This window comes from Tasmannia lanceolata, unplaced genomic scaffold, assembly GCF_043159265.1.
Source record: "Tasmannia lanceolata isolate RefF3 unplaced genomic scaffold, GAP_Taslan_0.1 ptg000029l, whole genome shotgun sequence".
Taxonomy (NCBI): domain Eukaryota; kingdom Viridiplantae; phylum Streptophyta; class Magnoliopsida; order Canellales; family Winteraceae; genus Tasmannia; species Tasmannia lanceolata.
Genome location: NW_027518706.1, coordinates 933,914 through 1,005,395, shown reverse-complemented (window position 1 = coordinate 1,005,395; position 71,482 = coordinate 933,914). Strand labels below are relative to the sequence as shown.

The following is a 71,482-nucleotide window of genomic DNA, read 5'->3' as shown; positions in this document are numbered from 1 at the left end:
AGCTCTTCACGGAATTTTCTGAACTTGTCGATCAGTATTCCCTTCGTGAAAATATCAGCAATCTGCTCATTAGTTTCAATCGGCGTTAATGAAATCACACCACACAAAACCTTCTCCTAAATGTAATGATAATGAACTTCGATGTGTTTGGTTCTTGCGTGGAACTTCGGATTCTCAGCAAGTCGAATTGCACTTTCTTACTACAATAGAATCCAACCGCATAATCAATATCTTGTCCAACATCACGCAATAGCTGAAATAACCATGTACATTCTTGAGCTGCCATCATTGTTGCTCGACACTCTTCTTCAGTTATGGATAATGCAATTGTTGATTGTCGCTTGCTACACCAAGATACGAATCTTGATCCACTATTGAATATGTATCGAGTTGTTGATTTGCGTGTAGAATGGTCGTTTGCATAACTGCCATTACAACAACCATATAACTCAAATGGAACCCCTTTTTTGTAAAGGCTACTGTTGGAAAGTTGCCTTATTTCCCACCCAGATGGGTTGCTTGGGTGGGAAGGCAAGTAACCGGATAGGAAACCATAGCTTTTAGGTTTTCTTTGAAACCTATGGGATAGCAAGTTTCCCGTGCGGCAAAACAATAGAGGGGGAGAGAGAAAGAGAAAAGAGAGAAGAGGGGGAGAGAGAGAGAGAGAAGGAGAAAGTGGATTCTTCTTTGGGGTTGTTCTTGGGTTCCCCTTGGGGTTTCTTCTAGGGCTTTTCTCTTATGGATTTCTCTTGGGTTACTCTTGTGTGCGGTCTTGGGTTTGAGAAGCAAGGAAAGGGTTGCGGGTTGTGGGTTTGTGATTAAATCCATTGTAATCCTTGTATATTGTTTTTCTCATAGTGGAAGATCGTGTTTCTCGCCCGTGGAGTAGGCTTGGCTGAACAACGTAAAATCTCGGTGTTCATCTTGTGGCTTGTTTGCTAATTTTACTTTTCCATTTAATTTATGCACGATCGGATCGGATTGCCCGGCAAATTTCTCAACAAGTGGTATCAGAGCTCAGGTGGAGCGATCGTTGAGGCCAGGAAGAGTGATTGTGGGTATTGTGGTTGGATCTTTGGGAGTAGAAAGATTGTTCAAGAAATATTCTTGTTTGAGGTGGAGCGATACACTAAGAACTGCGAAGTAATCTGAGATGGCAGTAAAATCAACTTACTACTCAATTCAACATCGACAGATTTGACAGAAAGGGTAGTTTCACGCTATGACAGATGAGGGTGGGTGAAGGACATCCTAGTTCAACAGGGATTACCTTAGGCGTTGAAGTAAAAGGATGGAAAGCCGGAGAAGATGACGGGTGCCGAGTGGGAAGACATTGAGTCGAAGGTGGTCAGCACGATTCGACTATGTCTGGCAGATAGCTTTATGTTTAACATTATGGAAGAAGAAGATGCACCTAAATTATGGTAGAAGTTGGAAAAGCTTTATATGTCAGAAAGCTTGGCCAACCGGTTGTATCTGAAGCGGCAATTGTACGGGTTGAAGATGCAGGAAGGCGGAGATCTTCTGGAACATATTACGGTGTTCAACGGGCTTATAGATCAGCTCCACAAGGTTGACAAAAAGTTGAAGGAAGAAGACAAGGCTCTTTTGCTTCTTACTTCGCTTCCTGATTCGTATGACAACTTGGTGATGACTTTATTGTATGGTAAGGATACGATAAAGTTGGAGAAAGTCACAGCTTCGCTCTTATCGAATGAGATGCGGAAGAAACCTGTTCTTGGTGAAAATGAAGAACATGGGTTGGTTGTTCATGGTGGGAATCAAAGATGAAGGTCGTATGACAGGGGATCAGGAAAAGGCAGGTTAAGATACAGGGTCGGCGGAAAGGGTGTGCAGTGTTACCGTTGCAGGGAATATGACCACATCAAGCGGGATTGTCCAAAACGAGCTGACCAGGGGGACAATGGTGCTTCAAATACTGTGGTGGTGGTAACGAACGAACAGAGCGAAAGGGTTGGAGACGTTCTCATAGTCTCCACAGGTAATCACACTTCTCCTCATGATGAGTGGATTTTAGATTCAGGGTACTCTGTTCATGTATGTTCCAGGAGAGAATATTTTGATACGTTCCGGGAGATAAGGGCGGGTGCAGTGTCCTTGGGTGACGGGTCCACTTGTGACGTCATGGGAGTTGGGATGGTGAAGATCAAAATGTTTGATACAGTGGTTCGTACTTTGGGTGGTGTGGCGTATGTCCCGAAGATACGGAAGAATCTAGTATCTCTTGGTTGGTTGGGCTCCAGGGGTTGCAGCTTTTCAGCTGCGGGTGGAGCCATGAAAATCACACGTGGTTGTATGGTTCTGATGAAAGGAGAGAAGTGTGGTAGATTGTATCGTCTAGTTGGGGACACGGTGACTAGTGTTCCTAAGATTTCGATGGTTAGTTGGAAACAGAGTGGTAGCGCGTGCATGCATAGGGTCTCTTTCGCAGATGGTGTAGAGACAGGTTTCCAGGTTGCAGACGATAGTGAGAGGATGATAGTACCTGCGTTGGGGAGGATGGATCGAGACCCATCTCCAAGGTTGACTGGGTGAGTCAATGGATTGGCAGCTACATGTGCATTGGCCGTGTTAGTTAAATCGGGAGGAGTCAGAACCAAGGTGATTCGAGGGTGTGTAGCTGGTACTTCAGAAGGTCAATGGTGGTTTGCGGTAATAGCGTAATGGTGGCAACATCGACAGAAAACCTTCAGGGGCTGAGAAATAAACCAAGGTGGAGATTGTTGGAAAGTTGCCTTATTTCCCACCCGGATGGGTTGCTTGGTGGGAAAGCAAGTAACCGGATAGGAAACCATAGCTTTTAGGTTTTCTTTGAAACCTATGAGATAGCAAGTTTCCCGTGTGGCAAAACAAGAGAGGGAGAGAGAGAAAGAGAAAAGAAAGAAGAGAGAGAGAGAGAAGAGAAAGTGGATTCTTCTTTGGGGTTGTTCTTGGGTGCCTCTTGGGGTTTCTTCTAGGGCTTTTCTCTTGGGGTTTTCTCTCCGGTTACTCTTGTGTGCAGTCTTGGGTTTGAGAAGCAAGGAAAGGGTTGTGGGTTTGTGATTAAATCCATTGTAATCCTTGTATATTGTTTTTCTCATAGTGGAAGATCGTGTTTCTTGCCCGTGGAGTAGGCTTGACCGAACCATGTAAAATTTCGGTGTTCATCTTGTGGCTTGTTTGTTACTTTTACTTTTCCATTTAATTTGTGCACGATCGGATCAGATTGCCCGGCGGGTTTTCTCAACAGCTACCATAATCAAATGTGCCTGCAAGATATCGCAATATTCGACGAATTGCATCTAGATGTGGTTTTCTTGGTTTCTCCATGAACTGGCTCACAACGCTGGCTGAATGGGTTATGTAAGGTTGTGTAAGTGATGGATATATAAAAATCCCAACTAATTCTCGATAAACTGTAGTATCATTCAAAAGCTCCTCATCTTCTTTCCGTAGCCGTTCATTCACCGCAATCAAAGTTGAGATCGGCTTGCAGTTGGCCATGCCAAACTTCTCTATGATGTCCGATGTGTATTTCTTCTAGGGATGCATCTTGGGTTGGGCTCAACCCGAAACCGACGGGTTCAACCTGATTTAGGTTCGGGTTGGGTTGGGTTAGGGTTTGGAAAAGCCAGCCCGATTTAATTTCGGGTTGGGTTAGGGTTGAGGCCTTGGCAACTCGACCTGACCTTACCCGACCTCCATCCTCTAATTTTATCATGATTTTCTTAGGGTTATGTTTTCTTTTCGTTTATTTTTCTGTTTGGCCCTAGATGAACCCGAACCCAACCCGACTCAACCCGATTCGATTTGGAGGTAGGCTGGGTTAGGGTTGACCATCCTCAACTTGAGGGTTGGGTTGGGTTAGGGGTGAGGGAATGCTATCTTGGGTTGGGTTAGGGTTGGCCTCAACACAATCCAACCCGACCGAGTTGCACCCCTAATTTCTTCTGGCACAAGAATAAGCCCTTAGATCTATCTATATATTACCTTCAAACCAAGGAAGTGTTGAGCTACCTGACCTCCTTCATCTCAAATCAGATACTTACAGATGACCTTGATTTTTTCTATGGTATCACCTATGATGACGAGATCATCAATGTAAATGAGGACAATAGCCATGTGTCCTCCCTTCTTCACAAACAAGCTGGAATTCGCTGGTGCTACGGTGTACCCACTGAACACTAAGAACTATGCAATTTTCCCCGTACCAAGCACGTGGTGCTTTCTTTAAGCCATATCGTGCCTTCCTTAACTTGCACACATGGTAGGATGTTTCTGACATTCTAATCCTTGTTGTTTGACCATGTAGATTTCCTTATCAAATTCCCCATAGAGGAACACATTTTTCACGTCATAGAGGAACCATCATCCTTTGTTGTTAATGCAATCAACACACGAACATATGTGATCTTCGCTATTAGACTAAACGTTTTTTTTTCAAAATCAATCCCATATTGTTGGGAAAAACCTCGTGCAACCAACGTCGCCTTATATCGATCAATTGAACCGCCCATCTTGGTTTTTGTTTGAATGATCGCCAATTGTATTGCAAAAAGAAGACCGAGATGGGCAATGTACAAAGATAAGGAAACAACAGAAAGAAAATACAAGATTACTAGAAAACAACACAAGGAAGCGAATCGAACAACGCCAATGTCTCTTTCGAAACTCCATTTCTTGCGAGTCTCTCAGGTACTTCATTAGTCGAATGTCAGACATGCTTAAATTGAATAGATAATGGCTTCATCCAATCGACCATTTCATCAAAGAATCTATCAAATATCCAAGGGTAGTTGAGTGATCCATTTAACCACTTAATAACATTTTAAAGAGTCTCCTTCTACTATCACTTTGTCTTCTCTGTTCTCAACTAATAACTTTGAACCCTGATGGGCTGCGCGAACCCCGGCTTCTGATGCATTTGCCACCCCAATGGGGCCCACAAAGGCCCAATTACTTCCCCATGATCAGTCCTTAACCCCCCGCCCCCCCAATACCCGCCGGACCCGGATTGCCCAAACTCGATCCATCAAAGTTATGCTTTAGGAGATTTGGAGGTGGTGGATCCCAATTTTGAACCGTCCATCTTGTGCTTCACTTTGAACACTCGTCTGCAAGAAATAAGCTTTACATTTGGTGGAGGTGGGACAAGATCCCACGTTTCATTCTTCTGCAAGCCAATGATCTCCTCGCTCATAGAGATTTGCCACTTGTTGTTGTCTTTTGCCTCTTCGAAAGAGGTCGGCTCCTCCACCATACAATCTTCTGAGGCATTACATTGTACCGTAAGTGTCGCTTCACAATAGGGAGTCTGTAACATTTAGTGCAAAAGAAACCTCTACCTCAAAGTCATATTCTATAACAGGCTCTTGTCCTGTCACGTCACAAGCAAAAGAACCTTGCATGTCCCATTCACCACCACCACCATCATCCTTGTCTTTGGATTCGATGGCAACAATCCTATCATCGATCTCAATCTTAACCCGATAATTTCTTTTAATATGACCTGGCTTACCACAACAATAACAATGAAAATCACGTTTTTCTTGTAATTTTTTTTTGTTTTTAGCTTGATCACCTTTCATAGAGGCATCCTTCGACTTCTTACTTTCCTCACATTTCCACTTGCTAGTCACCGCAAGTGCTTCCTCACCTTCAAAGGTCGTGGTCAGTCAGCTACAGCAGTAAGGGTGGCTTTTTGTGCTACTATATACCATATTTGGCTTTAAAGGAACACCCAGATTTTTTAGCACAACACAAACCAGAAACAAGCTATTTTGCAAACCACCCTAGCTAAGATATAGTTCAGGATCTCTTACCTTCAACTCGAAGAGGGACCCAAGGGACAAGCAAAAACAGATCGCTGGTTACTTGAACCTCACTCTCTTCAATCACAGCCCTACCCCAAAAGTATGCAAGCGGATCCCGCCCGAAACTGGAACCATTAAACTAAATGCAGATGCCTCATTAACAGAGAATCACGCCTCAATTGGTGGGCTTCTCCGAGACCATCACGGCACTGTTCATGGGCTCTACTCCATCCAAACTACCCTTGGAGCCATGAATGAGCTGGAATTAGAAGCCATCGTGTAGGGGCTCCTCATATCAAGGAATCAAGGTCATTCAAAAATCTGGATAGAATCCGACTCCTTAGCCGTTGTTCGAGTCATTCAAGACACTTCTCTTTGTCCTTGGCGGAAAGTCCCAACTCTCATAAAGATCAAGGAGATTCTTGCTCAACTATCCTATTGGAAAATCTCTCATGTCTGGAGAGAATCAAATCGGGCAGCCGACTTCCTTTTAAAAAATGACTGTCCATGTAACGGAGTCTTCACTGTCATTCCTAGCTCTCTTTGTCAACTCCAGTCCATTATTCTTTCTGACTCCGTGGGAGTAGGGGTGTTCATTATTCAGTTATAACCGAATGTTCGGTTCGGTTCGGTTTTTTTCCTTTTCGTTCGGTTTCGGTTTTTTTTTTGGGAAATTCAGTTATTCAGTTTCGGTTTCAGTTATCTCAAAAAAAATTCGGTTAACTAAAATAACCGAAATTATGATAAAAACCATTTTTTTTTCTAAGTGCTATATGGGCACTCCGTAGGATGATCAAAACAGTCCATTTGATTGATCACAACTTAATTAGGGTGTGCTCAAAAAATCATTTCGATTGGATGATCCTAGCCCTCCGATCGAAACCGAGATTTTGTTTTTTTTCCCTCTTTTTCTCACACTATTCGGTTAACTGAAATAACCGAAATAACTGAATTTTTTATCGGTTCGGTTTCGGTTACCGAAATTTGATAACTGAAATTATTCCGGTTATCAAATTTCGGTTATTTCGGTTCGGTTATAACCGAATAAGCACCCCTACGTGGGAGTCCAATACGTATGATTGTAATCCTTGTTTTTATATAATCCTTGTTTTTATATATTCTGGTAGGGGTCTTGCCTAACCCCAGTTTACCCACGCAAAAAAAAAAAAAAAACGGTCATATGCTTTGCCAACTTCTCTTGATTAATCAAGAGATTCTCCAATTCCATGAGAGATGGTTTCTTTGGCCAACCACGTATAGCATTGATAAATCTGCCAAACCCGGGTCTCAAGCTACAAATATTCAATCCCCGCATTCAATTTTCACTAACCATAGATTCCAGGTCTAGCTGAAAGATCTCATTTTCTTGATTTTCATGAAGTAAGAAGACAAATAAATTCCATTCCGAAAGAGATAGATAAAGTACCTTGTGTTAATGAACTAATCTCGTTCTCCAGCATCCACAGCCGTGCATCATTCTCTCATAAAAAGAGAGATGAGAGTGTCTCCCACGCTTCTTTCGGAGTCGATGCATCTCTGGTATGGTCCTTCTGTATTGATGCTTTCAATACATATAATCTTTCTTTGGAATGGATCTTTCACTTCCGTAATGCATCCACTCCCTCTTCTGGTGCATTGGTGTCGTTGTCGTTTACTATCTCTCATAGATCCTAGCCTTGAAGGTACTACACACATGACTTCTAATAGATGTAGTTGGTATTGTTGAGCTCTTTGATCCCCGCCAATAAATCAATGTTTTCTGTCATCTCCTTCCAACCTCGACATCACCTCGAAGCAACGAAAGAAAAAACCGGTTCCGATCAAACGCCTCGATCTGATACCAATTGTAAACTTTCTTTAGTATTTTGAAGAAGAAAGAAACTATTGAAAGAAAAGAGAAAGTAGTTGCTTTTTGCAAAAAATCGTAAATTGCACTCTAATTTGGACTTCACATCCATATCTTTATTTATGTCTTCAAGTTGTTGTCAGTTGGATAACCACAACCAAATTGACTTAGCCCCAATACTTTTAGATAAACACAAACTTTCTCAGCTAATCTACTAGGAGCCCTACATAAATAAAACTCTTCCTAGAACATATCCAACCGGTTTTACCATAAAATAAAACGCTTCAACAAAAAAAAATCTTGAAAGTCGGTGATGATCTTTACACGCTGCTTCTTCATTCATTTTATCGGTAGAAAGATTGAAACTTTGAAATAGCATTCCAGCTTTTATTGATGGGTGAGGGTTTCCTTTCATAATTACTAAACATTTTCTGTTGTGGGTAGTTGATGTAAAGAAGTTACCATCTATTTTCACCTCCTGTTCGCTCTTGGTTTTCTTCTCTTTCTGCCTTGCCCGTTGCATTAACTTCAAGCTCTTCAAAGTGCTGGAGAACTCGTGTTTGTCCATTTCGATTTTTGAGCTTTCTTTGTAATACCATGACAAAGAAGAGAACAGGAGAGAGCTTTTCTTCTCTTGATTTCCTGGATTGCTCACGAAGGTTTGCATGTAGGTTTTGCATTTTATATATTTTTTTGGTTTCTTTTTGCACTTTGATATTGCTGAATGCAAACCCTTGAGGAATTATATGATTTAGCCTTTAGGTATGTTTCTTTGCCATCCTAATTTTCCATTTGATTTATTTTATTTCTTTTTGGACTCTGTTACTGCAAGAAACATAACCGAAATTTCCTAGATTTTGCATTCAGTCATTTTGCCTATTATGGCTTTAACCAACCATTTTGGGTCATCCACTAGACAATTAGAATGTCCAATTGGTTCAGTTATCGCATCTAGCATCCACAGTTGGGCCCATTAGATGGATGGGTCCAATTACAATACATGCCGAGAGTAAGACGAAGATCATCATCGCCCCCAGATGGAGATGGTTGAAGTTCAACATTGATGGTATCTCTAAAGGAAATGCAGGATTGGAGAAATTTTTTGGGATGAGAGTGGGTGCGCAATTCAATCCTTTTTGGGTCTCCAACAAAGTGGAAGCAAAATCTCTTCTATGTGGCTTGAAATGGTATGCACATTCTAGGTCCAGGCCTCTTATCATTGAAATTGAAGGAGATTCTTCAAATGCTTTGGCGTGGGCTTCAAGTAAGGCTCCTAGACCTTGGAAATTGGCCAACATTATTTCGAGATTCAAGTTCTTTGCTTGACTATATGTCTGGGGTTCGGTCACGAAGCCGTCAGCTAACACTATAGCAAACAAATTGGCAAAAGATGAAATTGAAAAGGAAGTTGTTTCATTTTGTGTTTTAGTACTGTTATTTCGAGATTCAAGTTCTAAGTTGTTTTGCATCTTAATAAATTTAGTTATCTTAAAAAAATTATAATGCATGCCTACATTTTAGCAGTGGTATATTAGTCATATAATCCTTATTTTATTTATGCTTTTATGCTCATGGAAGCCACCATAAACTATAGATATGTAGTTCAACAGAACATATCCCGGCCCCAAATTAGTTTGGAAATTTGGATGGGTGTCTGCTTGTTGCATTGTTTAAATCATGCATAAAACAGGCATACTTAACAATATTGTCAATCCATTGCATGAGTTGTCTTCACATATTGCCCTTATTACTCTGCGTTACCATGCTGACTCTTTTAAGTTGAAGCATTTCAACTTGTAAGTAGTATCTTTGCATAAACATCTTCTCTTATTTCCTGGTGATGATATTTCATTCATGGTGCCCTTTAGCTTTTGACCTTAATTGTTTTTTCCTTTTTCATTGACATTTGAAGCAACTTCGTGGAGCTAAATTTTGTTTGTTGGATTTCAGTAGTAAAAGGAACAAATGAATACTTGTTCTAAAGGAGAGACGGGGCAAGTTTCAAACTTAGATATGATCAATAATCTACCTGAGGATGCCATAGACAACATCCTCGTGCATTTGCCCATCAAGGATGCTGTGAGGACGAGCATCTTATCGAAAAATTGGAGGTATAAATGGGTTACAATTCCAGAAATTGTATTTGATGGGCAATGCCTTCCACGTCTTGGCTCTACTGACAAAACACTTGTGAACCTTACGTGTGCCAACATTGTCTATCAAGTTTTCTTGCAACATAGAGGCCCAATTCGAAAGTTCAAGTGTTCTAAGTACCTTCGTGCTTGTTCTGATTTGGATCGATGGTTACACTTCCTATCGAGACAGGGGATTAAGGAAATCATCCTACAATTTTTTGATGGGGATTATTATCAGCTGCCTTCATCTCTCTTCTCTTGTCAAGAAATGTATCATTTGAGACTAGAAAGTTGCATTTTCAACATCCCTCCTTCATTTGAAGGCTTTCATTGTCTCAAGACCCTTTATCTTGATAATGTTACCTTTCCCAATGTCGAACTTGAAATTCTAATTTCCAAGTCCCCACTTCTTGAGAGATTGACATATATAGATGTTAGTCATCCTTGCCGTCTTAAAATCAATGCTCCAAATCTACAATATTTGTTTATTATTAGCTATCTCGATGCCTTTTCTTTTGAAAACACACCAGTTCTAGCTTCTGCATTTATTTATTTGTTTCCGACGAAGAACTTCGATATACATCTCGAGACATGCAGTCTTACCAATGTTCTTAGTTGTCTACCAAACATTAAGAAGCTCCTTGTGGACATGCACTTCCTAAAGGTAAATAGTATTCATGAAGTAAATTGGAATTCAGTTACAAACTAAAATACTAATCTTCTCCTTCTTCCTTTTGGTGCTAGGTTCTGGGTTCTGGCGATGTACCAGATAGGGTTCCTAATACATTTGATCATCTCAAGGAACTCTCTTTGAACATAGATTTTCAAGACCCAAGGCAGATGTTGGCTGTTTTTTGCTTATTTAGCAACTCACATAATCTGCAAACACTCAACATCAAGGTGAGTTTTTATCTTCCTTTTTTTTTAACATGACATTAGTTTCCTTTGATATCGTAGTACTGTAGATGACTCTCAAGGCATTTCAATTTCAAGACCTCAAAAGGAGAATCCAACACTGCACCTGTCATGAACTATTGGAGAGCACAAGATCACATGGATTGCAAGCTTAATCACCTCCGAACCATGGAAATGAGTATGATGCAGGGCGTAAAACCCGAATTAGAATTCATAGAACTGTTGCTTGTGAATGCGCCGGTGCTCGAGACACTTACAATTACCAAGAGTGTATTCAGTGCCAACGAAAAGGAAAGGATTTTCAAAGAGTTGTTGGGATTCCGAAGAGCTTCAGCACAAGCACGGATAATATTCAGTGACTAAAAGGCCATTGCAGTTCTCTTTTTGACAGCAGCACGAGTCACAACTAGATATGTATATTTGAAGACAAGCTAGATCCAAGAACATTTTTATTACTGGTTTGCATTTCTGTTTTGTGATGATACGTGATTACATGCAAATTTCTTGGTTTTCACTCAATGGACAGAAATCACTTCTAATTTGCTCGTTGCGATTGGGCCATGGATGCGTGCTTTGAGCCATTGGATATAAAGATGAGGGCCCACTTGGTTGACTGTCCCAATCAACAACTAGTAGGCCTGATTGTGCATTGCAGTTTGTAGTGCCTTCACATTAATTTGAATTGTCGTTAATATCTGATCAGAGGACACTTACTAAGTTTTTAACTATTTGCTAATTAATGGTGAGGATTATCCAATTCATGCACAATTTTAGCTTAACAGGTATCAATTTAAATATCCTTCATCAACATAATGAACCTGTAGATTTTGAACAACCCAAAACTATACTGAAGCTTTTGCTCAATCATCAATTAGAAGAAGAAAAAATTGGTGGATGGTTTTTTTTTTTTTTTTTTTTTTTGAATGCTAATTCTGGTGGATGGTTAGGATCGTTTCATCAATGTTATTGTGGAGTTTAAACTAGACTAATAGACCATCATTTTCTAGGAAGAAACCGAAGTAAGGATATTTGCATGTATAAAGCTGTTTAGTAGGAGCAAAGGTGTATAGTATAACTCCCATATGAATAGTCCTAAAATGATTTCTAATCTTTTAACCCTCAAAATTAAACTATTGCCTCTCTAATAATCAGATTGGTAAGTCACAATGAGGTTTCTCATTGCCCTTGTGCCTCCGGGAGAATCAAAATTTGGCCGAAACCACTCTGCCATAGAAAAAAAGACAGATCTCTCGAACACTATTTTGATGGGATTTGGAGAATTGGTTCTTTGTTTTACTTATTCTCCCTATAGAAAAACAAAAGAATTACAAAGTAGAATGGTCATGGTCCTCGTAGAACACAATGTAGAGCTTCCAAATGTTTAGGTTAGGACTATGTCGTAAAATAATTGAAGTTATTGTTCAACTAAATACCCTGGAGATCCACTTCTTATACGAACTAAAAATAAAGAGAAAATCCCATGGTTAAAAAAAAGGCTACTAGTATTCTCATTACGCAAACCAAGAACAACTTGAGTACAAACAATGAGGAAAGACTTGATGGCTAGGATATAATAGAGAATATGACCTTGTATGGGAGAGAATGGTAGAAAATGATCCGTGTAGATGAGTCCAACTAGTGTCAGGATTAGACTTACTCAATTTGAGCTCGATAGATTCTTCGACCTTCATCATGAAATTTTTTCTAAATGATTCATTAGCCGACCCCAACTGGTTTGGGACAAAGGCTTACTTGAGTTCGCATTACCATGTTTTGATGACTGTCAAAGGTTATCGCAATTCCTACAAGAAGCACTCACAAAGCTGCTTAAATGGGAAAAGACGAGATAAGTTAGTACAATTATCTAAGTATGGGAGTGCCAATATCAGTAACCTAATAAAACCACCAAAATAACAGACAAATTGAACTAACAAAAGACTCATGAAAGTTTTCTATGTTTCAAACCTTTGGATGGAACAAACGCCAGAATCTTACAAATAAAAGACGTGGACCAAAAAAATTATATCTCTGTCTGGATTGCAGGACAAATATTTCAGGCAGAAAACTTTTTCTCGAGAATCTGTTTGGATTGCAAGACAAATATTTCAGACGGTAAACTTTTTCTTGAGAGAAAACTTATTTTTAATCAAGGGGAATAGAACCATCACAGTTAATTTAGAGGGATATCATCATAAATTGGAAGATTCCGCAAAAATTAAACCACGTTGGTTCAAATTATTAATTTTTAGGGGCCGTTTGGATACGCGGATTTTAGAAACCAGGTTTATAGTTTGAAAACAGTGTAAAAGAGGGTTAGAAAAGAGGGTTAGAGACAAGAGAAGAAGAGGATCACCAGTCGTTTTTGGCTCATTTTGACTTCTCTCCCTTCTTTCCATCAGCAAAAGAGTAGAAGATCTTCCCATTTTCCTGGTTTTAGAAGTCTCAGGTTGCAGGAGAGATTTTTAAAACCTGATTTTCTTGCTTAAAATCCAAGAAACACTGCAAAGACAGCACACATCAGCCTCATCATGAACCGTCTTTTACACTGATTTCAAACTAAAAACCTGGTTTCTAAAATCCGTGTATCCAAACGGCCCCTTAGTGTATATAAAAATAGGAACTATTAAAAATATGTTTCCTTTCCAAACTTTTCCAAAAAAATCTTCAAAACAAGGCTTATCAACTCGGGATAGGCAAGATACAAACCTCTTCTTTCTGTTTATTCTTATAAAAGTCGAGTTTTGGATTTCCAAATCTTAATCAGTGTACCGAGGTTTCTTGCCGTTCCACTATAGATCAGAGGGCTAGGATCTACTCAACTCAACTCAACTAAGCCTTTGTCCCAAACTAGTTGGGGTTGGCTAATAAATCATTTAGAAAATTTTCATGAAGAAGGTGAAAGAATCTACCCGGCTCAGATTATCTAAGTCTAATCCTGATACTAGTTGGATTCATCTACATGGATCATTTTCTTCCATTCTCTCCTATTTAAGGTCATGTTCTATGTTATGTTCCTAGCCATCAAATCTTTCTACCCAAGTTGTTTTCGGTCTGCTCCTACCTCGTTTTACTCCTTCAACTTGGCATGAGTCGCTTCTACTCTTTAGAAGCATTCGAAGGCCTGCGTTGGATATGTCCAAACCAACTTAAGCGGTGCTCTCTCATCTTCTCCTCAATTGGTGCCACCCCAACTTTTTACATCAGAGGACCAGGATCATCCTTTGTAAATGATTTTTTTGGCACATCCTATTTACATTGTGGCCCTTAAATGGACGGTTTGGATCATCCTATGCTGTGGCATGTAGATTACTTTTTGAAAAATGCGGCAATTTCCGGGCTTACATCATATAAAAACTCCATAATACCGTTCCGTTCGTGCCAAAGGGAGTCCTCTTCTTGAGATTTCATACGGTATAAGCCCGTATAGTCCAGTATTTTTCAAAAAAGTATCTTAAGGCTTACACCATGGGATGATCCAAACTGTCCATTTGATGGGCCACGATGTAAGTCCAAAAAAATCATTTCCATAGGATGATCCTAGCCGTCCAATCTATTGAGTGAAATGATTTTTTAGGGGACAACCTATTTAGGTCGTTGCCCATCCACGTGCACTGCCTTTGGTAAAATACTGGACCATACGGGCTTACACCATTATAAAATCTCCCTTGTCTCATCTTCTGTTTTTCTTTTTTCTTGGTTAGGTTTTCATCATCTGTGGTAAGGAAAGGGAGAAGGCGAACTACAAAGACCATAAGAAAACGACAATTCAGACTTCAGGTATGCTGGTTTGAGTCCAGATTTAAAAAAAAAGAAAAGAAAAAAAAGACCATGTCTCTTATCTGTTAGTGTTAAGTCATGAAACAAAATAGATCAATAAAATTTATGTTACATACCCAAGATTGGCTGGAAGATTTTCTTGATTTCCTTATCTCTTGCTATAGCTAGGAATAGGATAGTCCCTTTAATATTAGTTTCCTTTATTTTTAGTTTGTTTCCTAAGTATCCTTTTTCCTAAATAGTAGGAATGCTAATGCTATAAGTAATCTCTTTCTTTTTAACGTATGAATGGAAAAGCAAGGATTGTTTTAGGAGATTTGGCCATCTCGAATAGGCCTGCGTTATTTCTTTCTCTTTTATTTTTACTTTTATCCAAGGGGTCGTAACAATCTAGCACTCAAATGAATTACCTCTGAATATAAGCAAGTACAAATGTTCCAAGCTACAAGCTACAACTGGCTAAAGATTGTCAACATTTCAGGCTTCTGCTGATAATGAGAAGCTTTCCTTTCATCTTGAGGTCTAGAGGGGAATCATTGTCTGATATAGCTATGTTTGGGTCCTCTGGTCTCATTTGTAAAAACCCTTTTTCTCTGTCAAAAACCCTCCTCCTATTTGGATCGCTAGAACTTGTTGAAGGTTCACTGCTGCTTCATTCAGTTTATCTATTGAAGGATTCAAACTTTGAAATGAACTCTCCTTTTATTACTGGGTGAAGGTTTTGAGCTTTCTTTCATTGCATTTGATTTTTTTATTTGTTTCTCTTTGCACTTTGCTATTGCTGAATACGAACACTTCAGGAAAAATACGACTTAGCCTTTAGGTATGTTCATTTGCCATCCTAGCATGGCCATATTTCTTTACTTGTGACACGTTTCTTATTTTAATGAGAATGCTAGTGTGTGGACATATTTATTTTTTACTAGTGACAGATTTCTTATTTTAACAAGAATCCTAGTGGAGTATGTGTTATATGGAGTTTGGAAAGTTGGGTAACTGACTTCAAATAAAGTGTAGTATGGTATATAGAGTTTGGGCAGAAGTTTCTTTTTTATCCATATATAAACACTTATGTGAAAGGGTTGTTTGCACGATTTTCAACACTTGATTTCAACGAAAAAAATTAAAGGAAGAAGCCGTTTCTTCTTGTTTCTACTTTGTTCTTTATGCATTCGTTGAACGTCCTTCGTGGATTCGAAGGTTTATCCGATCGGTGTCTATGCTGATCAACCTCAACTCGTTCTTCGTGCTTCCGACTACGCTAAGTGGTATCATGGCCCTGCTACATTCAATGGATTCCCATGGAGAATGAGAAAATCAATTGACTATGACAGTACAAATGTTCAATGCTCTATAAGCTACCCTTAATCGAATAGCAGGGCAATTGTAGGTTGAATAAACCAAGGTTGCCAGAGCAGGAATCAGGAAGCGAAGACTCCCGGGATGGTGGGAGGTGGGATGCGTGAAGGGTCGGGGAAGTGCAAAGGGAAGCGTCGGGGAAGCACGGCGGGGAAGCGTGTTTCCCATTTTTGTGATTCCCATAAAATTAAAATGATGGAAAGCGCGTTTCCCATTTTTGGGAAGCATGATTCCCACTTTGGGGAAGCACGATTCCCACTTTTTGGGGAAGCGTCGAGATTCCCAATTCGGAATCGCATTCTGGGAAATCGTGATTCCCCGATGCAGGGTGCGATTTCTGCTTCCTGGAAATAAAGTCTACATCAACTTCCACGCCACGACCCTAGCGTTTCATATTTTTCCTATGATGATTGCTCTATCAAGGAGGAATTCAAAGACATCATCCATCCAAGGTATGCATGTGGTCTCGCTCCGCAAGCTGCGGCTCGTGATCGCAATTATCATATTGAGGTGGATTTGCTCGAGTTTAATGGCCAACTCTACATCGAAGATTTTCATGATTGGCTTACGATGGTCAAGAGATTTTTCAACTATATGGAAGTACCCGAGTAGAAGAAAACAAAACTCGTGGCTCTCAAGCTTAAAGGAGGAGCTTCAGCATGGTAGGAGCAACTCCAACTCTCTCGTACAAGATAGGAAAGCGACAAATCCGAACATGGGCACAGATGCGTTAGATCCTTCATGAGAGATTTCTACCCATCGATTATGAGCAAATACTTGTCAAACATTATCAAATTGTCGCCAAGGTAGCATATTAGTGCGGGATTACACCGGAGAGTTTATTGGTTATCACCCGATAATGATATTGCGGAGAACGCGACACAACGTGTAGTGCATTACATCGATGGTCTTCGTCAAAATATTTATGACCAGGTAACTTTTTACCCGGTTTGGACACTATCGGAAGCCATGAAGATGACAGAACGAGTTGAGACCATGATCAATCATCCGACCCAGAGGACTTCTTACGTGAGTCAAGTTGTGTTAGAGGCACCGTAGACGGTGATTTCGAAAGCAACAATGAAGGTTCTCAATGGCGTGAGATGTTCCTTCTATTTTGGCAACGACCCAAGTCCCATGGTGTGATCCATATGAGTCGCAGTTCGAGCAGGGGATCCTATGCTACAAGTGCAACCGATTGGGTCACAAATCCAATCAGTGTCCCCTAGGCGATCACCGTACTCGGAAACCGATTGACTAGCATGAAGATGATGATCCAGAGCACTGCGAAGAAGAGGAACAAAATACAAAAGCTCTCCCATCCCTATCACTTGTGATCCCGGGCAATCCTTGATGATGCGTCGTGTTATTTGCACATCAAAAGTAGAGGAGTTCACACAACGCATCAATCTTTTCGGGTGCAAGTGCATGGTTAAAGAAAAGACTTGCAATGTCATCATTGATGGAGGTAGCATGGATGTGGAAAAAATGAACTTCAACGTTCTTTTCTTGTATATCATTCAGCCATTAATGGCTCCTATTATTAAAGATACATGCATATTCACAAGGATTACAAATCCCATGATGGAAGGGAATAAATGATAGTTAGAGCAAGAATAAAACTAATGGAAAAAGTAATTATGGGAGCTCTCCAACTATTGCAAAATGCCAATTTGCACATTGCCACTTTAGTCACTTTCCATAGATTGCAAATCGGCAATTTTGTCAACTTGCCTATTCAGTCAATACTCCCCCTCAAGTGGGTGCGTGAATATCAATAACACCCAACTTGTCAATAATTCCTTGAACGGCCTATGCCCAACGGCTTAGTGAACAAATCAGCCAATTGTTGAGATGTGTGAAGATAGGCAGTGCGAATGAGGCCGGATTGAATTTTTTCACGTATTAAGTGACAATCTAGCTCAATATGCTTGGTTTATTCTTGGAAAACTGGATTGACAACAATGTGTAATACAGCTTGATTGTCACAAAATAACGGAATGGGTTGAGGATGTGGAATACCCAAATCAGTTTGTATTTGAGCCATGTGAGCTCTTAGGAGGCATTGGCCATGGCATGATATTCCGCTTCAGCTGAAGAACGAGAAATGGTATGCTGCTTCTTTGTTTTCCAAGAGATGGGACTGTGACCCAACATTTTACAGTATCCTCTAGTAGAGCGACGAGTCATAGGACACCTGGCCCAATCTGAATCATAATAGCCTTTGAGTTGAAGGGAACTAAACAAGGAGGGGAGAAGTCCTTGCCCAAGTGACCCTTTGAGATACCGTAAAAGGATGGCTGCATCATAGTGAGGCTGTCGTGGTTGGTGCATGAATTGACTGAGTATGTGTACGGGATACAGAATATCAGGTCTAGTTATTGTGAGATAGATGAGCCGGCAGACTAATCGTCGATAACGAGCGGGATCATGAAGTAAATTGCCATTAGCAGATGTGAGTTTAAGAGTTAGGTCCACCGGGAAGGAAGCTGGGCGACAGCCGAGAAGACCCATATCGTCTAGTAACTCAAGTGTGTATTTTCGTTGGCTAAGGAAGATGCCATTCTTGGAGTGAGCCACTTCGATGCTAATAAAATATTTCAAAGGCCCTAAATTTTTAATGCAAAAGCGTTGTTGAAGAAAGTCCTTGAGGGAAGCAATCACGGATCATTTCCAGTGATGACAATGTCATCTACATAAACGGGGACGAACATTGTTGTAGAGCCAGACAAATTTGTGAAGAGGGAATGGTTGGCTTGAGATTGTCGGAAACCGGCATCAAGGAGGATAGAGGAAAATTTGGCAAACCAATTCCGTGATGCTTGCTTGAGACCATACAATGATTTTTGTAAACGACAGACACGTTGCTCCCCCTCATGCGAGAAACCTGGTGGAATGACAATGTAAATCTCTTCATGGAGATCACCATGTAAAAATGCATTATTTACATCGAGTTGGTGGAGGGACCAATTTTTTATAGTAGCAACGGCAAGAAGACAACAAACGGAGACAACTTTTGCTACTAGAGCAAATGTTTCCTTGTAGTCAAGGCCCTCTGTCTGAGTGCATCCTTTTGAGAGTTGAGGATCCATGACAAGACCATATTGTTGCACCTTTCCCATTGTGCTATGGCCGAAGGATCAGACGAGGGTTTTGAGATAGTGCCATCAACAAATCCGAATTTAGTTTTGGCACTAAGGGCCAACCTCATAGTGCGGGACCAAGTCGCATAGTTGTCTCCATTGAGCGGATGAGAAACGAGCATAGAGCCTGGATTATCTGAATGATGAAGGACGAAGGGACTCACTATAGAGTCAGTTCCAACATCCTTGTTCGATGTCACCAAAGTGCTACTTACATTCATGGATCCGACGACAAGTAAAATGAAGAAAAAAAAGTTGGAATACAGCTAGGTATGGAGCACCGATGGCTCTGATACCATGTGGAAAAAATGAACTTCGACATTCTTTTCTTGTATATCATTTAGCCATTATGGCTCCTTTTAATAAAGATACATGCATATTCACAAGATTACAAATCCCATGATGGAAGGGAATAAATGATATTTAGAGCAAGAATTAAACTAAGGGAAGAAGTAATTATGGGAGGTTTCCAACAATTGCAAATTGCCAATTTGCATATTGCCACTTAAGTCACTTTCCATAGATTGCAAATCGGCAATTTTGTCAACTTGCCTATTCGGTCAATAATGGAGAATTTCACGTCAATGGACATGGTAAAGATGCTCAAGTTAAAGACAGAGAAGCACCCTACTCCCTACAAGTTCTGTTGGATTTTAAAGGGTAACGAAAAGATGGTAATTGAGCGTTAATGAAGCCCTTTTGAAATTGGTGCCTTTAAAAGATGAAGTTCTTTGTGATGTTATCAATATGAATATATGCCATCTTTTGTTGGGTAGGCCTTGGCAATTTGGCAGGGATTCAATTCGTAAGGGAAGAGATAACATACAACAAGAGTTATGCACTTCAACCTTTGGCGGATGAGAAGGACACCAAAGCTTCTCAATTGGAGGGGCAATCATGTTTGATCGTAAAGGAGTCTCTTGCCAAATCCAAGAAGAAGAATTAAATACTTAAAGGTACCAAAAGGAAGCAAAAGAAGCTGATTGAAGTTAATGCTATGTACAATGCCCAAAAGACCAAGCATCGACGTGTCAAAATCTTTGAGGTTGGAGACAAGGTCATGGTCTTCTTGAGGAAGGAACGGTTTGCAATTGGTATTTATAACAAGGTTAAGAAGAGAAAGGCGGGGCCTTACAAGATTCTAAAGACAATTAACGATAATGCGTATGTGGTGGATTTATCGAATGAGTTCTGAATATCCTAGTGTGGCCTTGTTTCTTTATTAGTGACACGTTTCAAAATCGGGTGAATGGGGAATTCTATGCAAACTTAACATTAAAAAAGCCTATGACCTCTGTTGTTAAAATCTTACCATTTACGATTTGAATCTTACGATTCAAATCGATTCGTGGGTTGAATGATTTAAATAAGACGAAGAATCTTTTTTCGTAAAAATCTTACGATTCAAGTACGATTCGACTTTGAATCGTGCGATTTTTACTATTCTTTTTATGATTTTTACAATTCTGTCTGTTTTGGATTTTGAGAACTGATTGTGATTTCAAAACAAAAATCATTTCAAAATACTTTGTTTATTGTTGACAATTTTTTGTATGATGGTTATTATAGATTTGAGTATGTACTTTGTTTATTGTTATGATAAATTATATAATGATTTATTATATGATGAATATAGTTTGTGCTTTCTTTAAAAATTTATTGTGCCATTAATATTAGGGGTGCAACTTGGGTCGGGTTCAACCCGAATTTGGGTTGGGTCGGGTTAAGCATTTTTGCAAATCGGGTTGGGTCAAAGCAAGGTATTAAGAAAATCAATCTTGATTTTTTATATGGGGATCATTATAAGCTGCCTTCGTCTCTCTTTTCATGTCAGGAATTGTGTAATTTGAGATTGCGAAGATGCATTTTCAACATAACTCTTCCATTTGAAAGCTTTCGTTGTCTTAAGATCCTTTATCTTGATAATGTTATCTTCCCCAACAATGATCTTGGATTTCTAATTTCCAACTCCCCGCTTCTTTAGAGCTTGACATATATAGATACTAATGAAAGCTTGACATGTATAGATACTAACCATCCTTGTCATCTTAAAATCAATGCTCCAAATCTACAATATTTTTTAATTATGCGCCCATTCGATGGTGTTTCTTTTGAAAACACACCAGTTCTAGCTTCTGTGTTTATTTATTTGCTTCCGACGAAAAAAACTGCTATACATTCCGAGCCAGGTGAGACTTGCAGTCTTACCAATCTTCTTAGTTGTGTACCGAACCTTGAGAAGCTCCACATGGACAATCACTTCGTACAGGTAAATAGCATTCATGAAGTAGTTTGGAATTCAGTTACAGACTAAAATACTAATATTCTTCCTTTTTTCCCTTTCGGTCCTAGGTTTCTTCAGGCGATGTATCAGATATGGTTCCTAATCATAGTTGTAAATTCCGTTTCGGTCGCCATTTCGTTTTGGCCACCGAAACGGAATTTCGGTGGGATTTCGGTCATTTCGGTGCATTTCGGTCGAAACTTTTCGTTCACACAAAAAATATATTAAAAAATATGAGAAAAATCCAAAAAAATAAAAAATCAATAGAAAAAGATGAAAAACTAATAAATAGTCCAAAATATGTGTCCCAAAAGGCATATTCATTACTTAAACACATAAAGTCTTGCACAAGTGCAACTGATAGTCTATACATAGAAAAACATTAAAAAAAAAGATACATGAAAATGAAATATAGACAATAGCTAGTAGCAACAACTCTCAGTAATCATAACCCGGATGATCATACTCAATGTCTTCTTCTTCGTCGTCGTCGCCGCCGCCGCCGTCATCACCACCTGGACCACCAGTATAGACATCTTCTTCAAGAGGCATGAGAAAGTCGTTGTTGTCGTCCCCGGCCCCAACCACAACAGTAGGTGCTTCAAGATTTTCCCACCCAATGTCTTCCGGCGTGAATATGACATCTTCTTCTTCTGCAACCCAATCCATCATGACATCCAGATGGTCTATGCTCAAAGGGTCACTAGTGGTAGATGATTTCCTCAACAAGTCCCTGAAAAGGAAAACATTAAGTTTAATCAATGTCAAAGGTTAAACTTAAAAGCTTAAAGTGATGAGGTGAGAGTTGAAAATATTATATTACGTTGTATACCTTTCTCGAAACTTAAGATTGTAATGGACAAACACAAAGTCATCTAATCTCTGGTGCTCCAACCTATTTCTCTTTGCAGAGTGAATGTGTTCGAAGGTGCTCCAATTCCTTTCACACCCAGTCGCACTGCAGGTCTGACTGAGAATTCTGATCGCAAATGTCTGTAATTCTTCCACGTCACCTCCGAATTGATTCCACCATGCAACTGTAAAGTAACAAATAGTAAATCATTATTTGTTGAGAAACTGAAAGTTAAAATGAATTATACTTAATTAAACAAAAAACTCAAATATACCTGGTCCCAACTTCGTTCGGTTGCGGATTGCAAGCTTCATTCCAAACATACCCTTAGCCTCTCGATAATCCTCAATCTGATTGGTGATGAGGTCTTGTGTACCTTCATCAGGTACCAGTCGAGTGATGCATGCCAACAAGCCTCTGGAGACTTCACTGTGCCTAGAGAAGGTAAGAGTGAAAAAGAGAGCAGGGTTAAGAAAATATCCTGCTGCATGGAGGGGACTGTGGAGTTGCCTATCCCATCTTTGGTCGATGATCCTCCAGATGGGATTGTAATCTGATTTTCTCTTCAACCTCTCCTTGATGTTCTCTTTGGCCTTATCCATAGCCTCATATAGGTAACCCATCGCCGGTTTGTCCTGCCGATCTACCAAGCGCAGCACTCTCACTAAAGGCTCGCTGATGTTTAGAATGTACTTGCATTGGTCCCAAAAAGATTTATCCAACACAGTACTAACTACCCCTTCACTCAGTGGGTGTTGGACAAACCTACTAGTACTATACTCATCAGACACAAACATCTGCTGAAGTGCTTTCCGATTCAACACCAGACTTTGTATGCTAATGAAATTTGTAGCAAATCTGGTTGCAGCAGGGCGGCACAACTCCTTCCCTCCTGTGAACTTCTTCCTCATCAAATTCAAGAGGCTTCCATGGTTGTAGATGAACTTTGTAATCGTTCGAGCCCTCTCAATTGTGGTTGCTATGTGAGGAAATACAGTCGGTTTGCACAGATGCTCCAAGATGAGATCTAAGCAATGAGCTGCGCACGGAGTCCAGAAGAATGTACCAAACGCGGCTTCTAGTCTTTTCACAGCAGCTTTGTAACTTGGCTCACTGTCAGTTACAAATTGCACCACATATTCCGGATTCACATCTCCGACAATCTTTGCAAAGATATTGTATAATTCATCGGCATTCTTCACTCTGCCAGATGCATCAACGGATTTGAGGAATATGACTCCTTTAGGGCAGTACACCAAAAAGTTGATTAGGGAACGTTGTTTGGTGTCTGTCCATCCATCTGCCATAATGCTACAACCAGTGTATCTCCACGACATCTTAATTTCCTCCAAGTAGTTGTTTACCTCATCCACTGTATTCTTCAAAATGGGACCCCTTAAAGCATGATAAGTAGGGGCCTTATAACCCGAACCCACGGCATTCACAGTGTCAAACATAGGTTGCCAGAAAGGTGAATTGGCAACGTTGAAAGGGAGATTGGCATCGTGGCAAAGCATGCCAACCGCCATGTCTGCTCTATCCATTGTTTCTTTAGTAGCCAAAGCACTTTTAATGCTTGGCTGGGCTCCAGGGGTTGTTCGTGCTGCAAAGAAATTCCTGATCCCTCCTGTGATTCCCTTCTTCTTCCTTTTTGTACCACTCGGTTCTACAAGAACTTCCTTACCTCTTCGTTGAGGGACTTGAGGCAATTGTGTGCCAAGGTCTTCTTCATCCTGCTCTTCTTCTTCGTCTGGTGTGCCATAAAAACCTCCAACCTCTGCTCTGGATATGCTCATCCTAGCCCTTTCTTTTCTCTTTGCATCTAAAAGGTGCTTCATTCGATATTTTACATCTTCAGTCACTTTTTTGCATGATGCTACTTCACCAGGAACAGCCGCTAAATGTTCTTTCAAGCGAGTTATACCTCCACCCGATATGACTTTGCCACAGAATATGCAAGTTATTTTATTTCTTTGACCCGGAACTAATGTACCGTAAGACCATACCGGGTCATCCGATCTAGCGGGTGCCGAACCAATAGAGGATGCTCCTGCAGAAGGTCCCGAACCCGACCCACTCATTCTGAAATGAAGTAGAAGAAGGGGAAAAATGAATTAGAAGAAAGAAAATTGAAACAAATTACAAAAAAATGAAGTAGAAGGGGACAAATGAAGTAAGAAATAAAAGAAAGGAAATGGAAAGAAATAAAGAGAACCTTGGGGTTGAACTTGAGTTGAAGAGAAGAACAAAAAATTAGCCTTCACTCACTTGAAATAAGCCTTTGGAAATAGTTCTTGACTTCTTGTAGTGGTAAGTTGAATGTATGCCTTCCCTTTGCTCCAAAATAGACTTGGATTGAGTTGAAGAAGAGGGTAGACTTGTAGAATAGATAGTGTAAGTGAAAGTAGAGAAGAGAAGGAGAATCACTTATGTGAAGGTGGAGGAAAAGAAGGTAGGGAAAATGCTATTTATAGAGTTTTTTATTGATTGTGCATTTAAAAATGACTAAAATACCCTTCCCAACAGCTATAAACGGTCACATTTTGAGGTTAAAATGGTCAAAAACCAAAAAGAGCCGTTGCAGGGGCATTGTCGTAAATTCTGCAAGTCAAACTAGCCGTTATGGACGATTTCGGCCGGAATGGAGAATTTCGTCCATTCCGGACGAAATTCCGGATTTCGGAAAATTTCGTCCGGAATGGACGAAATGGAACGAAATTTCATCCGAAACGAAATTTTGTCAATTTCATTCCGGAATTTGAACGAAACCGGTTCGTTTCGTCCATTCCGGACGAAACGAAACGGTATTTACAACTATGTTCCTAATACATTTGATCATCTCAAGGAACTCTCTTTAGACATAAATTTTCAAAACCCAAAGCAGTTCTTGGCAGTTTTTTGCTTGTTTAGTAGCTCACCTAATCTGCAAAAACTCGATATCATGGTGAGTTTTTTTTTTTTTTTTTTTAACATACCGTTAGTTTTTCCTTTGATATCATAGTACTCTAGATTACTCTAAATGCATTTCAATTTCAAGACCTCAATAGGAGCATCCAACACTGCACCTGTCATGATCAATTGGAAAGCACAAGATCACATGGATTGCAGGTTTAATCACCTCCAAACCGTGAAGAGGTGTGTAAAACCTGAATTGGAATTCATAGAACTGTTGCTTGTGAATGGGCTGGTGCTCTAGACGCTTACTATTAGCCTGGGTCTATTCTGTGCCTACAAAAAGGCAGAGATTTCAAAAGAGTTGTTGGGATTCCGAAGAGCTTCAGCACAAGCACGGATCATATTCGGTTAAAAATCCATTGCAGGTCTCTTTTTGGCAGCTGGAGGATTGCATATGTATTTTTGTTTACTGATGATAAGTGTTTATATGCAAATAACTTGGCTTTCACTCAATGGACTGAAATCACTATTAATTTGATGTTACTGTTCGGCTATCGATTTGAAATTTTTTTTCTTTTTTGAGCCATTAGATATACGGACAAGGGCCCACTTGGTAGACTGTCCCAATCAACAAATAGTAGGCCCCACTGCGCATAACAGTTTGTCGTGCCTTCACAGTAATTTGAATGGTCGTTAACTTCTGATTAGAGGACACTTCTACTTAGTTTTTTAACTGTTTGCTAATGAACGTCCGGTTATCCAATCAATGCACAATTTTAGATTCTAAATCTAATTTATTTGAAAGGGATTTTTGCCAAAACTTAGTTGATAAAATATCTGCCAACTAACCATTGAAACTAGGTTATTGTCTAAATAAGGATTTAAAAAGTTAATTTCCAAAGCATCCTTAAACCACTCAATTATTGTTTACATTTTCTTTCACAAATACAAATTTATCCTAGCAACCATCTAATTCTTCCTTCTTAAACGTCTGCTAACACTAAACAAAACAATAGCTCTGTCAAGTGACATTCATAAGGCGCCGAGTGTCTGGCTGATTTCCCACGGAGAAGAAGCTGGTGATTTAGGGTGTGATTGGTGAAGATGAAGCCAGAGAGGTGAACATCCTGCATGGGGTTCCGTGCTCGGGGTATGAGAGGGAGAAGTTCCTCCTGGCCTCACGAGCAAAATGGCATAAATAAGAGGTGAATCCATACTCTTATGAATATGTTAAGGAGAATGTTATTCAAGTGAAAATTTTCTGAATAATTGATTAATTGTGGTGATAATCCTTTAAAATTAAGGTTGAAAGTTATGTGTTGAAAGAAACCAAAGTTGAGAAATCTACACCTGTAATTTAGAAGAAGCAAAAGTGTATAACTACCATGTGAAAAGTGTTTAAATTGTTTCATGGGTGCGAGTTAGGGCACGTTTGGCTATCATGAAATTTTTTTCATGATAAATCAGTGTCTCCAAGTGGAGATGAAGGTGAAGTTCCAAAAAAGTCAGGAAACAAAATCCAGGAAACTTTTGTCTCTTGTGATGAGATGTGGCTAAAAATCGGAAAACAAAAAGCTCTACTCAAATGGCCCCATTGCACCATAGGTCCCTCCCTATCTAATCATTTCAAACGCCAAGCGGGAGGGATCTCCCTTGCATTACAAAACCGCTCCGGAAACAGGTCTAAAAACAACCTCTACTCCTCCAATAACAAAACCCAACACCAAAATGTCGCTGGAAATCCCTCCCCCGGCTGCCACCGAACCCTACGATGATCTTCAGCTTGTCAAAAACCATTTGACAGTTTTTTGCTACAGCGTTCTACCGAGTGAAATCCCCATGGTGCCTTCCAGGTAGTTCAGGGTAAACCCACTACCATGCAAGAGTCCATGGCACTTGTAACAACCACAATGAATTCCACTAAAGAGACTGAAGAATGTTTCCTGTATACTTAAGACATTATATACTTTGAATATTATTTTGTGGGATTTGCTACTGTCCATCGCAGAAGGAATTTTGCGGATAGTCTTTGTACCTACACAAACTAAAATTTAGTTCATGGGAAGTAGTATATTCGCACCCTTTCATCCCAGGGCCGCTCCCTTTGGTGTCTTTGTACCTACTCTTTTTGCACTACAAGGGGTTGGTCTCCAGAAGAAGAAGGGTGAATATATCATTTCCCTTAATTCATACCATTAAAAAGTACAAGTGAGAGTCACCTGTTTGATGACTCGAACTATGGATGGGTCAAGGCCCTCAATTCAATAATTTTGCCCACTAATATATTCTTAATTAAGCCCATTCAAAAAATATATATATTCTTAATTAAGAAGATTGAGAAATGATATGATGAAGGGCCGTATAAAGACTAGGGCTGCAACTTGCGCATCGACCTGACCTCAAGGTGGCAACTGGGCCGTACCGGCCCGTGGCACGATTGCTACAGTGACGTGGGCCGTGCTGGGCTGAGAGTTTTGGCACACAGCACGAAACGGCACGGCATACCCGGCACGACAAAAATCAATGTAAAAGGGACTTTATGTGGCTGTTTTCTCGTGCCGGCACGGCACGGCCCGTGGCCAAATCGTGCCTAGCCCGCGGGCCGTGTGGGCCATCAATTTTCGGACGGCCCGTTTGCCACCTTGAACCCGACCCGAAAATAGCTTGGGTTGGGTTCATGTTTCTAGGGTTTCGGGTTGAGCCGGGTCTACGATCCAAAAGCCCGCATGAATCTCGGGTCGAGCCGGGTTTGAAGGCGCCCAACCCGAGTTACTTAAGTTATAGTATGTATTTTTTTTTTCTAAAACTTTTACTTTAAAAGTGAAAACTTAAGAGTAAAACTCACACACGCCACAATCACAGGGACTCTTTCCATCTTCTGTTTGTTTCCCCCATTTAGCTCTAGGGTTTCAAGTTTCAACTAAATAGTTAATGCACTAAATAGTTTGTTGTTTATCTCATATGAGTATAATCATTTTCATTTGGTAATGCATCAATTTATTCTCTTTGGACTAGTTATTAGTTAATGCACTAAAGAGTTTGCCATGCTTGAGTTTTTCTACTTTTATCAGTTGAGTTACCTTGCCAAACAAGAGTTTTCCTTAAAAAATTGTGTCAACGTAAAAAAAAATCTGACCCGACCCGAGATTTATCATGGGTAGGGCCGGGTTTGGGAATCGTGGCTTTTCCGGAAAAAAACCCGACCCGACCCAAGATATTTCTCGGGTAGCGCTGGGTTCTTCAAAACCTGACCCATCCGACACGAGTTGCAGCCCTAATAAACACGTACCCATTATCCCATCCTTGATATTTGATCCAACAGCAGTTCACCTTTTGAGGAGCTGCTATTGGATAAAATATCAAGGTGGGTACTTCTATCGTACCACCTTCACGTGCTTACAAGGCCTTTCATCATATAATTTGTCAAGAAAATAATGTGTTTATGTGACCATGAAAAAACCCAATAACGAGAGGGTGTCCAATAAAAAATAGGGATGAATAAGACAAAGAAGTGTTTTGATTGAGCATTTGGATAAAAGTTGAAAATCACCCCTGAAAAAAAGGCTTGCTGCAAAAAGAAAGGAGGGTATGGAATGAGGTTTTGGATTAAAGTTGTAAATCGCCAATTAAAAAGGCATGTTTTAATAGAGGTATTCTAAACTCGAGAATTTATATGATGAGCGGCCGTGAAAACAAGTGAAGTCTGAGAAAGTAGGTACGGCCCACTCCATATGATGATCCAAACCGTTCATCTGTTTGGGCACAACTTAAATAGGTTGTGCCCTAAAAATCATTTCCATAGGATGATCCTAACCCTCCGATCTGAACTGATCTGAATATGGAGTGCCCCAAAAATCATTTATGCTCTGTTTGGTTGCCGGGTTTTTTTTGTTCCTGGGAGTTATGTGGGAGAGTAAGTTAAATTTTGGTCCCATCCCATGTTTGGTTGCCTTTTAGCACTAGGTTTTTTTTAATCCCACTCTTGTAATGATTACTTGTGGGGTGAATTTTTTAATCCCACTTTTGTAATGATTGCCTTTTCATCCCATCCCAAGATAACCCTAGGAACAAAAATAAACTCAGGAACCAAAGAAAAGCTTGAAAAGATTTTTTTTCTACCAAACAATTCAAGCAACCAAACAAAGGTTTTTTGTTTTCCCACCATATCTCTTAGGGTATTTTTTTCTCCCACATAACCAAACATGGGATTTTTATTTTACCAGGATACTTCTAGGACTTTTTTTTTCCCACCTATCTCCCAGGGTATTTTTTTCTCCCACATAACTCCCAGGAACAAAAAAAACCCGGCAACCATACAGAGCATTATGGAATCTTCTACAGATCGGAGGGTTAGGATCATCCTATGGAAATGAATTTTAAGGCACAACCTATTTACGTTGTGTCCAAACAGATGAACGGTTTGGATCATCATATGGAGTGGACCGTACCTACTTTTTTTTTACTTCAAGTGTTTTCACGGCCACCCATCATATAAACTCTCTCTGAATTGAATGTCACCTTAATAATGGTTGAAAGTCAAAATGCATTAAATGCATAACTGCCCACTGCAGCCAATGGGAGCGCCCTTTCACCCCATTTCTATAAGGGTGCCCTTCAGTTTAGAATACCTTGTTTTCATAACAACTCAGGAGTGGAAGTCTTAATATCAAGAAGGGGACGTGAACCGTCTAGTGTTAATAATTCCTAATCGGGAAATGAAACAAGTCATTGGGAATTGGAAATTTATTTGGCACTTTTAGATTCTAAACTTTTTTTTTTTAAAAAGCTCTGAAAAGAAAAATTTCCAAACTTTTCTTTTATATTGTTTGATTACACATGAAAAAAATGTAACAGTAATCATATCATTTCTCTCTAAATTGTGAAAATGAGAAATTTTTCCTAGAAATTTGCTTAGGAAGAAATGTTTTTCCCGCAATTAAAATAGGGCCTAATAGTAGTAGTCTTTTTTCCTATTCTTTAACACCCACGTTTTTTTCGCTTAGCTAACCTCATTTTTCATCCAGAGATGAAATTAAAGGTGTCAATGCACCCAAAAGGTCCAATGAATTATGACCATATGAACTTGTTAGACCGAAAATCGGTAACAGGTACGACAGTGACGTAAGAGCTGAGCTGGATGACCCGAGGAGCGGATTTCTGAGGAATCGAAGTGAGGGAGCTGTGTTCTGCACAGTAGCAAACGAGGTCAGAAGACCAACCCGGGTGTTACTCCGGACAGGCCCTTCGACACTCAAGTCAGTTTATGAGCAGGAGTGCAGAGCTAGTTTAAGAGTTTTGAGTGGAGAGGAAGCTTTTTTCATTACCCTTGGTTTGAGCTTTGAACTCCCTTTTATAGAGGGAAACGTGGTGACGCGGGATGACCTGTGCGAGGACAGGTGGCGGCCTGCTATAGGCTGGAGTTCACCTACTCCTAGGACAGGTGGTGGGACAGGTGGTGGCCTGTTAGAGGCTGGAGCTCACCTACTCCCAGGACAGACGGTAGGACATGTGGTGGCCTGTTAGAGGCTGGAGTTCACCTACTCCCAGGACAGGTGGTGGGATAGGTGGTGGCCTGTTAAAGGCTGGAGCTCACCTACTCCCAGGACAGGTGGCGGGACAGGTGGTGGCCTGTGATAGGCTTGCGTTTTTGCACCCCATCAAAACTTAATTAGGAAAGACCTGGGCAAAAACAATGTGGGATCCGTTGGACACAATTTGGATCATTATCTTATGGTTCAAAATCGTGTCATATCAGGCCAGACATAACTATGAATCCTCAAGACCATCCTGATCCGATTTAGAAGCTGCTTATGTACGTAAACCATTTGGTTGCCAGAATTTTTTTGGTTCTTGGGATTTTTGTGGAACAAAAAACTTCCTGGGAGATTGGAGGGGAAAAAAACTCCCTGGAAGTATCCCGGTAAGATAAAAATCTCATGGGTGTTGTTTGGTTGCTTGACCTGTTGGGAAGAAGAAAAAAAATCTTCTGCAAGCTTATTTTTGTTCCTAGGATTATTTTGGTTCTTGGGAGTTTTTTTTTTCCTTCCTGGGGTTTCGTGCGGGGTTGTTTTGGTTCCTGGGGTTATTTTGGTCCCACCAACCAAACATGGGTTTCCTGCGGAAATTCCACAAAAGTCTCAAGAATCAAAAAAATTCCGGCAACCAAACGTAGATTAAGAATCAGGAAAATTTTCTATGGATTAAACCTTCGGGTGAATCAAATGCTGTGAACCAATAAAAATTTATGTCATTCAGTGCAGATGTTATATGGTGTGTGGTGGTATAGTCGTACAGTGGGGCCCACATCAATGGATGATCCAAACCGTTCATTTGTTGACCCACCATATAAACAGGCTGTGCCCCTTCTATAGGATGATCATAACCCTCCGATCTATAGAGGTTTCCTCTCTTTCTTGATCGGAGGGTCAGGATCATCCTATAGAAGCACAACCTATTTACCTTGTGGCCCAACAAATGGACGTTTAGGATCATCTTATGAAGTGGGCCGTATAAAATCTATTTACTAGTCATTGGGGAGAGGCCCAACCCATGTACTAGACTATAGAGCCTCACACCATATAAAATCCTCTACTTACATGGGCAGAGCCGAACCAAATTCTTATCCTTTTTCATCTTCTTTCTATGTAGCTTTTCGTCTTATGTGCCTGAGGAAAGGAAAGGGACAGCAGAGTAAAGATGCAGGTATGTTGGCTTTCATCCAGAAACTTTTTTTAAGAGGACATGAAAGAACATAGAACAAAAAATTCTAGCTCTCAAATGAACTACCTGTGAATATAAGCAAGTACAATTGTGAACCTTATAACAATCCAATCCAGTTATTCATACTTCTGATGATTATGAGAACCTTTCCTGTTATCTGGTGGTGAAGATTGACCTTTCCCACTTATATTTCTTTTTTATTTAGACAATGATTTGAGTTTCAGGCTCAATTTCTGGCTGTTTCCTCTTGAGGTCAAGAGGGGAATAATTGTCTCAGCTAGTTATATTTGAACCCTCTGGTTTCATTTGTGAAAACCCATTTTCTATGTTAGAAATCTTCCTCCCATTTGGATCACAAGAACTTGTGGTGGGCAATTCTTCTTCATGAAGGTTCATTGCTGCTTCATTCAGTTTATCCATAGAAGGATTGAAACTTTGAAATGACATGCCCTATTATCTTTGGGTGAGCGTTTTGGACTTTCGATTACTGAGCTTTCTTTCAAATCTCATGAGAAAGAAGGGTTGAGAAGCAAGGCCTTCCCGTCCGTGTGTGAATCAAAGAATCAAACAACCACAAGTGTGTTTGTGTATATGCCAGGAAAATAAACTACACCACAAATAACACAATGCGAAATCGGAAAGCAAGAACAATTATAAGATGCAACCATAATCCAAGCCACAACGCCAAATTATGTGGAAAACCCTTCAATGTTTTTTATGGGAAAAACCACAGGATAAATCGGAGAGATCTACTAAAATAGGAAGAAAATGCACTGATTTTCCTCTTAAGTTTTTTTTCCAAAAACTTGAGGTGTCACAGATGTGGAGAGACTAAAAAAGAAACTGAAGAGATACAAGGTTACCTCACTAATAACTTTTCTCCTCCCAAGAAACACTAAAATATGTCTTCCAACAAGTTACAGATGATCTGGTTTAGTATACAACCGCAACAATACCCACTTTCTGTGTAGAAAACTTTGAGAATGGTGATGAAAAACCTCGTCAAAGCCCTGGTGTTGCTCTGTGAGAATAGCTCTGCTGTAATCTACTCTTCTTCTTCAAGACGCTTCAAACAATGATTGATTTGGCTTACAAACGAATTCAAACCCTTGCCCTGAGAAACGTCTCCCTTGTTCCTCTCTCTCTTTATCCCCGGTACTTTTTTTTTTTTTACTGTCACACACATGCACGATTCTCTTCCCTTTTCTTTAAAAAAAATTATTCTTTTTCCTATTAATAATATGATTCTCATGTGTGTGTGTGGGGCCCACATCATGGGCTGTACCCCACAACAATCTCCCCCTCTAGGCCATGAGGAGGGCTCCCCCGTTCTTGGTGCTCACATGGCACCCATGCCAGTCAAGTCTCTGCATAGCTCATGCTTATCCTTTGTCACTGTCTTTGTCATCCAATCTGATGGGTAATGCAAGAGCATCCCCTAGGCATTTTATGTCAACTTCATGTCTCCTTAGCGTAGATGCATTAGTAGATTACTTATTCATTTTCTATCTTTTTAGTTGTCTTTGCAGAGTTATTAAATTTTTTGGTGTCTGACTCTGTTATTTTCGTTGTTCCCGGCTCCCTAATTTTACTCTTACCTTCATGCATTTTTTAATCCATGCTCTCTACATTTTTGTTGTTGTTTCTGCCTTCTTAATTTTTTGATTTTCCCGTCAAAAACTTTCCTAACAGAGTTATTAAATTTTTTTTCCTCTGACCATGTTTGGCTGTTTTGTCTCTTTTAGTGACCACCATGTTTTTTCGAAGTTGAAGAATGCGTAATGCTATATGTGTTAACTTAAATCAGGATTAGATTAGAATTTCTGCTTTTCCATTGCTTTTCAGTTTTTTTTAAATTTCTTTTCTTCTATTTTAAACCTTAAAATGCTTTCGTTTTGTAAAATACCGTTTCTTTCCATTGATTTTCATTTTTTTTATTTCTTTGTGTTTGACTAAATTCTTTTTGCATTAGTTTCACCAATTCTTCTTTAGTGTTGAGATACAGTACTTCAATATAGGTTATTCCAATGTAGTTTCTGACAGATTAAATTAATCAAACTTATCATTTCATTTCTCTCTTGTCTTTTGAAACCTCATATCCAATACTTTGAAACTACGACTACACTTTACACCTGGGTAATCAAATATATCAGCAATTTATGCTATACTTTTTAAATCATCTTAGGGCATCTTTTTATTATTCATTTAATTTTTCTTCGCCGCCCCGTCCATCGCACGGGTTGTTTTACTAGTATATATATATATATATGGGGTTTGATTTAAGATATATGCGGGTCGATTTATAACTGCCCATTTTCCCAAAATTGGTTGCATTTCAGCATTTCTATCCTGTCTTTGTCTTCAGGAAAATACAAACACGAGAGTGAAATTACTAGGGGTGCAACTTGGATCAATTTTTGGGAATTTGGATTGAGCTTTTACCATAATATGGGGTCAAGTTCCGGTTAATTCTAATTCATTTTTAGCAAACTTTCAACCATACCCTTACTGGTCTTTTCCTTATTAAGGGTAGTTTAGGAAGTAATTTTGTATCAGGGGTTAGATATAAAGCCCCTTATTTTTCTCTTTTGGGGAGTTTTTGATGAATTGAAATTTGTAGAGAAGTCCTTCTGTTTGGAGAGATAGAGTTAGTCCTTCTTCTGTAGCTCCATCTTTTTCTTGTGAAATGAGAATTGTAGGCTAGTGATTCTAGTTTCTCTCCCATTTCTCCCATCTTTTCATTCTTTGTTGTATGCAAGGATCCATTCTAACTATCCCTTGCTTGATCTGATATCTTGCATCACCACACTCGAGTAAAGATCAAGATTAAGAACGCATCCGCAGATCGTGCTCTACGTCAATTTGGTATCAAAGCAGGCTGCAAGATCATCTGAATCGATTGGTGTTGTCGAAGAGCAAATCCGAAAGGCAAAACACATGATCGTACAGTGAGAGTTCTCCTTGATCGAAAGTCGCCGGAATGTGTCTGAAAACCATGAGTTCTTGTGGACTTCCTCCGTAATTTCATTTCCTTTGAGTATGGCCTTTCTTCTCCAAAACATGTATGTGATGCTCGCTACAATCGTGCCTCTCAATACATGTTGCCTTTGATTCTAATTTGGATGCTGGATCCCACGTTTATGTTGCAAGATTCCACAGATCATTAGAAGAAACCAGTTTCTGTATCTGTGTGCATTAATTGCTGCATCTTTGACAATTAGAGAGGTGTTCCATAAAAAAAGAGAGGGTCCAAATAGGGTTAAAGAAAATCCCTTGGTGTCATGGATTTTTGGAAGACCTCTTAAAAAGATCTTTGAAAGTTAATATAGCAAAGAGTTGAAATATTTCACCGATTCTGGAATGCATGAGCTAGTAGGAAGTGGAATTGCCTGTGGGATGCTCGAATAAAGTCTTGTGATAAGACCACCTCTGAACCACACAACAAGCAAGGTTACTTGCGGTTCTGTGGCTTCTTCCCGAAATTTCTATGGATATTGCCAAGATTTGTTTGGCCAATTGAATCTCCAGGGACTTTGCTGAGATTTTATTTTGAAGGAAAATGGTGCTATTGTTGAGACTGATTTCTATGAGTAATTTGGGGAATTTCCATTTGGTTATGTAAGAACCAGTAATGCCACTAAGCTCTTAACTTCATGATGGCAGTAGATGTTAATCTTGTGAAAAAAGAACATCCAAACCAAGAATGGCCTTTAATATGGATCTTGTGAATCTAGTGTAGCTAAAGAAAACATCTTCTACACTCTCCGGTTACTATCCAAGAAGTTGAGGAAAAAGTAGTATAGAAGAGGAATTGTTAACTATCATCAAGTTCAGAAACTCATCTCTATATCTTTGTTTGATTCCTCCAAGAGTTGCCGTTGCTGAGCAGGACTGCTATCATTTATTTCAGCTCAGAAAACTTCTATGGAGTATAAGCTTTGTAGTGGTAAATCAGAGCTCAGCCTTTCAATTTGTTTGCTTGAAGAATTCAGTTTTGACCACACAGATAACCTAGGCTTCCCTGCTTATTTGTGTTGGATTTTGAATGTTGGGATGGACTTACTAAGTAGGGTTAGAAACACTTCAACTTGGAAAAGGATTGGAACCTTGATTGGAAGAGGAGCTCTCCAACAGACAGCCATCTTTCACATGGTTCAGTAATTCTAAACTGAGTGAACCTTTTTTCTAACCCTCTTGCATGCTTAAATTACCACATTTATCAACAGCTGCAGGTTTTCTACTTGAGAGTTGCAGGTCTGTTAGTGAAGGCATCTGAATGTGTGTCACTGAGGCCTAATTCTGACAGTTACTAGATTCTTATAACATTCACGCTTCATGCTTGAGATAAAACACACATGATACCTTGTAGTATTGTTGCCTTTGGTGAGGGTAAACTCCCATTTAAGGGTTACTTTGTGCTATCTCCCAATCAGTTCAGAATTTCTGAATTTAGTGCCTAATTGCAGCCTCCATTGTCTTCTTTAAGGGTCCTTTGTGCTATCTCCACTGTGAGGCTGATGGGAACTCATGTCATTATTGCATTTAGTGTATGGCCTTAATGGTGTTTTCCTTATTAAGGGTAGTTTAGGAGGGTAATTTTGTATTAGGGGTGAGTATAAAGACCGCCAACCATGCTGTACGGCTCAGAATGTTGGACCACCAAGAGCAGCATGTGCATAAGATGAGTGTAGCGGAGATGCGAATGCTTAGATGGATCTATGGCATCACAAGGTTAGATTGAATTAAAAATGAAGACATCCGTAAAAAGGTCAGGGTGGCACCAATTGAGGAGAAGATGAGAGAGCACCGCTTAAGATGGCTTGGGCATATCCAACGTAGGCCTTTGGATGCTCCAGTGAGAAGAAGTGGCTCGTGCCAAGTTGATGCAGTAAAAAGAAGTAGGGGCAGACCGAAAACAACTTTGGTAGAAACAATGAGGAAAGACTTGAGGGCTAGGAACATAAAAGAGAACATGACCTTGGATAGGAGAGAATGGAAGAAAATGATCCATGTAGACGAACCCAACTAGTGTCAGTATTCATATTCACCACGGGTTAAAAGATCTCATTGAAATCACGGGTTAAAAGATCAGTTCACCACGGGTTAAAAGATCTCATTGAAATCAATGCCTTTTTCCTGCCCAAAACTATTCATCACCAATCTTGCCTTGTTTCTTATTTGCTTCTTCTCAGCTTCAGTATTTAACTTGGGTACCTACTTATTCTTTAGTGCTTTCCTATCTTTTGGTAACTGTTGGAATATGTAACTTGCCTAAGGGCATTTAGGACTTTGTACATTCCTTTATGTTTTAGTATAAAGATATGAGTCAGGGGGAGATAACCCTAACTCATTTATTTTCTCTGTCTAAACTTTCGTCTAACATGGTATCAGAGCCAAAGGTCTCGAGTTCAAACCTCCCGGATTGCAAAAATCCACATGCGATGGTCGGCCCAAAGTGGGATCACATGTGCCACGTGTTTGCCAAGTACGCCACACGTGCGGGGGAGTGTTAAATTATAAAAGATAAATAACGCCTTTCTCCAACAGCTCAAGCTTTTGGAGAAGTTGGTAGTTAACATGGTATCAGAGCCTTAGGGTTTTCTGATCCCTAGGGTTCTCTAGCAGCCTCCATCTTCTCCGCCACCCCCTGGCCGCGAAACCCAACTCCGGGCCAAGTTTCATCGGAGACAGACCAGCACGCTATCTTTTTCTTCCTGAGGAGGAGCCGCTCTCTCCAAGCCGAAGGCAGCCCTCCCTCCCTCCCTCTTGCACGCCACGTTTCTCTTCCCCTGGGCAAAGCTCCTGGTTCTGTATCCCCGCGCAGCAACCCCCTACAGATTTTCTACCTAGGGCGGAAATTATTTTCCAAGAACGAGGATTTGCACCCCACCCAAAATTTTTCAGGAAAATATTTTCTTCCCAGCTTGGAAAACTTTTTCCAGGAAAATACCAGGACCGAGGATTTGCACCCCCCCAAAATTTTCCGACCCCCCCCACAAAATCACTTTCCTGGAAATAAGTTTCCAGGGCTGTGTTTCGCCTCGCATCAGAATTTTTTTTTTTTCCAGCCCCTAATTCCTAGGTTTGCTGGTAAGCCTCACACCCCAAGTTTTTCAACCCACAACATTTTTCCGTCCCTTCCTTTCATCCCTTGGTAAACCCTACCACTCTTTTCTCCCTGTTATTATGTGTTAGATCTTCATCTCTTACCCTACTTTGATTCTTGTTTGTCTTTGCGGCTCCCCTCTATGTCTCATGGCTTCCCTCTTATCAAGCTTCGTCGATGCCCGTCATTCTTGGAGCCGCGTCTAGCTTTCTTGGCCTATCCTAGTTTGCCCACCTATTATGTTATCTTCTGTTATTCGTCTTGGTTTGGATTGTCTGTTTCTTTCTTGCTTGTTGTTATGGAGGAGGTGCTTGACAATCCTTCCACAGGAGTGGCTCCTGGTGTTCGTCCGACACCCTCTTTGGCATCTTCTTCATCATCATCACTCTGTGTGGATGGATCATTACCACATATCACTATTGTTAAGTTGGATGGGGCAAACTATGTTACTTGGAAAGCAGCCGTCGTGAAGTATCTTATTGCCCGTAGGAAAGCCCACGTCATTCGTCGTGATCCTCCTCCTACGACGGATCCCACCTTTGATCGATGGGAACAGGAGGATGCTCTTGTTTGCACCCTTCTGTGGAAGAGTATGGCCCCTCACGTCTCTGGGCCCTTGATGCTTCTGCCTACTGCGAAACGGATATGGGATCAAATTACTCTTCTTTACTCTGGCGTGGCAAACATTAGTCGGATCTGCTCTACCTATTCTGAGTGGATGCGTTTCCGCCGTGGTGATCTTCCTCTTACCACCCATTACAGCCAATTCGTTGGCCTCTGTCAGCAGCTTGATGTTTACATGCCGCTTACCACGGATCTCACAGAGGCTGCCCGTCAGAGGGATCAGATCCGTGTTGTGCAGTACCTTGAGAGTTTGGGTCCAGAGTACATGCATCTTCGTCAGCAAATTATCGGTTCTGGCGCTATTCCTTCCCTTACTGAGGTTTACTCCCGCGTCCAGCAGTACTCTCCTGGTGATCCAGTGATATCTGTTCCTATTGATGGTTCTGCTCTTGCGACCTATAATGGCATTACTCGCCCGCCTCGTGGTGGAGCCTCCTCTGGTCGTGGCCGTTCTTTTTGCACTCACTGTCAGCGCGAGGGACATTATATTGACCATTGCTATACCCTGCATCCCGAGCTTCGTCAGGCACGCTCGGCTCACATGGGTGCTACTACTGCTTCGGTTTCAGATTGCACTCCCTCTGCTTCTGTTCCTGCACCAGCTGATTCCACCTATACATTATCCCGTGCCGATTATGAGGAGTTCCAGCGTCTGCGGCTCAGTTCTCGTCCTCCCTCTGCAGGTTTCGCCCAGCCAGGTAGTTCACCCACTACCCTTCTATCTAGCTCAGGGTCATGGATCATTGACTCTGGGGCATCCAATCACCTGACTGGTAACTCTTCTCAGCTTCATTCTTTTCGCTCTTTCTCATCTCCCTCTCAGTCTATCACCCTTGCTGATGGGTCCACTACACCTATCACTGGTGTTGGTCATATCTCCCCTCATCCTGCTCATACCTTATCTTCTGTTTTATGTGTCCCAAAATCACCATTTAGTTTACTTTCAGTTAGCCAAATTACTAAATCTCTTCATTGTTCTGTCTCATTTTTCTTTGTTTCAGGATCTCTCGACTGGTAAGACGATTGGAACGGGTCGTGAGGTAGATGGACTCTATCGTCTTGACTGCCGGGCGCCTACTGTCTTACATAGCTCTATGGATACATTTCAGTGGCATTGTCGCCTGGGGCATCCTTCACTTCAGCAGCTGTAGCAGACTTCTCTGGTTCCCGAACCTTTTTCTAGTTTTCAGTGCGAGTCCTGTGAACTCGGGAAGCACCGTCGTGTGTCGTTTCTGTCCCGGATCATTAGTCGAGTGTCTAGTCCATTTGAATTAGTCCATTCTGATGTATGGGGACCCTCTAGGGTTGCGTCTAGTACTGGCTTTCGGTATTTTATTGTGTTTATTGATGACTTCTCATGCATGACCTGGTTATATTTACTTAAGAGTCGATCCGACGTGTTCTTTGCTTTTCGCACATTTCATTCTGAAATTAAGAATCAATATAATTGCAATATTAAATGTCTTCGTACTGACAATGCTAGAGAATATTTTTCTGATACTAATGGCTTTCAATCCTATCTCTCCCAACATGGGATTTTACATCAGTCTTCATGTGCGTACACCTCTCAACAGAATGGTGTTGCTGAGAGGAAACTTTGTTATTTGCTTGAAGTAGGTCACACTCTTCTTTTTCAGATGAGTGTTCCTAAGGCATACTGGAGTGATGCCTTCTGACGACGTGTTTCTTAACAAATCGCCTTCCTTCCTCTGTCTTAGAGGGTGCCTCTTCTTTCAAGATTTTATCTCCTAGTAAGGAACAGTTTCCTCTGACACCTCGTGTATTTGGATGCGTTTGTTTTGTTCATCACCTTGGACTTGGCCGTGACAAACTCGATCCCCGGTCTGAGCGTTGTGTCTTTCTGGGGTATTCCCGTACACAGAAAGGCTATCGTTGCTATAGCCCTCGTCTGCGTCGCTGGTTTGTCTCAGCCGATGTTACGTTCTTTTAGTCTGAGGCATTCTTCCAACATGGCACGGCATCTTTCACCCCTTCTTTCGAGTCCGTGGTCTCGCTTCCCTTACCAGATCTACCTGCTTCTCTTCCGTCATCTCCTATTTTCGTGCGGCCAGCTTCTGCAGCTTCTACTTCTTCTGCCACGTAGGAGAAGCCAGCTCCACCTAAAATTACACAGCAGTATCAGCGGCGCCAAGTTACAGATAGGTCTCTTCTAGCTCCTCTCGCACAATCATCTTCTGAGCCGATGATCCCTCTCTCCCACTCTCAGATATCTTCTCTTCCGCCTTCCTCTATTGTTTCTGATTCTCCTATTGCATCTCGTACGAGATCCCATTCCACTGCACATCTTATTTCGAATTTTGTTTCTTATGATAAGCTCACCAGTACCTTCCAGAGCTTTGTTTCCTCCTTGTCTTCTATCTCTTTACCATAGTCAGTGGCTGAGGCTCTTGACCATCCTTGTTGGCGTGATGCTATGAACCTAGAAATGGGCGCTCTTCATAGTAATGATACATGGGATCTGGTTTCCCTACCCGCTGGTGCCCGTCCTGTTGGTTGTCGGTGGGTTTTCTCCATCAAATACCTCCCTGATGGTACTGTCGAGCGCTTAAAAGCACGGTTAGTCGCGAAAGGATACACTCAGACTTTTGGTGTTGACTACACTGAGACATTCAGTCCCATTGCGAAAATTCCCTCTGTCCGTGTGCTCCTGTCTCTTGCTGTTAATCATAGCTGGACCCTTCATCAGCTGGATGTGAAGAATGCCTTCCTCCATGGCGACCTAACTGAGGAGGTGTATATGGAGCAACCACCAGGGTTTGTTGCTCAGGGAGAGACTTCCTCCTACGTGTGTCGCCTACGCAAGTCACTATATGGCCTCAAACAATCTCCGCGTGCGTGGTTTGGGAGATTCAGTGAGGCAGTCATGCGCTTTGGCATGAAACAATGCGCAGTGGATCACTCAGTCTTCAGTTATCACTCTTCAGCTGGGTGTACTTTGTTGATAGTTTATGTGGATGGCATAATCATCACAGGGAGCAATTCACAAGGTATACAACGCTTGAAAACCTTCTTGCAAAAGGAATTCTCTACTAAGAATTTGGGTCAGCTCAGGTATTTCTTGGGGATAGAGGTTGCTCGTTCCTCTAGAGGCTTGTTCCTATCACAGAGAAAGTATGTCTTGGACTTGCTAAAAGAAACAGGCAATCTTGGAGTTAAACCAGCTTCTGCACCCATGGATCCTAATGTGAAACTCGTTCCAGAAGAAGGAGAGTTGTTGGAGGATCCTGGCAGGTATCGCAGGCTTGTCGGTAAACTTATATATCTCACGGTTACTCGGCCAGATATTTCATATGCTGTTGGAGTTGTCAGTCAGTATATGAGCTCTCCACGTACTTCTCACTGGGCTGCGGTGACACAGATTCTTAAGTATTTGAAAGGGGCTCCAGGGAAGGGATTGATGTTCAAAAGACATAGCCATATGAAAGTTGAAGGCTTCTCTGATTCAGATTGGGCTGGATCCCCAGCAGATAGACGGTCCACCACTGGGTATTGTACATTTGTAGGTGGCAATCTTGTTTCATGGAAGAGTAAGAAGCAGGATGTTATAGCTAAGTCCAGTGCAGAGGCTGAATACAGGGTAATGGCACAGACAAGCACGGAACTTATTTGGCTACATTCACTTCTTTCTGAAATTGGTTTCATTTCATCTTCTCCTTCGCAGCTTTATTGCGACAACAAAGCTGCAATATACATTGCCAACAATCCAGTCTTCCATGAGCGCACCAAGCATATTGAAGTGGATTGTCATTTTATCCGTCAAAGAATCCAGAAAAGAGAGATTTGCACTGTGTTTACTCGGTCAGGGGACCAATTAGCTGATATGTTTACAAAGTCCTTAAATAAGTCAAAATTGAATGATATATGTAACAAGCTAGGAACGTATGATATCTACATTCCAGCTTGAGGGGGAGTGTTGGAATATGTAACTTGCCTAAGGGCATTTAGGACTTTGTACATTCCTTTATGTTTTAGTATAAAGATATGAGTCAGGGGGAGATAACCCTAACTCATTTATTTTCTCTGTCTAAACTTTCGTCTACCAGTAACTTCACCAATTCATATATCTTGTTCTTATGCAAGAAATCCATTTCTTCTTACATAGCTTTCTTCCACTCACAGCTGTGCTTGTCAACTTGGACTTCTTGAAAAGTTTCAGATTCACCCTCATCTGTGTGCATCATATATTCGATAGGGGAATATCTTGTGGGTCTTCTCAAAGGAACTTTTACCGGTTCTTGAGGCTCTTGAGGAGGTTGCTCTTCTCGCTCAATATTATTATCCGTTGGTACGTTATTTTCAATATCTTGATCCTTGTCTTCTTGGATCTCTCTCCCGTTTTCATCATGTGGCACTGGAGGAGGAATGGAGTAAGATCGGGTACATCACCCACAACTTGCGACTGATCAACTTTCTTTCTTGAAGTTTTCAATGGTCTGGCCTTCATGGAGAACTACATCTCTAGTTTTGTGCACTTTTTTGTTTTCTAGATCCCATAACTTGTATCCGAACTCATTATCTTCATAACTTAGGAAGATGTATGGTATAACCTTATCATCAAACTTAGACTTCGTTTCCTTGGGTATATGCACAAAAGCCTTGCAACCGAACACTTCTAAATGAGATTAAGAGACGTCATTTCCCGTCCATGCCCGTTGGAATATCACCATCCAAAGGAAATGAAGGAGCCCGATTAATCAAATAAACTGTTGTTTTTGTTGCCTCTTTCCAAAACGGCTTAGGCAAGTTAGCCGTTGACAGCATGCATCTAACTCTCTCCACAATGGTGTGATTCATCCTCTCAACTACACCATTGTTTTTGGGGTATGGGGAACTGTCTTCTCACATGTTATCCCATGTTTGCCACAATAACTCTCAAACATGTTAGACGTATATTCTTCTCCATTATCACTGCAAATACACTTTAAAAATCTACCTATTTCTCTTTCAACCATAACATGAAAATTTTGAAATGTCTCAAAGACATGGTCTTTGGTTTTTAAAACATAAACCCATATTTTCCTAGAAGCATCATCAATAAATGTGACAAACTAAGAATTACCAAGAGATTTCACATCTATACTATAGACATCAGAATAGACCAAATGTAAAATATTTGTATCCTTCTTAGTGGCACTATCAAGGAAAGTAACTTTATGTTGTTTTCCAAAAAACAATAATCACATGAACTTAATCGCATACCTTTAATACTTGGGAGGAGTTTTTTTCTTTGCCAAGATGTTCATGTCTCTCTCTCTCATGTGGCCTAGCCGCTTATGCCACAAATTTGATAAGGTATCTTTCATTCATGCATTCAACTCACTCTTGAGAACTTGCACTTGAGTTTTGTAGAAAGTGTAATATTTTTTTCCTCTTGCAATAACAAGAGATCCTTTGGTACTCATAAAAAAAAAGAGAGAGACCATTTGGTATGCTTCCATCTTCCTTTACCAAAGTAGTTCTTGAAACCTGTATCATCTAACACTCTTGAAATCAAGCTGAGTCTTAAGTCTGGAACGCATCTCACATCCTTGAGCATCATCTTGTGCCCAAGATTAGTCTTCATACATATATCACCTTTCCCCTCAATCTTAGAAACACCTTTCTTTCCCATCCTCACAACACCAAAATAACGTGTCTGGAATGAAGTAATCCATGCGAGGTGTATCATGTAAAGATGCACCAGTATCGATTACCCAATCAATGTCAACACATGCAACTATGTGGTAGCTTATATCACATGAAGTTTGAATACCCACATCATTCTCGAAAGCAACTAAGGTGGTTTCCTTCTCATTCTCTTTGGCTTCACCATTTCCTTCTTTCATCTCTTTCTTGAATTTGCGACATTCCATTTTCATGTGCCCTTACGACAATTCCCTTGCTGGATTTCGATCTTCCTCCTGATTCTTCATGGTCATGTGGCTTTCTACTTTGGCTTTTATCCTTTCTTTCAGACACTAGAGCATGCGAATAGGAAGAACCTGAGGCTTTGCGTCTCGTTTCCTCATTCAACAAGGATCCAGTTAGTTGGCTCATACTACCAACTCCATCGGATGCAAAGTTGCTTAGTGAAACTACCAATGTCTCCCAACTATCATGTAGAGAACTCAATAACAAGAAGGCATTTAACCCATTATCTAATGCCATCTTTATGGCCGACAACGGATTAACGGTACTTTTCATCTCGTAAGTGGTCAGCAACTGAACATCCATCTTTAAACTTCAAATAGACAAGCTTTCTTATTAAGAAAACCTTGTTTCAGATGGTTTTCCTCTCAGTTACATGATGAAAAACTGTATCATCCGGTCATTGCTGAATATTTCCAATGACTTTTCTATCCATCTTCCTCCATTTTGCATCATCCATATCTTTTGATTTGGCTGCCTCACCCTCAATAGGCTTTGCAATATAAGATGTCTTCCATCTTTGCTTTCCAAATCATCCAGTTCTCTCCATTCAAACTGACCACTCTATTTGTAGTGCCAGACTCCATTTTAATTCACACACGACAATTAAAATACATCTCCAAATTGCATTCACTCTGATACGACTTGTTGGGAAGCAAGGCCATCCCATCTATGTGTGAATCAAAGAATCAGACAACCCACAAGCATCTTTGTGTATATGCTGGGAAAATAAACTACAGCGCAAACAAAACAATGCGAAATCAGAAAGCAATAACAATAATAAAGATGCAACCCCAAGTCAAGCCACAACACCAAATTTACTTGGAAACCCTTCAGTGTGAAGGGAAAAGCCAACGAGACAAATCTGAGAGAGATTGCTGACAAAGGTTTGCATCCAGATTTTTCATTTGATTTTTTTTTGTTAGTTTTTTCTTTGCACTTTGCTGTTACTCAACAAAGCCTTTATCCCAAACTAGTTGGAGTCGGCTAAAATGAATCATATTTTTCTTTACACTTTGTTTTTTCTTTGCACTTTGCTGTTACTGAATGTAAAAAATTGAGGAAAAATATGATTTAGTCTTTATGTCTGTTCCTTTTGCCATCTAGACTTTGAAATAGACACCCATTTGGAAATCAAGTTATTTATACACAATAATAAAACATATAAATAAGATTTAGAAAACAATGCAAGTGAGTGGGTGTGTACAATATGTGTTTGGGGATTGTCACGTGATAATCTTCACCAATGGCCGTGAACAGATCGTCACGGATCTCCGATTGAGGGCTGATGGCCACACGATATAACATGCTTAAACAGAAATTTCCCAGATTTTGCTTTCAGTCATTTTGCCTGCTATTGCTTTAACCATCCATTTTGTGGGTCACCCACATGACAATTAGAATCTCCAGTTAGTTCAATTTTTGCACCTAGCATCCATAGTTTTCCCAGATTTTGCTTTCAGTCATTTTGCCTACTATTATTGCTTTAATAATCCCATTTTGTGGGTCACTCACTTGACAATTAGAATGTCCAATTAGTTCAATTTTTGCACCTAGCATCCATAGTTGGGCCCATTACATAGATGGGGTCAATTACAATACATAACTACATTTTAGCAGTGGTGAATTAGTCATATAATCCTTATTTTATCGATGCTTTTATGCTCAAGGAAGCCACCGTAAACTATTGATATATAGTTCAACACAACTTATCCTGACCCCTAATTAGTTTGTACAGTTGGATGGGTCTAAGTTTGTTGCATCATTTCAATCATGCATAAAACATATGGCATTCTTACCAATATTGTCAATCTATTGCATTGATTTTGGTCACATACTGCACTTATTAACCTGGGTTGTCAGGCTGACTCTATTAGTACTTTGAAGCATTTGTACTTGTAAGTAGTATCTCTACATAAACATATCTTGTTTCCTGCTCATGCTATTTCATTTATGGTGACCATCTTTTGATCTTGTTTTTTTTTCTTTTTTCATTGACATTTGATGCGACTTTACGGGGCTAAAATTTTTTTTTGTTCGATTTCAGGAGTAAAAAGAACAAATGAATTCTTGTTCTAAAAGAGAGAGGGGGCTAGTGTCAAACTTAGATCTGATCAGTAATCTACCGGAGGATGCCATAGACAGGATCCTCGTGCATTTGCCGATCAAGGATGCTGTGAGGACGAGCATCTTATCGAGGAATTGGAGGTATAAATGGGTTACAATTCCACAAATTGTATTTGACGTGCGATGCCGTTCACGTCATGCATCCTCTATGGACATAGAATTGTTGAACATTACGTGTGTGAAAATTGTCTATTATGTTCTCTTCAACCATAGAGGTCCAATTCGCAAGTTCAAGTGTTCACGTTACCTTCCTTCCAGCTCTGATTTTGATCAATGGTTACTTTTCCTATCAAAACAGGGGATTGAGGAAATCATCCTTGAATTTTTTGGCAGGGATTATAAGCTGCCTTCATCACTCTTCTCTTGTCAAGAAATGCATCATTTGAGACTGCGAAGATGCATTTTCAACATACCTCCTCCATTTGAAGGCTTTCATTGTCTCAAGATTCTTTATCTTCATAAAGTTACCTTCCTCGATGACATGCTTGAGTTTCTAGTCTCCAACTCCCCGCTTCTTGAGTGTTTGACATTTATAGATATTAGGAATCCTAGTCGTCTTAAAATCAATGCTCCGAATCTCCAATATGTGTACATTAAATGTCAATTTACTGTTTTTTCCTTTGAAAACACTCCAGTTCTAGCTTATGCATATATGTATTTTATTCCGACAAACTACTTCGGTATACCTCTCGTGCCAGGTGTGACTTGCAATTTTATCGAGCTTCTTAGTTGTCTGCTTAACATTAAGAAGCTCGCAGTTGGCAGTGCTTTCCTTAAGGTAAATAGTATTCATTAAGTAATTTGGAATTCTCTTTTAAACTAAAATACTAGCTAATCTTCTCCCTTTTCCTTTGGGTCCTAGGTTCTGGCTTCTTGCGATGTACCAGAGAGCATTCCTATTACATTTGATCATCTTAAGAAACTCTCTTTAGAGATAGATCTTGAAGACCCATATCAGATCTTGGCCGCCTTTTGCTTGTTTAGAAGCTCACCTAATCTGAAAGAACTCAAGATCCAGGTGAGTTTTTTTAAACATAACATTTGTTTTCTTTGATACTGTAAAGATTTCTCTAATAGGAGTATTTCAATTTCAAGACCCCAACAGGAGTATCCAGCACTGCACCTGTCACGAACTACCGGGAAGCAAAAAAACGCATGGATTACAGTTTTAATCACCTCCTAACTGTGAAGATGAGTAAGATGCGGGGTGTAATATCTGAGTTAGAATTCATAGAGCTGTTGCTTGTGAATGCGCCACTGCTCAAGACGCTTACTATTAGCAAGAGTCTATTCAGCCCCAACGAAGAGGCAAGGATTTTCAAAGAGTTGTTGGAATTACCAAGAGCTTCATCAAAAGCACGGATCACATTCAAGGATTAAAAATCCATTGCAGCAGCAGCAGGATTATATATGTATTTTTCAGGCCAAGCTAAATCCAGGAACAGGTGAGCTTAGATGTGTTACCAAAAGAAATTCAGACTTACCATATAACAACCTTTTATTACTGGTTTGCAATTCTGTTTTGTGATGACAAGTGATTAAGTGCAAATTGAATCTTTTGAGCCATTGGATTTACAGATGAGGGCCCACTTGGTAGACTGTCCCGATCAGCAAATGGTAGGCCCCACTGTGCATTGCAGTTTGTCGCACCTTCACCTTAATTTGAATGGTTGTTAACATCTGAGGACACTTCTATTTAGTTTTTAACTGTTTGCTAATGAATGGCTGGGATTATCCATTCCATGCACAATTTTAGATTAACAGATCAATTTAAATATACCTTCAAGTTCTCTTGCACCATAGAGGTCCAATTCGCAAGTTCAATTGTTCTAATTACATTTTTTTAAAGTGTTCTAATTACCTTCCTGCATGTTCTGATTTTGATCAATGTATACTATTCTTATCAGAAGAAGGGATTAAGGAATTAGTCCTGGAATTTTCAGACTATGATCATTATAAAGTTGCCTTCATCTCTAATTTCTTGTCAAGATTGAATCGTTTGAGATTGCGAAGATGCATCTTCAACATAACTACTCCTTTTTAAAGCTTTCGTTTTCTCAAGATCATCTATCTTTGATAATATTACCTTCCCAAACGATGAACATGAATTGGGGAGTCATGAATTAAGGATATAGATTTCAGAGACGGTTTTTGGAGGCTAATAATTGAAATTATTATTTTGCTTAATCTGTATAGAATGATCCAATTCATGGGATCGATTAAATTGTTGTTAGTAATAACAGACACTCATTTCTCTAAAACAGATTCAGAATGGAAAAACTGAAATAGAACGGCGGTGATAAATTCACCCCCAGTCAGTATTCGCCCCCTGTGAGTTGGTATTCACCCCAGAAGCTACAACTGGTAGAGTGATGTGAATCAGAAATTCAAAAGAATAAATCTCTTCAAAGGAGTTCGCAATTGTCTTGAAATCTTTTCAAAGATGCATTTAGTTCTGTTATTATGGATTCATAGCTGATATTGAGCTCCTGATCCGATAGGTGCACTCAGTCCTGAGAAAACTTGCTCACGGTTATAGAAACTCCAATTCTGGAATTGTTATAACCGTGGCTTGAGTTTTAGAAATGCTCTTTATTCAATTTTATTGGCTTAAACAGAAACAAGCAAGACTCGGTTCAAAGGTTATTAAAGTGAAACCAGCTCTACATCAAATCCAACAGTGGGATTTTCAATGCACACAAGCTGACAGAAATTCTTGGTTACTTTTTAATCTGGATCAAAGGATCTCAGCTCGTGATATAGTAGGTCAGATCTATTTAAAACTTGTTTATGATGGCAAATCAGATAGGCTTTAGGTAGAAAACAAGCTCTGCTCAGGAAACAGAAGTTCACTGCCCGTTTGGATACCTCCCATTTTGTATTTAGATTTGGAATTGAGTTTTGAATACAACGGCAGCCCATGTAGATGGAGAAAGAGAGGGAAGGAGGTACTTCCTAGTGCAGGGGAGAGGCTGAGGAGGAAAGAGGGTGAAGGAAACTGCCAGATTTGTGGATTTCCAATTTCTTATTTCCAAAGCAAATTTAGAAATCTGGTTTTTTTCACTGTCAGCTGCTGAATTAGAAATCCAAGACTTTGATCCAATCCAAATTACAATGCAAAAAGGGCTGCAAATGTGAGAAATCCAGATCAAAATCTTCTCGGCATCCAAACTGGCCCTAAGACCACGTTTGGATACCCACAAGATTCAGATTTGGATTTCTCACATGTGCAGCTGAGATTTGGAACTGGATCAGATCCTTATATTTTCCAAATCAGCTACAACATTGAAAAAAAAGTCTGATTTGCAAATCCAAATACAAAAACATGAGGTATCCAAACGTGGCCTCCAAAGAAATCTATGAATAGGACATTCAAGGATGAACAGAGAGCAAGAAACTGTGAATTTGATACCTCTTCTCATGTGCATTACATCCACGGCTCCACCATCATATAGCCCAGATCAGTAGAAGACACACCTCCCCCTCTCTCTCTCAACACAGCTCCTTGGTGGGGCCCAACAATTGATTGTTTTAGATCTTTCAACAGGTGGGCCCAACACACACACACTCTCTCTCTCCCTCACTCTCTTTCTCTCCACTCTTCTTATTAATTAAATTTACGTATCAAGGATTTGGAGTATTTTACTTGTAGCCATTCATTTAGTCTTCCATGTTTTGGATCTCTTATTGCCTAAAATTACGGCTATCATAGAAGCCTAACAGCCAATGAAATAGGGGAGAAACTTGGGTAAGGCTCAACCAGAACCGACTGTCTCAACCTGATTTTGGCTAGGGTTGGGTTGGGTTGGGTTAGGTTACAGTTGGGAAAAGCCAACCCAGTTTAATTTTGGATTAGTTTAGGGTTGAGGCCTTGGCGACCCGACCCGACCCGACCCGACCCGACCTCTGTCCTCTAATTTTAACTTGATTTTCTTAGGATTATTTTTTTTTCTTGAATATTTTTGTTTGGCCCTAGATGAACCCAAATGCAACCCGACTCAACCCAAACCGATTTGGAAAAAAAACAGTCTAGTTGATTTGGGTTAGGGTTGAGAGATTTAGAAATGGATTTGGTTAGGGTTCACAGATCGGGTTGGGTTAGGGTTGAGGGAATGCCATCTCTGGTTAGGCAAACCCATCAAAGCCGACCCATCAAAAATATAATTCCTTGTCTACCACCATGCTCAACTGCCGTTGTTTTTTGGGATTTTTGTAGCAAGCAAGTTGAGAAAAAAGGATTTTATAAGCTGGAGGTAATGATATTTATTTGGGAACGGAAATATTAGATTTATTAGGGAATGGATCCTTAAAAAACACTACTTTTTCCCCCCAAAATAAGTTCTACGCCTCCCTCCCTACCATTTCTTCCGCTCTAAAATCCCTTCTCCATTTCAAAAGGTATGAACTCTCTCTCTCTCTCTCTCTCTCTCTCTCGCTCGGGTTTTGGCACACGCACTTCTAAATCCCTGGCTGTTGGGTTTCCAAGTTATTATTTGGGTTTCTTGTTAAAAAAAGTGCTTATTATGTTTAAAGTCCCTGGCTGTTGGATTCCCAAGCATTTGTCCTGGCTTCTTAAATGTGTTTTAAAACTAACAACACTAAGAATAGGCTACACAAGACTTATGAACCTGTGCTTAACCACATTGGAACTCCAAGCGGCATCTCTACAGAGCCATCATCTATTGTTTCTTGCACCTCTTATTTTGTTTATGTTATTTTGGCTTTTGATCCTTTTTGTTTATTCTTTTTTTTATATGACATTTGATGCGACTTTGTGGTGGCTGAATTTTGGTTTGCTAGATTTCAGCAGTGAAGAGAACCAATGAATTCTTCCTCCAAAAGAGAAAGGAGACTAGTTTCAGACTTGGATCTGATTAGTAATCTACCTGGGTATGTCCTAGACAAAATCCTCGTGCATTTGCCTATCAAGGATGCTGTGAGGACGAGCATCTTATCGAGAAATTGGAGGCATAAATGGGTTACAATTCCAGAAATTGTATTTGACATGCGAAGTCGTCCAGATAATGAACCAGATTACCCAACAATTACAGACCTTACATGTGCTAAAATTGTTTATCAATTCCTCTTGCAACATAGAGGTCCAATTCACAAGTTTGAGTGTTCTAATTACATTCCTCCCTTTTATGACTTTCATTCATGGTTACTTTTCCTATCGAGACAGGGGATTAAGGAAATCGTACTTGATTTTTCAAATGAGTGTGAGTATGACCTGCCTGCATCTCTCTTCTCTTGTCAGGAAATGTATCGTTTGAGCCTATACTTGTGCAATTTCAGAATACCTCCCGGATTTAAAGGGTTTCATTGTCTCAAGATCCTTTCTCTTCTTGGCGTTGGCTTCGACAATGATGAACTTGATTTTCTAATTTCTAACTGCCCGCTTCTTGAGAGTTTGACATTTATAGATTATTCTGAAACTCGTCTTAAAATCAATGCCCCGAATCTCCAATATTTGTATGTTGAAGGCCTATTCGATGTTTTCTCTTTTGAAAACACCCCAGTTCTAGCTTCTGCATCTATTCAGTTCGGTCCGCCTCTACATCAGCCAGTTGAGACTTGCAGTTTTACCAAGCTTCTTAGTTGTCTACGTAATGTTAAGAAGCTCGTACTGAGCAATGATTTCCTAAGGGTAAATAGCATTCATGAAGTAATTTGAAATTCAGTTACAAACTAAAAATGCTAATCTTCTTTTTTTCTTTTGGGCCTAGGTTTTTACTTCTGGCGATGTACCACATAGGGTTCCTTATACATTTTGTCATTTGAAGGAACTCTCTTTGGACATAAATTTTGATGACCCAAAACAGATCTTGGCTGCTTTTTGCTTGTTAAGAAGCTCGCATAATGTCCAAGAACTCAGGATCCAGGTAAGTTTTTCCAACATAACATTTGTTTTCTTTGATATTGTAGTACTCTAGATTACTCTAAATGCATTTCAATTTCAAGACCCCAGAAGAAGTATATGTACCTGTCATAGACTATTGGGAAGCACAAGATCACTTGGATTACAGGTTTAATCACCTCCGAGCCGTGAAGATGAGTAAGATGCAGGGTGTAGTACCTGAATTAGAATTCATAGAGCTGTTGCTTGTGAATGCGCCAGTGCTCAAGACACTTACTATTAGCAAGAGTCTATTCAGTGCCAATGAAGAGGCAAGGATTTTTTTGAGCCATTAGATTTACAGATGAGGGCCCACTCAGTCGAGGGTCTCAATCAGCAAATAGTAGGCCAACTGTGCCTTGCAGTTTTTCCTCTGACTGCGGTGGGTGCTGGTTACATCCTTTTTTTGAGTCACATTATTACCCTCGTCATAGCACTGGGCTCACTTGCTCAGCTGCACCTTACATCTAGTATTTTTAAAAGGATCAATTACCAATGGGGGACCAAAATTAGGTGAAATTATCAACAGGACCCATGCTTTTCAGAAATTATCAACGGGGACAAAATATGTCTTGTCATTAAAAGCTGGACGAAAATGCCCTTTTCTTAAGCAACACGTTTTGCTTTTCCACTTTTCCCTCTTCTCTCTTCTTTCCCTCTTTTTTTTTTTCACTTTTTCATTTTCAACTTTGTTTTTTTCTACATTACCAGTCATCTTCTTCATCATTTAGTTGGAGGTGGGAAAACTCAAAATTTTGAAAGGTGAGTTCATTCCCATCTATCTTTCAATATCTAGGTTTCGTTTTTCATTTGTTTTAGGGTTTTGCATTTCTCCTTCTCCCTTTCAATGGAGGATGAGGAAGATGAATCGTACGGTAGAAAGAAAAAAACGTGAAAATGAACGAGTTAAAAACAATCAGGAAGTAAAAACGTGTTCATAAGGGACTTGATAAGCCCATTCGGAATTTGGTAACCCCATTTTGGTACTGGATAACCCCAACCCCAGAGACTTGAAAACCCCCTTCCAAAACTCCAGTACCCTTGGGCAATTTTAAGGGACTTGATAAGCCCATTCGTAAATTGGTAACCCCATTTTGATACTAGATAACCCTAATCCCAAATACTTGAAAACCCCCTTCCAAAACTCTAGTACCCTCGACCAATTTTCAGGGACTTGATAAGCCCATTCTGAAATTGGTAACCCAATTTTGATACCTGATAACCCCAATCCTAGAGACTTGAAAACCCCCTTCCAAAACTCCAGTACCCTCAGCCAATTTTCAAGGACTTGATAAGCCCATTCAGAAATTGGTAACCCCATTTTTATGCTAGTTAACCCCAATCCCAAAGACTTGAAAACCCCCTTCCAAAACTCTAGTACGCTTGGCCAATTTTTAGGGACTTGATCACCCCATTCGGAAATTGGTGACCCCATTTTTTATACTAGATAATTCCAATCCTAGAAACTTGAAAACCCTCTTCCAAAACTTTAGTACCCTCTGCCAATTTTCAAGCACTTGATAAGCCCATTTTGATACTAGATAACCCCAATCCCAAATACTTGAAAACCCCCTTCCAAAACTCTAGTACCCTCGGCCAATTTTTAGGGACTGGATAAGCCCATTCTGAAATTGGTAACCCCATTTTGATACCTGATAACCCCAATCCTAGAGACTTGAAAACCCCCTTCCAAAGTCAAAACGTGTTGTATATGCCAAAGGGTATTTTCGTCCAGCTTTTACTGACAATACCTCTTTTGTCCTCCATTGATAATTTTTGAAAAGCATGAGTCCTGTTGATAATTTTGCCTAATGTTTGTCCCCCATTGGTAATTGGTCCTATTTTAAAAGTACTGTGTGTCCCACTTTATAGGATGATCTTAACCGTTCAAAACATTACCCACAACACAAATAGGTTGTACTCCGTAAATCAACTCCATAGGATTATCCTAACCTTCCGATCTGCAGAGGTTGTTTTGATGTGCAGTGCCTGTCCAGATCGGAAGGTTGATGATATCGGAAGGTTATGATCATCTTATGTAGACGATCTCTGTGGTACAGCCTATTTACATTGTGGCCCAATAATTGAACAATTGAGCTGAGATTGAAGCTCCAACCTGCGGGTTGAAGAACAAAACCTTAGACCATTGAGCTTGAGGCTCAATCCAACAAATGAACAATTTGGGTCATCATACAGAGTGGGCCCCACTGAACTTTCAAAACCTTAGACCATTGAGCTTGAGGCTCAATCCAACAAATGAACAATTTGGGTCATCCTACAGAGTGGGCCCCACTGAACACTGAACTTTCAAAACCTTAGACCATTGAGCTTGAGGCTCAATCCAACAAATGAACAATTTGAATCATCCTACCGAGTGGGCCCCACTGTACTTTCTGAAAAATACCGGACTTCACACGTACACCATATAAAATCTCCTCATATGGTACACCGTCTTCTCTTTAAAAAGCTATGGTTTGGATTGCTTGTAAGAACTAGCTCTATCTGCAGGTATTTTCTTGTTTTTAGGATCTGGGGTCTTTTAATTTTCAATGTTCTTTGGACAAACCATGTCATAAATTGTGATAGATGTTGGAGATTAGAACCAATTTTCTTATATTTCTCTCTTTCCTGGGTTCTAGACCTCCTTGGCAGTTAACTCTGTGATTTAAGAACTTTGGAAGCATCTTGTTGGTTCTCTCAGACAGTTAGGAGAATGGATCAGAAACAATCTTCTCTCACCTCGCTCTCTTCTTTGGTAGGCCCAATTAGAAAAAGGAAACGTCCTTCAAACAAGCTGGCTCAGGAGGAGTTTCTTTTAAGTCTTAGGGGCTTGAGTTACAATGAAGAACATGCATCAAAATCCTCTCCAACGTCCAAGGAGAGAATTGGTGAATTCATTAAAAAGGAATGGACTCTCTTTAAAAGAGAGGCCAATAGGAGGAGGGAAGAGCCAAATGATAACAAATAATAAACTTGCATTTCATCTGTGAAATTTTGGGTCTATAAAAGAATGGCCCTGTCATCTAAAATCTGCCCTGCTTCACATACTCTCCTCATCTTCTTCCACCTCCTCCACCTTCTTTCCACCCACATACAGGAATATAACAAAAGCTATTGCACCCAGAAAAGACCCCACAACAGCCTCCACTGCAATGGTAAGCCAAATACTATGGATTTCCTTTCTCGGAGGGCCCTTGCAAGCATCCAAAGTACAACCCCAGAGAGCCTGATTATTCCAAAATCTTGACGCAGGAAAGGTCCTATTATTGACAAAGGCAAAAAATTGTTAGAAACATTAAGTGTGGTCAATCGATTGAGCAGGCTGAGGTGCCAAGGGATTTGACCTGTTAATTTGTTGTGTTGGAGGTTAAGGAAATTTAGATATGTACAACTTGATAGGTTCATGGGAATTTCACCATAGAAATAGTTATAGGAAAGGTCGAGGATTGTCACAAAGGGGATCATTTTAGAGATTTTTTGAGGGAGGGCTCCAGAAAGATCATTGCCTGAGAGATCCAATCCTGTCAAACTGGTGCAGTTCTCAAGTCCCAAAGGGAATTGGCCTTTCAGGCCCATGTTAGAGTCTCATGTTTAGGACCTTACTTTCATAGTCGTCCCAGCATTCAATGCCAATGAATATACAGATGAACATTTCAGTCATGTTGTTGAAATTCCAAGAAGGTTCTAGGTAATTAAATGGGTCATCCAGTGATTTTTTTAGAGATACTAAGCACTGAATATCACTTTCAACACCATAGCATATATTGCTCAGAAACAGTAAGATAAAAAAGTGAAGAAGAAGCACAAGAGCTTTGTTTTCTATGGAAGGAGACATGAAAAAATCCATCAAAAATCCCTTCTCCTCACAAAACATCAACAATAGTGAGAACCCAATTCAATAATTACGCTGTCACTCCTTGTACTGTGAGAAGATTCAATCGATACCCATGTGAGAAAAAAAAAAAGAATAATCAAAAGATGAAATAGAAAGAGACGATAGATAGTCGATTACTTACCTGCTGTTTCATGCCAAAAGAGGGAGATATCTTGATTATGAACAGGGTTGAAGCGGAAGACATTCTCTTCTTGTAGTTGCTGACGTTCTACTGAATTCCAACCATGACCATGGGTGGATAGCCGGCCCTTGAGGGTATTTTCATAATTTTGCCCTCCTAAGTCTCTCTTTAGCAAAAGTATGACTCTTATACTAGTTTTGGACTTGACACTCTTGGGCCCGATAATCAGTAATGAGTGAAGAATCAAGTTTAGAACAATAATTAGTTCTATGGAACTTAGACTTCATTTTGATTTTGATTCTGATTCTTGATTATGTTTTTAATTCTAATTCTGATTCTAAATACTCAAAAAGTGTTTGTGAGCTAGAGCTCATATAAGCTTATATGAGCTAGAGCTCATGTTTGGTAACTTACATAGAAAAAATTATTTTTTCTGTTTTTGGAACATCATCACTTTGATTGATAAAATCGATTATTAATTACAAATAGTAGAGAATCAAAAGTGTAATTAGGGTGACATGAAATGTATCATCAATCAATCAAGTAGTATATAACTAAGACTAATAATGCCTTAACTAAAACAAATAGAGACAACGACATGCTCCTCAAAATAAGAAGATGGACTTAATAAAGCATAGGCCACGAAGGCTATATACAATAAATCCTTCAAAATTTTCTTAATTACCTATAAAATATGGAAAACTACTAAAAAAAACCCTAAATCAAAACCTTTATACAAGAAATCCTTCAAAATTTTCTTAATTACCAATAATATCTTCTTGTGCCACAATTAAGTTTTAAGATTTTTCTTTACTTGATTTACCCTTAATACTACGCTTGGGTACAAATTCAAATCTATAATCTCTCTCTCTATTGAAGACATTTCTTACCCACCATCCTTGTACGTTTGTCTTCGTTTATTTGGTAACTCTCTCTCCTCTCTTAATTAAATACATCATCATGGAATTCTTGACCCATGGTATGCATATATGGGTCTAAAATAATGGGTCCCACATCAAGATGAGGTGTACAATATTGGGCCCACCCCTATGCAGGTGGACCCACCGATCAAAACATGAGGAAAAATAGTGTGCACCCGATGCATGGATATGTGTGGAGATATTTTTTTTTGATGGGTTATATGTGTGGAGATATTGTGCCAACCCATAGGTGCAAAATGGTAGGTCCCACCCATGGCTTGGGTGGATATTGTCGGCCCTGCCCTGAAGGGTACAAATGGTGGGCCCCGCATGAAAATGAGGTGTACAATTATTTTACCATGGATAACATTGTTGGCCCATTCTAGGGGCGCAACTTGGGCGGGCTCGACCCGAACCCAACGGGTTCAACCCGTGTAAAAGTCGGGTTGGGTTGAGTTCGGGTTTAGGTTGGGTTTTCTCAACCTGTGTTGAGTTTGGGTTGAGGGCTTGGGCAACCCAACCCAAGTGAACCCAACTTTTTTAATATTTTTAAAAAAAATTTAAGCTAAAAATCTCGGGTCGGGTCAGGTTGAAGTCCGGTTGGGTTCGGGTTGGAACTCAGGTCGGGTCGGGTCGGGTTCGGGTTGGTCTCAACCCAACCCGAGTTGCACCCCTCGCCATTCTATGGATGGGTGAAAAAAAATGAGCCCCACATGAAGATGAGGTGGGTGGGACACCATATTACACCATTATGGTGTCCCACCCACCTCATCTCCATGTGGGGCCCATTATTTTACACCCATATATGCACAGCATGGCCAAGAATCTATGATGGTGTATTCGATTAAGAGAGGAGAGAAGTTACCAAAAAAAATAAGAGAGACGTACCGCGATGGTGGGAGGAAAATCGCTTCAGTTGAGAGAGAGAGAGAGAGAGAGAGAGAGAGAGAGAGAGAGAGAGAGTTGGATTTTTACATCATCTTTTAACTAACTGTATTAAGGGTAAAACGGGTAGAGAAAAACTTAAAAGCTAAATATGGCAATGGACAATGTTATTGGTAATTAACAAAATTTTGGGGGTTTCTTGTATATAGGTTTTGATTAAGGGGTTTTTAGTAGTTTTCCCAATAAAATATGGGAAAGTTTGATAAGAATGGCAATTGCCATCTAAATAAGGACTCTTATGTGTTAGCTTTTGTCTTCCTGGTGCAAGCACACGAGTAAATGGACAACAGAGTGAAGGGCGAAGTGATACCTACTGTTGCAAAGTCCTAAGAAAAACAACGATTATGACTTAAGCTTTTAGAAGACTGCTATTAAGAAGTCCTAAGAAGGCTACTATATATAGAAACTAGTTGCAGACCCGTGCAATGTACGGGGCGGTCCAAAAAAGAAAGCTTTATAAAAAATAAAAAATTTAAATAATAAGAAAAGAAAGAAGAAACATTCATACAGAATATATAGGAAAGATTTCAACAGAAGAGGCCATAAGAAAACCATCCAAGGAAGCAAGTACATATATTTTGAACCAAAAATATTGAATAATTGAAATACTTAATAATTGAAATACTTAATAATTGAAATACATAACAAATTTAAGTGCAAAAACAATGGAATTCACAAAATCTCACCAAAAAAAACATGAATCCAAAACAAAAACACTTAACTTTAGAAAGAATGAAGCAAAATAAGAACATTAGCACAAACAGTTACGAAAAAAAATAAAAAAAATATCAGACATTAATCAGAAATTCGGAAGAAATTTAAAAAAATAAAAATGAAGCCGAAATTAGGAAGAAATTAACAATAAATATAAAGCAAAATTGAAATAAATAAAAATACAACGAAAGTTTAAAGCCAAAAATAGAAAGGAATTTACAAAAAAAAATACAGCAAAAAAATGCCCAAAATATAAAGAAATTAAAAAAAATAAAAATAAGCTATAATAGGAAGAAATTAACACTAAACAACACAGCTAAAAAATAAAGCAAACAATAGAAAGGAATTTACAAAAAAGGGAAAAAAAATAAAGCTAATTGTACAAAATAATTAGGTACTAATGGGGAAGAAAAAATTGTAAGAGCAAGATAAATATAGTTTCTAGTAGTCGTTCTCATGATCCTAATGATTTCTCTTATAATAAACTACTATTTGATTCTAATAATAATGAAATATTATCAGAAACCCCATGCAAAGTGACAAAGAAAATAGAAATGCAAAAACTGCTTAAAACATGGTAAAGCAAATAATTTCAATTATTTGTCAATGAATCTGTTTGTTATATTTTCTATGATTTGTCAAAAGAAGGCCAGTTATTGCTAATGCTTGCATTGTAAGCAATGATCTTACCAAAGGGTTGTGGTGTTTTCTACACCATGCCGTCCAAATATGGGCCCACAAATCGAAGGGTTAGGATCATCCTATGACTCCCATTTTTGTAGCCCGGCAAATCTACTGACCAACAAATGAACTGATGATCTAAGCCAAAAGAATATTACTAAGAAGAACAACAGTAAAACAGGATAAGGGGATGTAATGTATAATTTCATGGGGAAACGTTTTGTAACTCCTACAAATTGTAAGAAGTTGAATAGACACGTTTTAGAAGACTGCTATTAAGAAGCTATGTTAATAGTTTCCTAAAAAGTGGAGGAAAGATAACTATTATGTTGTATCCCTAACTTTTAACGAATGAGATTGAGGACTTAACTGCGGGGTCCGCTATCCGCTTTCAACATGTTAGAAGATCGGCAAATGATAAGGTGGATGCGCTAGCTAAGCGTGATGTCTCCGGTGGTTCTATTATGTGGTTCGACCACCTTCCTCCCTGAAAAGGGGTTTTATCTGTATTTTGTTTTTTCTTCGTTCGTGTTTCTTTCTTGCTTCCTATTGTAGATATGGGTGGTCCATCTCGGCCTCCTAAATTTGCTATATTAAAAAAAAACATCCCTAACTTTTAATGTTAGGATTACGTTTTCTATTAAAAACCAATTTATTGCTATATCATGAAAGCGCAAGAATAAGAGTTGAACCAGATTTATTGTGCAAATCTCCGATTTGACAGCCCTCAACTTAAAAATTGAAAACGGGGCAATAAATCAGCAATAAATTATGAAAATAAAAACGGAAAGAAGCCAAAAGTATGCAACATTCCTTTTATGCAGTAGGGGTGCCACGTGGTGCCACCTCAGCTTACCACATTCAGCTTTATATATATAGAATAGATGATGCTCCACCTTTGATTCAAAACGTATCAATATCATTGACGGTCATAGGTATTTGGGTCTTTTACAAGGCAATTTTTCATGGATAGGGACATTTTTGGTCTTTTTCAATGAGTAAAAAAAAATCAACCATGGGCTTTTTGGTCAGACATTGATGGCAGACCTGATTTGCAACATTCACTCAAACGTGATGACTCTATTCATAAATTTTCAAACTAATGTTGTGATACCATGTGAAACTACCAATTATTCCAAAAGCTTAAGATGGTAGAGTTAGTGTTATTAAATCATTTATACTTCAAGAGGCAAGCGATGGTGGTCCGGCGAAATCCACTCCTCCATGAAAGCAATCAAGGCAATCTGCCAGCCCACAGATTACAAGCAAGCTTGTGTGGACAACCTTTCATCTGCCGCTGGCGGTAACACCACCGACCCAAAAGAGCTCGTAAAGCTCGCTTTCAAGGTCGCAGTAGATAAAGTGAAAGAGGCCTTGGCACAATCCCAGGTCTTAAAAGACGCTGAGAAGGACCCCAGATCCTCAAAGGCTCTTGAGAATTGCAAGGAATTGATGGGATATGCCATTGATGATCTTAAGAGTTCCTTGAACAAATTGGGCGAATTTGATCTAAGCAAATTGAAGGAATTGATGGATGATAGATAGATGATGAAATTAAAATGGTATAACAGTGTTGCTTACCGAGAGTTGCAGTCTTTAAGGTGCGCGTTCCATCGATGAAGTTTTCACTGCCAGTAATAATGGTCTTTTTGGGGCCATCTCCAATCAACACCACGTTCCACATTTTCTACTCAATGATTACCTGTTCCTTGTACCCTCCCGCCTTTACATAGATCACAAATGTACTGTTACTCTTCAATGGAACCTTGGCAATTGCTTCGTTAATGGTCTTGCATTGTCCACTTCCATCCTTAGCCACCACCATCGGAAACCCATGATGGAAAACCATTCACATTCTCGGACTCGAGGAGTCTTCTATTGAAGAAGGGGAGCTTCAAATCACCAAGAACAGTGGAGAGCTCACGAACAATGGCTAGGGAGTTGCTTGTTAGCTCAGAAGCTCCTACCAAAGCTTTCTTCATGGACGCTCAGGCGGGCCGTCGTGTTATCAAAACCGTCCAAGCAAGTTTCTTGGTAGGTCACAGAGGCACTGAGCCAGATCTTGAGATCATCCATCAAGGAATTTAATTTTACCATAACATATTCTCTTAAGGTGAGGCCCATCATTTTACACTCAAGAGTACCATGGGTGGGGTCCACCACAGGACCAACTATCTCTATCCAAACCCATGCATATGGTGGGGCCAACCATCTCTATCCAAACCCATGTTTTGATTAAGATGGGTTTCACCAAATCCTTCCACATAGTGGGCCCGCCATATTTTTTTAGCGAGGCCCAATTTACAACTTGTTTTGATGGGCTGGATCCCACGTAGTCCACTTAAAACCATGTATCAGGTGGGACCCACCATTTAATTACCAATGTTTTGATGGGTTGGGTCCACAATCTCAACCCAAGCCCATGCAAAGGGTGAGGCCAACCATTTTACACCTCATGTTTTGATGGGGTGGTGCCAATTATTTTATGCATGCATGTACCTTCTTTTTGTGTCTAATTTATTTCTCTATAAAATGAAATTACACAGCTGTGATTGGAGAGGGTTTCATTGGAAAGAACTTTGGAGTAGAGAACTCTGCGGGTCCTCAAAAGCATCAAGCAGTAGCTATCAGAGTAAAATCAGACAAATCAGTGTTCTACAACTGCCAATTTGATGGGTAACTAGATACACTCTATGCCCACACCAAACGCCAATTCTACCGTGATTGCACAATCTCGGCACCATTGATTTCATCTTTGGTAACGCGGCCGTAGTCTTCCAAAACTGCAACATCATAGTAAGAAAGCCAATGGAAACCCAACAGAACATAGTCACTGCTCAAGGAAGAAAGGATAGACGTGAGCCCACAGCTATTATCCTTCACAATTGCACTGTAGTTGCAGACCCAGACTACTACCCAGTAAGGAATAAGATCCCCACATTCCTCGGTCGTCCATGGAAAGAATACTCTCGAACTTTCTTCATCCAATCCCAATTGGATGATCTGATTAAACCCGAAGGGTGGTTGCCATGGATGCAAGATTTTCGTCTACAAACTTGTTTTTATGCTGAATTTGATAATAGAGGACCTGGTGCAGCTCTAACACAGAGGGTGAAATGGCGCGGTGTTAAGACCTCGACCATGACGGTCGAGCGTGCCACTAAATTCACGGCCAGCGTCTTCATTCAAGGGGACCAATGGATCAACGATACTGGAGTTCCTTACACTCCTGGTTTGTTGCCTAGCAGCTCCCACTAGAGCAATTTGTATTATATATATACTTGTTCTTCAGAAAAGGAGTAACCATGTTTTTGTCTTCTTAATTGAAACAATAAGCAGAGTGTGTGTGAAAGGCTTCAGAGATAAATAAAAAAGAGGCCACCTTTTCCTTTCATTCCCCTTTCAGTAGTTATATGTTGATACAGTTTTGTAACAAATATCATCTCTTTCTTGAAGAGAATATAATCATCTGAAAAGAGAGAAAAGAAGGGTCTCATTTCAATAGTATAGTTTATTTTATTTTTTGGAATGGCAAAGAATTATATTAAAAATACAAAAGAAAACCGGGAAGCACCCCGGTGATCGAGATGATCAAGTACATGACAACAAAGAAAGAAAAAATACAAAGAATACAAGACCAATATCTATCAAGGAGGAAGGAAATCAAAAGTTTCCAAAACCGCCCTTGATGATCCCTTCCTGTCTAGTGTATCGGCCTCACTGTTAGCCAACCGACATACATGATGGAAAGAGATCGAGGATTCAGCCACCCGATTCGAGATCTCTTCAATCCTGCAAATACCCAAAAATACTCCTCACTTAAATTTTCGTCCCCCTCTTTAAAAGAGGGGCGTTTTTGTCTTTTCATGTTTAACTCATATTAGGGCTTCCTAATAAAACCTATAAATTCATCTTTTGTGGCTAAACAAACCCTAAACGTTTTATTAAGCTCCAGAGATAGAAATCAGAGAAAGAGAATGAGAAGACCAAAGAGGTCGCGATTTCGGAGTCGAAGCCGCGAGTCCACGTAAGATCTATGAACTATGAAATATTTGGATAGTTAGAAATCCTAAAATAAGGGTTTGAAAAGAGAAAAGAAATAAGATCTTTGATTTATATGAATTATAAATAAGAATCTTTGGTTTGATCTTGAGTTTTCTTGGATTCGATGTTGATTTACGATGCCAAATAACTCAAAATCAACATATATGAATATGAATTCAGAAACTAGAACTTTGGAGATTCGACATAGAATCTTTGGTGATTTCTCTCTTAAATTATACATATGGAATTCGGAGCGTGAAATCGGATTTAATGGGTTCCTCTCGTCGATACGAATCCATCGGATCCGACCTCGTGCGTTTTGAACCCCAAACGAAAGAGTTATGACCGTTTTAGTGCAAAAGGGGGGAAAATCGGGTTATGGAGAAATCTGGGTCCGCGCTTGGGGCAGACATCCGGAAAATGGCGGACGTCCGTGAGTCCCACGTTTGGCGACAGTAGAACCTCGGACATCTGTATTCCCGGACGTCCGTAATTCTCGGACAACCGACGCGACAATTTTTCCAAAACTTCGGAAATTCATAACTTATTCGTTTCTCAGCCGTTTTCGACGCTCTTGTACTCTACGGATATGCCGAAAATGTCATATTTCTATTTAAAATAGTTTTAATAAGTTTTGAAAACTTTTCAAAAATGATATCACCAAATTACAAGAAATAGCCATAGAATGGGTTACCTTTTTGGGCCCTTATTTGTTATTATGTTATGTTCAGATCAGGACATTAAATCGTAATCCGAATTAAGGAATCGAGCATCTTTGAGGTACGTAATAACGTACTACTTTGGGTATTATAAACCCGGTTTCCCTTTAGAATCAGTACTGACTTTATAAATCTGTATTGATACCTTTGAACTTCTGAACTAGCCTTGGTCTAGTATGTCTGTTTCTGTTTGGCCTATTTAGTGTTTTACCACTATTATTTTGAACCTTAGAAATAACTGTTATGAATATCTGTTCTGAACTTTGAACCATTGAACTTATCAGTCTGAATTCTGAATACTTAGAACTATTTGAATATGAACCTTGGACACTTTTGAACACTTCTGTGGAGGCTTCGATGATTTCTGGACCCTGCCATATGGGGGTAAAACATTTGGCAAACTCTGGACCCATCGTGGGGGTAGTACACTAGAACTTCTGGCCCGTCAGTGGGATAAAATGTTGGCCCTGTCGGCTTGTATCTGAACATCAGGAATCGATTCCGAACACCGTGGACTGTCGGTGTATAAGCAATAACATGTCTTCTGAACCATGCCGATGACTCTGAAGTGTATTTGAACTCTAAACCTTCTGTATATGAACTCTGAAATCTCTGACTTTGATCCGAACTTAGACTTTGAATTTGCTTTAAGCACCTTTAATTCAGAGTCATATTTGACATGCACTTATAATTGTTTGTGCCTATGAATCAGCTAAGACCTTTGAACTCAGTGTTGACTTTGACTATCTGATCCTATTGAATCCTGTCATGTTAGACTGTGCTTAGAGTAGTGCTTTATTATGTACTAAGCTTTTCAACTGACTGTGGTTATTTAATATTTTTCAGGTCTTGGCCCTCGTGAGATTAACGAGAAACAGGACGCTTAGCTGGGATTTGGATTTTGGCTCAGGAGACTGATTTAGTTTAATTGTTTTCAGATTCTTTAGGAAGTGAGTACCTTGAATAAAATGTAAAGACATTATTATTTATTTGTTTGACTCTTGGGGAGAGATGAGATTTTGACTTGACTCTGATGGGTTCGCTTAGATTGAATATATATATATATATATATATATATATATATATATATATATATATATATATATATATGACAAAAGTTTCTCTAGTCGGCCGACTAGAGAAACTTCTCTAGTCCGCCGACCCAAAACACAGTGGGCCCACAATGTTTGGATGATCCAAAACATTCATTTGATAGGCCCTGACATAGATAGGGTGTGCCCAAAAAATCAGTTCCATAGGATCATCTTAACCCTTCGATTTGTGGAGCTAAAAATTGGACAAATTAGTGAAGTTTTATACCCATCCATTTTAACCTCCACAAATCGTAGGGTTGGGATGATCCTATGGAGCTGATTTTTTGGGCACACCCTATCCATGTCAGGGCCTATTAAATGAATGCTTCAGATCACACAAAAACTGTGGGCCCGCACTGATTTTTTAGCGGACGGACTAGAAAACTTTTCTAGTCGGCCGACTAGAAAAATCAACCCCTATATATATATATATATATATATATATATATATATATATTATGAAATGCCAGGTTATTTCTGTTATCTGCTTTGTAGCCCTGTGCATTTGTGAGACTTGTCTTGCAGGTGTACGGCGCTGCCATGTCCTACACCCAGGGTGGGGTTTGGGGCATGACAAATCCACTGCGCAAACTTCCAAGGATAGGAAAGATTGCCCTTAACCCATTTTAACACGTTATGAGAGTCTCCCTCTCCTGTGACTTTATCCATCATGATAGAATCAATCATCCTAATCTCTTGATAAACACTGTTCTAACCTCCACGTCATTGGAATCTGCAAATTCCAATGGGGCCTGAAAATGCCCATATTGTTGTTCCATCGTGAGCTCACAAAAGTCCACCTACCCCAGTTGACCTAAGGATCCCTAAACTTGCCCGTCGAAGTTTAACCTAAAAAAGTACAGTTTATAATTTACATTCTCTTTGGATAATAAGCTTTAGATGCAATCTCAATAGTATAGTTTATAATTTACATTATTCTCTTTGGATGCAATGTCAGTAGTATAGTTTATAATTTACATTCTCTTTTCCTTTTTCACTTTTATCGTATGATGATAAGCTTTTAGATCACTAATTTGGATGGATGGATTAACATGATAAAAAGGCAGGTACCGTGCATCCTAAGAGAAGGAAAACTGGTAGGGAAAGCAAGTTGATGCTATGGAGATGTCTGGCAGCGAGGAATTTTTTTCATGATAAATTAGTGTCTCCAAGTGGTGAGAAAGGGGTAGGGAAGGAAAATTTGAGAGGGCACGATTGAGATGAGGGTGAGAAGTGACTTAAAATCAGTAAAAGGTCGATCCTATTTTGGGGAGAGTTTTTTGTTTATTGATTTTAGTCACTTCTCACCACTTGGAGACACTATTTTCCTGATTTTTAGCCACTTCACCCTCCATACCCCTCTCTCACCATTTGGAGACACTAGTTTATCATGAAACAAAATTCATGGTAGCCAAACACGCGCCCTGTATGTTCCAAAAGAAATCAACGAATTTCTTGGGAATCCTACAAGATCAATTCATTATTTTTCTCTAATAGATGGCTAGAACTTAATCTAGGTTCGAATTCTATCGAAAGGTCCATTAGGGATAAGAAATTGTTGAAGAAACAACAAGATGTTTCTTTCGTCTAGGGGTGTTGAGAAATTTGTCGGGCAAAGTGAAATTTTTCTCTGAAATTTGAATTTCAAGTCAATTTTTTCCTTCATGTGCTAAGTTTAGAAGTATGACATATTTTAAAAAGTTTTTGGGATGCTTAAGGTGTAAAATTTTACAGGTTTAAGGGAGAGGATTTTTATAGTATTTTTGTTTTAATACAGCTACGGTTGAAGTTGAAAATAATGGGATTTTTAATGAGTTTTTCAACAGGTCAGAAGATCGGCAAATGATAAGGCGGATGTGCTTGCCAAGCGTGGTGTATCTAGTGGTCCTATTAGGTGGTTTGACCACCTTCCTCCTTGAGGAGTGGTGTGCCGTTGATTGTATATTTTGTCTCTTTTGTCTTCTCGTTTTCTATTGTAAATATGGGAGTTCCATCTTGGTATCTTGTTTTTTTTTGTTTTTTCCTTTATTTATAATATTACCTTTCAAAAAAAAAAAGCTTAAGAAAGTACGGCATAAGTCGCCATTCATTTCGTACAGAAAGGCTACTCTTTTGTTTTCTTTGATGCAAATTATCACAATCTCATGAAAGAGAAAAGAACAAGTAGAAGCTATGAAGATTCACATCAACCTTCTGCAACGTATAGCTACCAAATTGAAGATGAAGATTTCAGCAGGTGTAGATTATCGGACAGATGATGAGATTTTATGATTTGTTTTGGTTTTAAGAATTTTGATTTAAGAAAAGGTGTTGGAATTTGTTAAATAAAAAATAATGAGCCTTGATAATTGAAGTGTCATTGTGGTGTTCTAGGGTATTTGTGATGTATCGAAAAGTGAAGATTCTTTCTATGTTTTCTAGAGTCCTTTATATTAGGTTAGATTATCCAAAAGTCTCTTGGGGATGTCTATAAAATTGTTTGGGTTACCAAAAAGACACATGGTAACAAAAATTATGTGTTTAATGTGGTTGTCTATTTTAGGAGTTATTTGTGTCAATAAATATGTAGTCATTTTTATAGAGTAAAAAATATGTAAAAAAGGTACAAAAAAAAAGTGAGGAGGAGTGTATAGATTTAGGCGAACTTATATGATGCCCGACCGTGAGATTATAAAGGGCGGAACTATCTCTCCGTTGATTTTTAATCCAAGAGAAAGCCCTTTTTCTGACTTTTCCTTGGTTCAAAAATCAAGGCAGCAGGTTTTGTCTCTACTTGCCCTTTACATTCTCACGATCGGGCATCATATAATTTCTCTACATTTAGAGAAGGGAGAAGAACGCAAAGTTTCTTGCAAGTGTTTTTATATATAAGTGGAAAACACTTCTAAAACGGGATCCAATGCTGAAAATAAAGAAGGGGTGAAAATGACCGATCAATTAGGCCATTTTCACATTCTGTTTTGCATTTGTGGGGTTGCATGCTCACTTTTTTGTTTGTTTGTGCACGTGTCATGATAGAGAACATCGTGCTTTTTTCAGGGATCCCGTTTGCTAGAAACCCTCAATAAATATTTATATTTTTGTGTTTATTTAGTTTTAATTAGTAGAGTTCTGCATGAGCCCTTTAGTCATGTATCTCCATAGCTCTTTTATCTACTTTTATGCATTACAACGTTGAATATTCTCACAATGATCCATAGGCTAACATTTTTTTTCTTTCGAACAACATTGCCCTTCACACATTGCTGAATTTCATTCTTTTCAAAAATCTCCAATAATGTTGGAGATGCTGAACATGATAGAAGATAGAGGATAGAACCAGCCACTTTCTTGCACTTGTCATTTTCAAGAGATTTTATATGGTGACCGACCTTTACATGTAAAGGTCAGAGATAGAAAACACCCCCTCCTTTGATTTTAAATCCATCAAAAGCCCCTCTTTTTTACTCTTCTTTGAATCTAAAATCAAGGTGGCAGGTTTCCTCTTTCTCTCTGCCCTTGTGATTTCACGGTCGGCCACCATATAATTTCTCCATTTTCAATTCTCAACTTGATGCATGTTGGTTTCCATACCATTTATGTATTTACATTTGCCTCGATCTGCAGTTGTTCCATTAGTGTAGGGTCATTTGGTTTCATTTGTCTACTTGCATTATTAAGGTAGCTTAGTCATTTTTGCTACTGAGCACTGAACAGGGTCCCATTTTGTGAAAAAAAAAAAAAAACAGGGATCAGCTATTAGAGCCACGTCCCCTAAAAGACAAAGTAAGTGAGCTCAAATCCCCATAAAAGCAATAAATACACCTTGAAAAGGGTCAAATCAACCGTGATGTCACTCCCGTTTTTATTTTCCAAACGGAATCCTGTTTTCAAAGTGTTTTCCTTTATTATTTGTTATTACCTTTTTATGTTTTCCAGTTTGGTTATTTGTCTTAGATACATTGAGCTTGCTGAAAACTCCTCACCCAACCCATCAGATCTAAAAGTGCACATCATAAATTCGAACTGCTCATGTGAAGATTTTATTAAAGTTACTGCGCAAAACCCTAAGCAATCCATCTTGAATTCATGAGTTCCTGTGTTAAATTTCTCCTCCAGCTAATCTACGTAAGTAGAGATTTCTCACCTGTGTAGTCGTGAGTTCCTGTGTTAAATTGATGATATTTGTTGATAATCTCTCTAATTTCTAAGTGGTTTAATTTCAAATGGTTGATAATTTCTACTGGGCGATGATAAATTTGCACCCCCAGTAGGATGATTCGCACCCAATATGCACGTCAAAAAGCATTCAAGTCTGCCATAATTCACGGTAAAAGAGGTGCGAATCATCCTAAAGGGGGTGTGAATTTATCATCTCCCTTTCTAATTGTTAAAATGTATTAGATCAGATCTGAAACCAACTACTACAAAAGCTTAAGTTGTTGGAGATGTCGTTATTTAATCTTTTATACTTTAACACTCCCCTTCATGTGTGGCCCCTCTTTTTTAAGGTTGGCCTACACGTGGCACATGTGACCCTTTCTTTAGGTTGGCCATTACATCTGAGTTTTTTTTAATATCAAGGAGTTTTGAACTCAGGACCTTTTTGTTCTGATACCATGAAAATGTCTGAAATTACATGAAATAAGGGAGAAAACCCAATTCATTCAGGGTCTGTTTGGACTGTATTTATAGATAAATTTTACTAGTAGTTCCCATGAAATACATGATTCACATCTACTTAACTAACTTATAAGCAAGGAGGCAGGATTCTTTCCTGGGAGCCTTCAATTCCCGCTTCGATTCCCGTTTCGATTCCCGCTCTGGCAACCTTGAGCAGGATTCTTCACTGGGAGCCTTCGATTCCCACTTTCGATTCCCGTTTCGATTCTCGCTTTCGATTCCCGCTCTGGCAACCTTACTTATAAGTACCTATGTTTGAATTTCACAATATATAACAAAATAACCATCTAATCTACCACCCTACAATCCAACGTTTCAGATCTGATCTAATGCATTCTAACACTAATCTTTTGTAGTAGCATTCTGAAAACAAAGATTTAAGAAAAGCTTCTTTTCTTTTTTTTTGAGTTTAGGGTTAACAACAGGAGGTGAGCTTAAAATCCGAATTAGGTTGAAAAAAGGATTTTGAGTCTTGAATTGGGTCTAGCGATTGAGTTTGGATTGATCCTATTCTTGGTGTTGAGATATTAACCAAGGTTTAGGTCGGGCAGTTTGCGAATAGGATTTGGATTATATTGTGAACAAGCTCAAGGTACTGACCTGTTACCGAAAGCTTGGCCAAACTATTAAGTGGCGAGATTGGTAACGAGCACGGCAAATTTTTTTTTTTACTGTTACAATGATCTTGTCTGATTGGCGGGTCAAGAGGTCGATGTCCAAGGACGAAGGGTTCCCTTTGGCTGACTTAGCGGCCTTCTTGATGCGCGACAAATGGAGTAGTTAGGGCCTAATTTGGGGCGAATAGTATGGTCTGCTATCAATGTACAAGACCGTCGTGAAGGAAGTGCTTGATCCTTTGGCAGGCAACAAATGAGTGAGCCAAAAAAAACGGTAAAGCGAAGTACAGAGCAATGTAAATACTAACCCTTAAAGCGAGTTGTTCAATAAATCCAAGTAAATCCAAGCAGCAGTAGTAAAATAGTCCTGTGTCTTCTTATAAGATTAATGACAATGTAAGTGAAGAGCAGAAATCATACAAAACAGAACAAATACAATGAATCATATCTAATAAAGAAAATGAGTTTAGGACTGCCCCTCTTGTAGACTTCGAGTTGCCAATGAACTGATGAAGCCGAGAAGGGGATGATGAAGGCGGGGATGTTTGAATAACTTGAGACGGGTGTAATACTGCTGCCCCGGTGTGTATGGAGAAGAAGAAAATGAAGAAAGAGGGTAAAATAAATAAATAAAATAAAAAAACTGTAG

General features: G+C 39.6%; 4 protein-coding genes and 1 pseudogene across 9 annotated transcripts in view; 4 read left to right on the top strand and 1 right to left on the bottom strand.

Annotated features, from left to right (window-relative positions):
• LOC143859298 (F-box/FBD/LRR-repeat protein At1g13570-like) overlaps positions 1–11,228 on the top strand; it is a 12,551-nt gene extending 1,323 nt beyond the window's left edge. Inside the window, exons 2-4 of one of the 4 annotated variants that reach the window (XM_077370021.1) lie at positions 9,613–10,458; positions 10,539–10,694; positions 10,788–11,228. In XM_077370021.1, the coding sequence (XP_077226136.1) occupies positions 9,625–10,458; positions 10,539–10,694; positions 10,788–11,072 (1,275 nt within the window). In that variant the 5' untranslated portion in view covers positions 9,613–9,624 and the 3' untranslated portion in view covers positions 11,073–11,228. Of the gene's footprint in view, positions 1–9,609; positions 10,459–10,538; positions 10,695–10,759 lie in introns of all 4 variants that reach the window. The other 3 variants (XM_077370020.1, XM_077370022.1, XM_077370023.1) reach the window with 3 other exon arrangements.
• Positions 11,229–19,428: 8,200 nt separating this feature from the next.
• LOC143859407 (uncharacterized) lies at positions 19,429–38,603 on the bottom strand. Its single transcript, XM_077370123.1, has 5 exons — positions 38,254–38,603; positions 22,400–23,238; positions 22,105–22,309; positions 21,739–22,005; positions 19,429–19,540 (listed from the first exon to the last, which is right to left on the bottom strand). The coding sequence occupies exons 1-5, from the start codon at positions 38,601–38,603 to the stop codon at positions 19,429–19,431; spliced, it is 1,773 nt and encodes a 590-aa protein (XP_077226238.1).
• Positions 31,624–48,322, top strand: LOC143859111 (F-box/FBD/LRR-repeat protein At1g13570-like). Of its 3 annotated transcripts, XR_013239153.1 has the most exons (5): positions 31,624–31,722; positions 46,446–47,303; positions 47,388–47,543; positions 47,621–47,970; positions 48,104–48,322. XR_013239153.1 is itself a non-coding variant. In XM_077369788.1 (4 exons), exons 2-4 carry the CDS (start codon positions 46,461–46,463, stop codon positions 47,903–47,905), a joined length of 1,284 nt encoding a protein of 427 aa, XP_077225903.1. In that variant the 5' UTR covers positions 31,624–31,722; positions 46,446–46,460; the 3' UTR covers positions 47,906–48,322. The 3 variants fall into 3 exon arrangements, 2 of the variants coding, with proteins under 2 accessions (XP_077225903.1, XP_077225905.1); XM_077369788.1 differs by having other exon boundaries at positions 47,621–48,322; XM_077369790.1 differs by lacking the exon at positions 31,624–31,722 and adding an exon at positions 34,316–35,686 and having other exon boundaries at positions 47,621–48,322.
• A 2,615-nt stretch (positions 48,323–50,937) lies between these two features.
• On the top strand, positions 50,938–52,717 carry LOC143859406 (F-box/FBD/LRR-repeat protein At1g13570-like). The gene is made up of 3 exons (XM_077370122.1): positions 50,938–52,172; positions 52,252–52,407; positions 52,487–52,717. Exons 1-3 carry the CDS (start codon positions 51,348–51,350, stop codon positions 52,715–52,717), a joined length of 1,212 nt encoding a protein of 403 aa, XP_077226237.1. The 5' UTR covers positions 50,938–51,347.
• Positions 52,718–58,393: 5,676 nt separating this feature from the next.
• Positions 58,394–62,955, top strand: LOC143859404 (putative pectinesterase/pectinesterase inhibitor 21 pseudogene; annotated as a pseudogene).
• Positions 62,956–71,482: the final 8,527 nt, after the last annotated feature.

Bases quoted from the DNA above. Each gene is read 5' to 3' on its own strand.
- LOC143859407 (XM_077370123.1), bottom strand. From the start codon at position 38,603: ATGGGTGGTAAGAGGAAGATCACCACGGCGGAAACGCATCCACTCAGA. The intron at 23,239-38,253 runs GTAATGATCCAT...TGTAACTGACAG, and splicing joins CTTAACAATAGTGATATGTG to TGAGCCAAGTTACAAAGCTG. The intron at 19,541-21,738 runs GTATGATCATCC...TTGACCGAATAG, and splicing joins GACGAAGAAGAAGACATTGA to GCAAGTTGACAAAATTGCCG.
- LOC143859111 (XM_077369788.1), top strand. From the start codon at position 46,461: ATGAATTCTTGTTCTAAAAGAGAGAGGGGGCTAGTGTCAAACTTAGAT. The intron at 47,304-47,387 runs GTAAATAGTATT...TTTGGGTCCTAG, and splicing joins TTGGCAGTGCTTTCCTTAAG to GTTCTGGCTTCTTGCGATGT. The intron at 47,544-47,620 runs GTGAGTTTTTTT...TTCAATTTCAAG, and splicing joins TGAAAGAACTCAAGATCCAG to ACCCCAACAGGAGTATCCAG.
- LOC143859406 (XM_077370122.1), top strand. From the start codon at position 51,348: ATGAATTCTTCCTCCAAAAGAGAAAGGAGACTAGTTTCAGACTTGGAT. The intron at 52,173-52,251 runs GTAAATAGCATT...TTTTGGGCCTAG, and splicing joins TGAGCAATGATTTCCTAAGG to GTTTTTACTTCTGGCGATGT. The intron at 52,408-52,486 runs GTAAGTTTTTCC...TTCAATTTCAAG, and splicing joins TCCAAGAACTCAGGATCCAG to ACCCCAGAAGAAGTATATGT.